At 39.1% G+C, this 72,089-nt stretch overlaps 4 protein-coding genes across 8 annotated transcripts in view; 2 read left to right on the forward strand and 2 right to left on the reverse strand.

Annotated features, from left to right (window-relative positions):
• The first annotated feature begins 9,923 nt into the window (after positions 1–9,923).
• On the forward strand, positions 9,924–12,447 carry LOC309481066 (protein FAM200B-like). The gene is made up of 2 exons (XM_082145804.1): positions 9,924–10,721; positions 10,761–12,447. The coding sequence occupies exons 1-2, from the start codon at positions 10,150–10,152 to the stop codon at positions 11,920–11,922; spliced, it is 1,734 nt and encodes a 577-aa protein (XP_082001930.1). The 5' UTR covers positions 9,924–10,149; the 3' UTR covers positions 11,923–12,447.
• A 12,935-nt stretch (positions 12,448–25,382) lies between these two features.
• LOC309480570 (uncharacterized protein) lies at positions 25,383–40,556 on the forward strand. Its single transcript, XM_082145157.1, has 10 exons — positions 25,383–25,789; positions 26,251–26,384; positions 27,517–27,675; positions 27,817–27,879; positions 27,974–28,033; positions 30,204–30,248; positions 36,065–36,548; positions 38,617–38,820; positions 39,195–39,331; positions 40,417–40,556. The coding sequence occupies exons 1-10, from the start codon at positions 25,558–25,560 to the stop codon at positions 40,465–40,467; spliced, it is 1,569 nt and encodes a 522-aa protein (XP_082001283.1). The 5' UTR covers positions 25,383–25,557; the 3' UTR covers positions 40,468–40,556.
• Positions 40,386–51,730, reverse strand: LOC309480566 (BEN domain-containing protein 2). Its single transcript, XM_082145150.1, has 11 exons — positions 51,494–51,730; positions 50,294–50,424; positions 49,963–50,031; positions 49,759–49,836; positions 49,063–49,155; positions 47,573–47,909; positions 47,083–47,286; positions 45,530–45,651; positions 44,321–44,522; positions 41,178–41,381; positions 40,386–41,052 (listed from the first exon to the last, which is right to left on the reverse strand). The coding sequence occupies exons 1-11, from the start codon at positions 51,504–51,506 to the stop codon at positions 40,913–40,915; spliced, it is 1,593 nt and encodes a 530-aa protein (XP_082001276.1). The 5' UTR covers positions 51,507–51,730; the 3' UTR covers positions 40,386–40,912.
• An 18,842-nt stretch (positions 51,731–70,572) lies between these two features.
• LOC309480615 (alpha-2,8-sialyltransferase 8E-like) overlaps positions 70,573–72,089 on the reverse strand; it is a 40,630-nt gene continuing 39,113 nt past the window's right edge. For all 5 annotated transcript variants that reach the window (XM_082145222.1, XM_082145221.1, XM_082145225.1 and 2 more), the window contains exon 7: positions 70,573–71,869. In XM_082145222.1, the coding sequence (XP_082001348.1) occupies positions 71,407–71,869 (463 nt within the window). In that variant the 3' untranslated portion in view covers positions 70,573–71,406. The remainder of the gene's footprint in view (positions 71,870–72,089) is intronic.

Raw genomic sequence — 72,089 nt, forward strand, 5'->3', positions numbered from 1 at the left:
TCTTCACGGAATAGTAAGAAAAGCCCTCTTTTTTCTCTTTATTCTGAACATTTTCCTTATGATGAGTCTGAAAGAAAACACGCTGGGTGTCTACTGTTGCTATAGTAATGAACGCAACTTTCACACTGATGTTTGCCTACAGAACAACCACTAGCACTAGCTCTGCACCCTTATATCTTAACTAATTTCTTCAGACGTAGCTGTGTTCTGCAAGTGAACGGCACCAAAATCACCAAAATCTAAATTTTGTGGTGCCAAAATCACTTTCACAGACCTTTACCATGACTGTTCCAAGCTGGTGGAATAACCTGCCTAACTCAACCTGAGCTCCTGAGTCTTTAAATAACCATTTTCAAGAATCTACTAAAGACGCATCTCTTTCACCAACATTCGACTCAATAATACTAACACTTACTATTCTATTTCTATTATATAAACATAATCCTTGCTACATGTGCTGCACTAGTCTAGCTGAGACTGGTCATGACATTTGCATATAGTTGCCCTATTGTTGATTTGACTGCGTCTATTGCTCTCTTCATTTGTAAGTCACTTTGGAAAAGTGTCTGCTAAATGATTAAATGTAATTGTAAATGTAAACTTTAATGCGCATCTGATTGATAGATAAACTGCATGCTCTTATTTCAGTGTTGTTAATGTTGTAGTTCTCTTTCATCATCTCGTGTTCGAGATCCACCTATGGGAAGGGCATCCGTACCTGACCTCTGCAGAAGTCTGGCTAGACAGAAAGAAGCGCGCAGCCAATGCCAGGTAAGGCCCCACCCCCTTACCTGAGGGCATATAAATGCCTGCATATGCCTGCAAGCGCTGCTATTCTCCAGTTGACAGTTGATCGCTGCTAAGGACCTTCACTCGTTCTGCGTGGTCTGCTTAGGCCTCAAACACGCTCAAGAAGCCTTGGAGAACCCGGAGAATTGCAGTCATTGCCTTATGCTGCCAAAGAAGCTTTTACAACGCTATCTTAAAGTCACAGCGACCCAGTGCGCCGAGCTCGGCCTTTCTGACTCGGATGGGGGACACGGTGACGACAACGCACTACCGGGGGCCTCCCGGGGCGCTACCTCACTTATTTGGGCTGACCAGCTCAATCCTGCATTCCCCGAAGAGGACATCTTCGCAGGCAACCTCACGCTCGTCGACGAACTGGTCTCAGAGGACGAGGAGGGCATCCCGCCCTCTGGCGTTCCCCAGGCCAGCGCCCCCTTGGCCTTGCCTCAGTCCATCCTCCTGGAAGTGTGTGAGCGAGCGGCCGCTCGCCTCGACATTGAGTGGCCAGTTCCACAGAGCGCCACCGACCAGGAGAGGGACATTTACGACGGGAAAGTGCTGGGACCCCCTCCCGGTCCGAGGAAACAACTATTCCCCGTCCTTCCAGCGTGCGCGCAGCACATGAGGCACAATTGGAGCGACCCGCTCGATTTCAAGCACGGTCTCATGGGCCTTGAGGTGAAGGATATGGCGGCTCTTGGCATGGGTGACCCCCCCGCTATCGAGCCTTCCATCGCCAGGCACCTTAACCCCGATTGCATTGATGCAACAACGGTGTGATGAAAAAAAGGAGGAGGATAAGGCTTTTAAGTTATGCCTTCCTAGGAAGGTGGCCCCACGCCAGGCGCCCCCTGCGCGTTTTCCTAACCCCCCTGTCATGGGCCGAAATTTCCATCAGGGCAAGGGTAGGCCCCGCAACAATCGGAGGTGTTGGAGCTGTCCGCTTTTCACCCTCCACCTTTTTCCTCCGCAGAGGATCAGAGGCTAAATGCTCTGTGTCCCGTCTGTGCTTTACAGACATATATGAGTAGGACCAGTGCTTTTCGGAAGAGCGACCAGCTCTTTATTTCATGTGCTCCCCCTCATAGAGGGAGTCCAATATCTAAGCAACGCCTCTCACATTGGCTTGTGAATGCTATAGCTTTGGCATATGAATCAAAGGGAGTGCAGCCCCCAGGGGACATCAGAGCGCATTCCACGAGGGGCTTAGCCGTCTCTTGGGCTTTGTTTAGGGGAGTGTCACTGTAAAACATCTGCTCTGCTGCCAGTTGGGCTTCTCCTCATACCTTTGTGCGTTACTACCGGCTGGATGTCACCAGAATCTCGGTAGCACATTCGGTTTTAGGGGTGGGGTCTTAGCCCTTCCCTGCAACCCCATTGGAAGTAAAGAATAAGGAGTGAATGGGTCGGCAGGTCATGCACATTCCTGTCACCAAGCATGCATTTCCATTCCTTCCTGGGTGTATATATGCACATGTGTGTTGCTGGGGTTATTATCGTGTGTGTGCCACATACATGTTTAATGTCCTGCATGTGCACAGCAGTTTGTGTGTGCATCAGGATTCCAGGTTCATAATTATGGGACGTGTCAGGCACCGTCTCCCTGGGGCGACCGTCCTTCTCTGGCTTTCAGGACCTCACTGTGAGTGTATTGGGCAATCAGGGAGCTGTCCATGTTTCTCCCATAGGTGGATCTCGAACACGAGATGATGAAAGAGAACAATAGGTTACTATCGTATCCCCGGTTCTCTGAAACATCGAGTGGAGAGATCCACCAGCTTTGCCCTGCTTGCCGCATGAGAAGCGAATATACTTACTGGAGAATAGCAGCGCTTGCAGGCATTATATGCCCTCAGGTAAGGGGATGGGGCCTTACCTGGCATTGGCTGCACGCTTCTGTCTGTCTAGCCAGACTTGGTGCAATGGGATGCTTCTGCAGAGGTTAGGTACAGATGCCCTTCCCATAGGTGGATCTCTCCACTCTATGTTTCAGAGAACCAGGGTTACGATAGTAACCTATTGTTATTTCAGCAGCGTAAAACTCAGTATTTTATATTATAGAAAATAATTTCCACACAATGAAAGTGTTTTATTTAAGCACAGCAGTTGTGACCACGCAATGAATTGAAAGCTTTCTCAATGGCTTGAGCGGTTTGACTCAGGACTATTGCTGTCTCGAAAGAGAGAGAGCTGTCATCAGCTCATGTGAATACCAGTGGCCGTCCTGAGGAGAGCTCAAATGTGGGATGCTCAAAATTGTGTCAATGAGAGCTACGGGCGGAGCGCGAGCGCAATCCAAGGCAGTAGAGTGAAGGAGAAGGAGCGCTGGGAGGGAACGAACGACGCCACACAACATCTCCATTAATTTGCGCGTGTAGTAATTTAATGTTTATATATTTTAAAGCACTGAATTGCAAAATCAACGATTCACGCTTCAAAAATACGTTTCAAGATTAATGCAAAGGCATCGTCAGGATTTGTAATCGATGCATCAAGAAAACGAGTGAATGGTTACATCCCAACATTGCAGCATCACCTCTTTATCTCATATGGTTCAATAAAGGATTCAGTCTCTCTAAACCCCTTCTCTCTGAGAGCCTCCTCTGCTCTGATTGGTCAGATGGCCCAGTCTGTTGTGATTGGTCTACTCTGCTCTGATTGGTCAGATGGCCCAGTCTGTTGTGATTGGTCTACTCTGCTCTTATTGGTCAGATGACCCAGTCTGTTGTGATTGGTCTACTCTGCTCTGATTGGTCAGATGACCCAGTCTGTTGTGATTGGTCTACTCTGCTCTGATTGGTCAGATGACCTAGTCTGTTGTGATTGGTCTACTCTGCTCTGATTGGTCAGATGACCCAGTCTGTTGTGATTGGTCTACTCTGCTCTGATTGGTCAGATGGCCCAGTCTGTTGTGATTGGTCTACTCTGCTCTGATTGGTTAGATGGCCCAGTCTGTTGTGATTGGTCTCTGCTCTGATTGGTTAGATGGCCCAGTCTGTTGTGATTGTTTTACTCTGCTCTGATGGATCCTATCTTAGTGTCTCCGGCTGACGGCAGGGAAACATCATGGACAGTCCATATAAATATTAAATAAATAAAAAATGAGAATGGGGTTCATGATTTGAAAGTGTAGATTGGGAAGAAAATGTCTGTGGAATGTGCAGAAAATATTGTATTACCTGCAACGTGATTGCATAACTATATAGGCTTATGTTATAAGCTTCAACATTTCTCAGCATTGTCAGCATTCCCATTCATCATTAAAATGAATGAAAAGTATTGATATTTTTTTTTTTCTTTTTTTGTGTCTGCTTACATTGCATCAAAGATTTCTTTTTGTGAAGTTAAGCATTATGACCAATCATACACATTTCTTTTGAGTGCATGAATGCAATGGCCAAACAGAGGCATTTAGATTATTCACCAATGATAAAGAAATCCACTGAAAAAGCCTGATTTTGTTCAGAGCACTGATTTCTGCAAATTCTCTCATTATAAACAACAATGTACAACAATTTCTGACTATTGACAACTGTGACCAGGTTGGGAGACAAGCAAACCATATAAGACTGGTTAAAGACATTATAAGGAATACTGTTATTATGCTTATAATCATAGTAAATTGTAAAGTATACTGAGTAAATGTTGTGTCTGTTCAACTATAAAAGCACACGTGTGCCATTGCTGCAGAAGGGTGGTGTATGCTCACAGGCTTGAATCATTTGGACTGTGCAAAGAAAAACCTTGAAAACCTCCCAGAATGTCAAATAAAAAAGTGAAAATGACATGCGTTGAAAAGTAACAATATCTCATCTGTGGCTGTAAGAGCTAACAAAGAGCCTATCAGGAGACTGCCTGCCACCTGTTGCTGTTTGAAAGTGTTCAAACCATAATTGACTAGCTTTCATAATATTCAGAGTAAAGAAATGGTGCAAGGTATTGTGTTGTTCGAAGTTGTTCGGGGAAGCATCTGTTAGAAACATTGACATCCCAACAGAGAAATAAAGCTTAGATTTCCCCACTTTTCTGAATTTATAACTGTTCCGTTTCGTGAACGGAATCATAAACATTGTTGATTTGTTCATCAACTGCATATTGACGATTTTCTCATTAATGTTTGTCTACATTTACAATTGAACTTTCTCTATGAATAAATTAACAGATTATCATAAGGCCTCCATATTCTTTTTACCATACACATACACTTCCAGTTCATCTTCATCCGTCTTCCTCAACATCCCATAAGATAATATGACTACCTTATGTGGGTAATCATTTTTAACTGGAAACATTTTATCTGACTACTTACTGACTACAGAGCGAATAATTATTCCCTATATAATAGTTGAACATAGGTGGTCATTGATTCAATGTTGAAATTCCATCAGAACCATCATTTTTGTTGAGGTTGAAAATTCAGTGGTTAAATAATATTGGATCAATGTTGATAGTTCAATGCTTTTCAGTGTTGAAAAGACAAACATTGAATCAACGTTGATTTTTAGTCAACTTCATTTCTCCACTGGTGGGGCTTAGACTAGGTTAAACAAGTTAATTCAGGCATTCAGTCATGTGACAATATTTTCCAGCAAACAAACAGCATTGGGCATGCTACTTGGAAAATGTAGTGAGCTAAGCTAGCAGTTACTCTACGTTAAATGAAGCTTCACTACACTGAAGATACCACCCTGGAAAATGTAGCAAGCTAAGCTACAGGAACATGGCAAAAGTAGTTCATTACATCTAAGCTATTTTTTTTAATTACTTTTTTATATTGAACCAACTTCATTCCAAATCAATGCTATCTCAGTGATCAATAAAACTGTAAGTCAAACAGATAGGCAAGCATAATTGTTCAGTTCAATTGTTTATTCAACAACTGTTCCAAACCAATTTGGCAACAAAAACAAACAAACAAAAAACGTGATCCACATAATAACAAAACCAGGTGTCGAGAGTGTGTATTCATCTGTATGTGTACGTATGCATATGCACATGTGTTTGCCTGGGTATGCACAATTTCCCCTCTGGATCAATTCCTCTCTGCCCTCACCCTCTGCCATCTTTCCATCAAGTAAATTTCTTGCATGTCAGCCCAAGTAGAGTAGGGAATGTGATGTCACCTTCCGGAGCAGAAGGTGGCGGTAATGCACCAAAAAGCTGGTTGCCAACCGCCGTAAAACACAAAGAAGAAGTCACCGGGTCCATGTAGGGCGGTGGGTGGTGTCACTTAATGATCCAGGATCAGTGATCCTTAAGCCCTCATTATGCTTCTGCGTCAACTCCACGGCGTAGCTACGCCGTCACTCCAACGGCGTCGTGACCGTTTTATGGTTCTGCGTCGGGTTGCGTTGCATCGCGGTGCATTTCACCGCCAGAACGCTAGGGGGGTGGTGTGGTTCGCGAATCTCTTTCCTAGTTTGTTTTGGTTCCATGCGCCGGTTCCGCTTTTTCATTTCCGACAATGGCGAGCGAAAGAGAGAGAGTGTTGTCGCAGCTGGAGCTAATCAACGTTGAACAACAAATGATTTTATTGCAAATGTTTAATCGTAGAAGAAAAAGAAGACGTCAGCGAAGGTGGTCTGTACGACCAGTGCACGAAGACAGGGGAAGGATTGGCGAATTTGTTACGGTTGTTCGACCGCTGAGGGACTTGGACGAAGAAATGCACTTTAAGTATTTTCGGATGTCGAAAGGTCGATTTGACGATCTTGTTCATCGTTTAAAGCCGTTAATACAGCATCAGACTACACACAGTATGCCTATTGACCTCGCTCAGAGACTGGCAGTGACTTTAAAGATTTTATCTTCGGGTGCAAACCAACAGATCACCGGGTTGGGCTACAAAATGGGTTCGACCACGGTGCCATGGCAGGATAATGTAGTGTCCCGTGGCAGACTTGGTTAATTACTTGATATCCATGATGTACCCGTGAACATTGTATTGTAAATAAACAACAAACTTTTTTTCAAAACAAACATTGATTTGATTGATTGAAGTTTATTTCTAGCAACAACAAAAAAAGAAAAGAATATATATAAATATATACATATACACTACCGGTCAAAAGTTTTAGATCGGTAAGATTTTTAATGTTTTTAAAAGAAGTCTCTTCTGCTCACCAAGGCTGTGTTTAGTATATAAAAAACAATAAAACAAAACATATTTTATGACAATTTAAAATGACTGTTTTCTATTTTAATATATTTTACTCCGGAAATGATGTATAATCTGACCAATCACAGCCCCTGCGGTCTGCGTCACCGCGACGCGTAGTTACAATTTTTTGGAGGTGCACGTCAAGCTACGGCGGAGGGGTCGCGTCGAGGTTCGCGTCGACGCAGAGGGGTCCGCGGGGGTACGCCGTCGATTCGACGCAGAAGCATAAAACAGGCTTTAGCCGTCGCTCAGCAGCGTCTACACTGCCGGAATCCTATAAGAAGAAGAAGAAGATCATTAGCCGTTGTATTAGCATCCGATTTTTGATGCGCTATTGAAAAGCTATTTGATTCAGAAAACAGCGACGCTATGTACCATCGCGCTATTGAGAAATGTAGTTAAGCTAGTAACATCACTACTTATAGCGACGCTACTGCCCAACACTGTTGACTACTAGACTTATGGACAAGTGAAAACAGCCAGCCGATCACTCCTGCTTCAAAAATAGCTAAAGAAAAGAGGGATGTTTAAAGTCAGGAAAACTAAATAATATGAAACAATCATATTTTATTAAGTAGGTTATGAATTTAAGAGAAGAATAGTGAGAGAAAAAATAAAACCATTAAATATCAGAAATAAAGAGACTAAAGAGAATGCTGGAAACAATAAAAAGGTCAGCAAGCAATAAAGCTCTTAAACTCAGAGATATCTGAGAATTAGGAGAGTGTAGAAGCAAAGCAGAGAAAGGATGATAGAAGGGGACCTTTGACTTCAGGAGAGGAATCCAGTCAGACAGCTGGAGTTCAGAAAAAAACAAGAAAAGTGAAGGAGAAAAATTGTTGGAGCCGTAGTTAACAGATGTGGCCAGAAAACAGATATGATCCAAATGGTTAAGAGAAGACCACAGCGCTTATACAGATTGTATAATTAAAACATCTAAAAATGCAAATTTAAGTTGAGAAGGTAGGCTATAGCATTGATTAAGTTGGTATAGCTATAACAAAAGCTAAAAGCTATTGACAATGTGAGAAGTTTAACACATAAAAAAAGGAGAAATATTCACAATGAAAGGAGATGTTAGTTAATGCATTTAAAGACCAAATTGCACTATTAAGTGTATGGTTATCAATAGAGGATGAAATACCTATGACAGATAGAGTAAGGTTACTAAGAGAAGTAGGTCGGAAAATCCCAATTAGTAACGATCCTGAATACTGTAACTAAAAAAAATAGAGGAAAATATAGCTGAGTATGATTTAATGTCTCAGCATGTGGGAATAGTGAGGAAAAAGCAACCACAGAATAAATTAATATAGAAACAAAAATTAATCATTTGATAGCACAAAGTGTCAAGATGAATGAAGAAAGGACATATAATACTTGTTTTCAAGCAAAACAGAGAGATGGAAATAAGTTTAGTATACTTAAAACACTTAGTATATTTTAATTCCCTGTTGTCTCTGTAAAGACGCTTTGGAACAATCTACATTGTTAAAAGCACTATATAAATGAAGATGACTTGACTTGACTGAAAACAGAAGAATGGAAAAAGCCTGGCAGAACATAATGCAGGAATTTGTAAGGATGAAAATTAAAATAGTATATAGAAGACCCGTTATATTTAATATGATAAATGGGGAAAGATGACCCCAGAGCAAAGAAGTCAGGTGTAAAATAGAAAACTCAAATATAAAAAGATGTAAACAGAATAAAAACATCATTAGAAAAGAAATACAGCTTGATGAATAAAAAGAGCAATAGATAAAAAGAAGGAAAGGATACATTGAAAAATGCTTGGCCTGTTGAAGAGAAACATTTGTGACCAAAGGGTATAATTAAATTGAATTTTAAAGATATGGTATTAAAGATTAGATTAAAGATAACATAATCTAATGGTATAATAATCATTAAAAAAGATGGAAACTCCTTTGTTAATGAAAAAATAGAATCTATTTTAGACATGTTGTCCTCAACAACAGAGCCAATGCAATTTACAGATAATATTTTTATTAAGACAAGAAAAGTGAATGAGTAGGAGAGAAATTCAGCATTAAAATGATAAAAGGTGCAGACAATTTACATGCAGGAAGAGACTTAAAGATTAAAAGTAAACATTGAAGTAAAGTAAAATTATAGAATTAAAAGAGGGATTACTATGAGCTTTATGAGAAAATTCCTTATATGGAAAATGTAAAAACGATTGTGGAGTAAAGACTATTAGTGATTAGTGAAGAATATGCTCATAAAAACTCAGTGAGATGCATAAACTACCACGATAATATCCAATTAATATCATGGGTATAGAATTAAATAAGGCACTACAGAGTTATTTGAGCAATTAGTTAAGGAAGATTACTTCTGCAATAACAAACAGTCCTGTACAATAAATACCAAATGAAACTTATAACAAATAAAGCATTAAACAGAGTAACAAAGTCAGATAGGCATTATGGTATTAATGCAGTTGAACAATTGAGGGAAGGTTAATTTCTCTTAATATTGGATTTGGCTAATGGCTTTTGGTCAATTCCATTAGCAGAGGTTAGTCAAGAAAATACTTATTTTACTGTAAATAACAAACATTACGTATATCAGAGATTATCAAAGTGATATGTAAATTCATCAGCAGTATTTCTATTAAAATATTACATGTGGAAGTTTATATTGATGATATATTAGTTATAAATAAAAAAATAAAAAAAGAGCATATTGAAACCGTAAAAAAGGTTTTAAGTTAATTGGCTTGACGAGGCTGGATTCAAAATTAATATATACTGTATGCGAGTGAATATACAATATATAAAAGTGAAGTAATGGCAGATATGGTTAATTTAGGATCTTAGGCATTTGTAGGGAACAAAAGAATTAAGCAATCCATGAAAGAGTGGGTGAGAAAGATACAAAAAGTAAAGGGGCTTATATGAGAGATATAATTCCTGAATTTAGTTAGAAAGATAGACTAATGCAGTGATTCTCAACTGGTGGGTCGCAGACCTGTTTTGGGTGGGTCTCGGTAAGCTGGTCAAAAAAAAAAAAAAATGTTATGTGCGTCTCATGTTTGATTGGTCTTTTATTTTGAAAAATTGTTTATTTTGACAGGCATTCGTCAGAGACGTGCGGTAGTTTACTATGGTAGCCATGGTAACCATCGCCATGGTAACCATCCTGTGATTTACGTTGTTTTGACATTCAGATTCGAGATGGCGAAGCGCAAATATGACCCAAACTATTTAAAAAATGGATTTTCGTACATTGAGGATAAAAAGGGACAGAAACCCCAGTGTGTGCTTTGTAGTGAAGTGCTTGCCAATGAGAGCATGAAACCGTCCAAACTGAAGCGCCATTTAGAAACTAAACATCCCGCATCGAAAGACAAGCCGGTGGAGTTTTTTCAAAGACGTCTCCAGGAGCTGAGGGCATCACAAAAGTGTCTGACAGCGTCTTGCTCCAAACAAGAACAAGCTCTTCGGGCATCTTACCTAGTAGCTCACCGCATTGCAAAGGCCAAGAAACCCCACACAGTAGCCGAAGAGCTCATTTTACCTGCTGCAATGGATATGGTAAGAGAGGTGCTGGATCAGTCAGCGGCGGATAAACTGATAACCATACCACTTTCCAATGATACCATAGCTCGGCAGATTGAAGACATGTCTGGTAACATAAAACAACAGACCACAGCCCGCATCCAGGCAAGCCCTTACTACGCCTTACAGATGGAAGAATCGACAGATATCGCTAACCATGCCATTTTATTGGTTTATGTGAGGCATGTGTGGGACGGTGATTTGCAAGAACAATTTCTCTGCAGCAGAGACCTCCCTACCACTACAAAAGCAGAGGACATTTTTAACACCCTGGACTTGTATTTGAGCTCACTGGGCCTCAGTTGGGAATATTGTGTGGGAATCACCACTGATGGAGCTGCCTCTATGACCGGGAAACATTCCGGTGTGGTGAAGCGAATTCTGGAGAGGGCACCTAACGCGACGTGGAACCACTGCTTTTTGCACCGAGAAGCGCTGGTGGCTAAGAATATGGTACCTTTACTTGATGAAGCTTTAACAAATGTCCTCAAAGTGGTGAACCACATAAAACGGAGTGCAAAAAGTAGCCGTTGCTTTTCACATCTGTGTAAAGACCTGGGCTCTGAGCACATGCAGGTGCTGTATCACTCAGAAGTCCGCTGGCTGTCGAGGGGCAAGGTGTTGTCACGCTTTTACGAACTTAAAACAGAAATCGCCACATTCCTCTCAGAGACTAACTCCCCGTATGCAGAACTGTTTGACAACGAAATGTGGCTCGTACGAGTTGCATATCTTGCTGATATTTTTGAGCACCTCAACACATTAAATGTATCGATGCAAGGGAGAGGACACAATATATTTGAACAGTCAGACAAAATTGCTGCGTTCAAGAAAAATATCTCACTGTGGCTAAATCATTTATCCAAAGACAGACTGGACATGTTTCCCAACTCTTGCCATGAAGCACAGCAGCTGGACAGTGCGGCCAAAAATAACTTGAAACAAACTTTAAGGGCGCATCTTACTAAACTTCAAGCTCGGTTTGACGACTACTTCCCAGAGAAACAAACAACCATGGACTGGATACGCGACCCCTTCGGTATCAATGTGGAAAACATCACGTTGCCAAGCAACGAAGAGCATCAGCTGGTGGACCTGTCATGTGACCTGACGCTGAAAAAGAGATTTGGTGAGGTAAGCCTTTCCCACTTCTGGTGCAGCGATGTGATGACTGAGTATCCACCCCTCGCCACTTTAGCAGTCAAAACGATCTTACCATTCAGCACAACCTATTTGTGTGAAAGTGGCTTCTCTACCTTGGTCCAGCTCAAGTCAAAGCAGAGAAACAGGTTGGACACTGAGCATGATCTGAGAGTAGCTCTGTCTACTGTCACCCCAGACTTTGAAACTCTTATCAAGAGTAAAGCACATCCCCAATTGTCTCATTAACTTCCACAAATGACCTGGTTAGGTGAAAACTTTATTTTGAGTGATTTTGACATTGATTTTATTCACTTTTGTACATGCAGTTGTCATGGTCCTCCTTAGATTCTTATTAATTTGCTCATAATGCAGTGAAAATATCTTGTTTTGTGGCCTTGTTTATTTTGAGTGATTTTGACATTGATTTTATTCACTTTTGTACATGCAGTTGTCATGGTCCTCCTTAGTTTCTTATTAATTTGCTCTGAATAGAGTAAAAATATCTTGTTATGTGGCCTTATTTATTTAATTAACTTTTGTACATGCGGTTGTCAGGGTCCAGTTACTTATTAATATGCTCTGAAATGCACGTTGTACGGGATAATATATGTATGTATGTAGGGTTATGTTTTTAAAAAGATGATATATGAGTGTTTTCAACAGTTATTTTTGAAAAATAAATTTTGGTGGTTGAATTCTAAAAAAGTGGGTCGCGACTTAATGACCATGGGAAAATGTGGGTCCCAGGGTGGGACCAGTTGAGAACCCCTGGACTAATGTATGCTACAATAAAAGGCAATAAATTGTGTTGTAGTGAATAGGCAGAAAAAACACTTCAAGAGTGAAAAAATAAAAATAATTTTAAGCTCTAGACGGAAGAGATGAGGAGAAGGCTCTTAAGGTTGATCTATAGATATTTAATTGGTTATCAATTAATAGCAAGGAATAAGAAGAGAAATATACCAATATGAATAATGTGTATAAGCTGGGAAAATCCAGAAAATAAATTTCTTTCTGTAGAGAAGAAACTAGCAGATATTAGTAAAAGATATGCAGAATTACCAGGTCTTGCAAGATAAAATAAAATAAATAAATAAATAAAGGAATAGACTAATTAATACCGATAAAGCAGTGAAGGGGCATTAAACTAAAGATAAGTATAAAATGCAAAAACCCAAAATTATTTGAGCAAGTATAGGATAATACACTCTTGGATCCAAATGTGAGGATATTAAATAAAGAGCATAAAATGTGACAGAAGAAATATGAATGAATTTAAAGGTACGATAGTATACACAGATAGATCAAAGACTCTTGAAGAGTATAATGCTCACTGGGTGTATGTTATAAAACATAAAAAGGGTGAAGAGATAAGAGACAGGGGCTTAGTCCTGGGTACAACTCAATAGAAGTTATAGCTGTATTAAAAGCATAGAAAGACTAAAAGAAGTAAATGCTACACAAGTTATTATTATAACGGATAGCAAAAAGGTTGAGACAAGTTTAAATGCAAACTTAGACATTTGGAGATAGAACAGGTTCGTTTAAGTTTAACAGAAAACCTGTTGGACATAGTGACTTATGGAAGAAGATTAATGATCTAGTTAGGAATTTGGACCTAGCAGTGATTTATCAGCATGGACATTCAACGTAAAACACAGAAATAGCTTTAAGAAACAAAGAAGTATAAATTAGAAAGAATAAGAATATGAATTATAATTAAATAAAATGAGACAGTTGTATTAGGAAAATACACAATTATAGGAAAAATTCTGTAAACCTAAAAATGATAATATAGATAATTATATTAATAGGGGAAGACAAAAATTATAAGAAGTGATTATGTTAGAATCACACCAGAAAGAGTCAACCAAGGGTGTTGATTGTAAATAGCTGGACCTTTAAATCCTAGGTCAAAGTAGGAAAATAAATATATATTAGTAGCAGTAGATACTTTTAGTCTTTGGGTAAATACTGTGAAAGACACTATTGTAAATCCCTTTATGAAAGCAATAGAGGAGTTACTGACAGAATGCTTTAGAGCCGAGAATATTAGGGTTGATAATATAACATACTTTGTCAGAGGAAGGTTAGAGGTTATCCAGAAAACATACTGTTTTGCACAAAAGTTTGCGGTATGCACCAGAAAGTAATGTAATTGGAAAATGTGCAGTAGGAACTTTAAAAAGTTTTTGTTTTTTTGTTTTGTTTTTTTTAGCAAATCATAAGGACATAAAATGGGATGAAAAGATTGAGGAGTCAGTCATTAAATTATAATAATTTAACTAATGTAAATTGAAAAGATAAAGAGAACAATAAACAATATAATGACAAACGTCAGGTTGTGTAGATAAAATTGGAAAATAAGAATTGAACTACTAAATAGTGTTACTAGTATTACTAATATAACTGTAAATAGTATTATTTTTGTTTCTGTTATTATTTTGTAATTGTTTCTGTTTGTATTTTAATTGTAATATAATATGCAACTGCAATCGCTCATTTCTTAGATTGGGCAAATGTATATTGTCCATCTAAGTATGAACTGATTGTTTGTTCTTTACTGTTATTGTGAAGCGTCTTTGAGCTTGGGAAAGGCGCAATGTAAATTAAACATATTATAATATCAACTAAACCTTTTAAGGATTTACAGTTTTTCTCGATTGCTTAAACACATTTCTTGAAACTATGCCTCGTATTCTCAAAACAGTAAACACAAATCCATAACGTCTCACCCAAGTCCCCAAACATCCTATTTTCAGGTCAAAATGAAGCTCTACTCTCAAAATCATTCACTCTTGCTGAAAAACCAAACTTTGCCCTCAGATAGGACACACAAGCCCTCAAAATCACACACACTACAACATAGTCTAACACACTGGTGCAATAAATTCAAAACAACATTTCCAAAACTGGTAAGTTATGTTGCTTGTGGTTCCCCCCCCCCCTCACAAACCTTTTCACATGATGAACACAAAAGACACAACCAATGGATACATTGGCATATTTTTATTAATTCATGTACACAGTACAATAAAAAAATAAAATAAAAAAAAAGGGTCTGTTTTACTTTTTAATTTACTTTCATTTTTTTTTCCATATTTACGTAAGATGTGTGTGACCATCATATGACAGTAAAAGAGCACACACAAACCTTATTCTGATATTTACAGGTAAGTGTATTGGAATGGTAAAGAATGTTGGTACGTGACAGGAGGGCCTCCACTAAAGGATACAATATGATGAACAAGTCTAAGAATGTTCCACATGTGGTTGAAATCCTTATCCCTCCTCGATCTCTTCCTTCATGTCTTTCTGGATCCATTGTTCCAAAACTCAATAAACTGATTTGGGCCCTTTTATCTATCTATTGAAGGATCTGATTGATGTGTGTTCAATTTTGACTCTTACTGTGCGTTCACACCGGACGCGAATAGCGCGTCAAATTCGCGTCTACCGCGTCTAGTTTGACGCTTGACCACTTTGTGTTAATTCGCGTGTCTAACGCGCGTAAAAACAAAAGTTTGAAGCGAAATTTACGCGCGTCAGAGGTGAAAGTTTTGGCGGCCATCTTTTTTAGATGTTTATCGAGCATTAGCATTAATCGAGAGAGTCACCGCTCGTATATGCTCTGGAGAGCAGAAACAGCTGCGTAGGGGACATCGTCGCTGTACTCGGGTCCACCAGACCCTCCGGAGGGTTTCAGGAGTTTCACAATTTGCTCCAGGAGCTAGATTTGGTGGACCTAACGGTGAGGACGCTGACGAGGACAGCGTAGGCCGTATAAGGCCTCGGCCTCGAGTGGTCGCTGCCTGTCGAGCCCGCGCTCTACAGCCCGGCGCGAGGTTCACCCTCGCCCGCACCCACCTAATCTGTCATTTATTTTTGTTTTGATAATAAATGGAGCCAGCCTCCAAAAGTGAAACCTGTCCTGTGATTTTTGTTTTTATACACTAAATTGTGTTTGTTGTCTTTACATTAGAATAATAATGTTTCATATAATCTAGAATAGATATGGAATAAATAGCATTCAATACAAAATGAGTATCTCTCATATATTGAAATCGAGTTTTTATGTGAAAGATTTGCTTTGTTGTGCATTTTAGTCATATTACAAAATAATTTATTGAGGCCAAACATAAAATAACATTATAAACTGTCACTTCACCACGTGACAGCAGCAAGCAGGCTCCTGATTGGTTAACGCGGCGCGAATTGACGCAGAAGTTCCGATTTTTCAACTCGGGCAGCAGACGCGAATTCAAATAGCACTAATAAAATCATTCGCGCGTAACGCGCTTAACGCGCCAGACGCTCAATTCGCGCTATTCGCGCGAACTTGACGTGCGAATGAGGCGTATTCGCGTCTACCGCGCCGCGCTCTACGCCTCATTCGCGCCGCAGGAATTTTTTACGCGCGTAACGCGTCTTTGCATTGACTTAACATTGAAATCACTCGCGCCTGACGCGCTATTCGCGTCCGGTGTGAACGCACCATTAGGGCCCTGTTTTAACGATCTGAAACACAAGTGTCAAGCGCAAAGCGCAAGTAACTTTGTGGGCGGGTCTCAGCGCAAATCTAAAAGGGGTTGGTCTGAAGTAGCTTCATTATTCATAGGTGTGGTTTGGGCGTAACGTGAAATAAACCAATCAGAGCGACATCTCACATTCCCTTTAAGAGCAGGCGCGCTTGTTCTAAAGCAGATTCCTATTATAGCGGCGGATTTGCCAGGCGCGCCAGCAGCGGTTCACGGCCGAGGAGACCGACGTTCTCGTCAGGGACATTGGGGATGGAGAAACCCACCCAAATTAACTTCGGTTAAACAGGCGTATGATAATTTGGGTAAATGTGTAAGCTAGATGTATGCTTTTATAATAAATTCTCTATCTATCTATCTATCTATCTATCTATCTATCTATCTATCTATCTATCTATCTATCTATCTATCTATCTATCATAATAATAATAATGTATGATTTGCAAAAATGAAAACTGCTGCTTCTGTCTAGATGAGAGAATCAAAGTGCGCGTTGTGCACACGCTACATTGATTATGGCCAAGCATGCGCCCTTAAAATAGCATTTGAATAACATGCGCAACGCGCCACTGACTTTAAAAAATTTGGGCCCTTTTATCTATCTATTGAAGGATCTGATTGATGTGTGTTCAGTTTTGACTCTTAGGGCCCTATCTTGCACCCAGCGCAATTGACTTTGTACACCGACGCATGTATTTTGCACCCGCGCACAGTGGACTTTTCCCTCCACAGACGCAAGTTGGTAAACTAGGAAATACACTTGCGCTCCCCAGGGGCGGTTCAGCGCAAAGAGAAGCCGTGTTCCGGCGCAAACGTTCCCTGGTGCTATTTTGCAGGTTTAGAAAACAATTCCGCCAATGACCAGGAAAAACCAAGTCTAAAGTCAGTGGCGTGTTGTTCATATGCTATTTTAAGGGCGCATGCTTGGCCATAATCAATGTAGCGTGTGCACAACAAGCATACACTTTGATTCTCTCATCTACACATTTTTGCAAATCATACATTATTTCAATAGATAGATAGATAGATAGATAGATAGACAGTTTATTATAAAAGTATAAATCTAGCTTACACATTTACCCAAATTATCATACGCCTATTTAACCGAAGTTAACTTGGGTGGGTTTCTCCATCCCCAATGTCACATCTCTGTCTTTTACGGCCCTGACGAGATGGTCGGTCTCCTCGGCTGTGAACCGCTCCTGGCGCGCGCCTGGCAAATCCGCCGTTATAATAGCCATCCGCCATGGAACAAGCGCGCCTGCTCTTAAAGGGAATGTGAGATGTCGCTCTGATTGGTTTATTTCACGTTACGCCCAAACCACACCTATGAGTAATGAAGCTACTTCAGACCAACCCATTTTAGATTTGCGTCGGGCGCAAGATTCATTTATCCCGCCGGTATAATAGCAACAGCGCCCAAGACCCGCCCACAAAGTTACTTGCGTTTCGCGCTGGATATTTGCGTTTCAGATCGTTAAAATAGGGCCCTTAGTGATTCCACCTGGGTAATTGTGTGCTAACTGAAAACATAAAAACATTTTTTATTTATGTTCTTTTCAACCACCGGCTTCGTGTAGTTATATCTCCTGCCCTATATAGGGTCAATTCCACTTCATGGCCTTTCCACATGGTAACTGAAATATTTAATTCCTCTTTATTGCAAGTTTCTATTTTTAATGGTTCAAATAAATCAATTAAAGTTTTTCTCCTTTTTTAAGATTTTTGTTAGTTTTCTTAAATAATAATAAAAAAAGTTTTTGGTCTGTTAATTCTTTTCTCTGTCCTTCATTATCAACGATTTCATTTTCCAGCCAAAAGTTCCTTTTCTCTCACTCTGGTCCACATATTTTATTATCTTCAGGCTTAAAAAAAATAAAAAGCTCTCTTTCTCTGTCTCCTCTCTCCCTCCTTATTTCTTTATCTCAATACAAATATTTTTAGTCGACTACATTGTTCATTCACACACCCGGGATTTCATTCACACACACACACACATACACACACACACACACACACACACACACACACACACACACACACACACACACACACACACACACACACACACACACACACACACACACACACACACACACACACACACACACACACACACTCATTATTCTTATTCTATTTTTCTTGTAACAAATGAAAAGACAAAGTTAATCGATCAAACTTTTGCTCAATATGGGCTGTTTTTCCTTATCTGGATCACAACGCACAGTCAGGAAAATGGCCAAACAGCCGACAAAACCAATTTTGAGGAATATTCTTTGTTCTTTGATATGTTTATTTTCTTATTTTCCTTTCATTAATCTGTTTTTTATTAACCATTAAACTTTTTAATAGCATTGATTCACCATTCTTATTTCTTGTAAGAGTTTTATTTCATGTGCCTTTGTCTATCTCAGCTTTCTCAGCCTGATTACTCCCTTTTTTTTCACTGAGCGGTGCCAAGGTCACTTGCGTACAATTGTACCAATTTCGGGACAGTGCTGATTTATCTGACTGGCTCAACTGTTTTTTTTCTTTTTCTTCTTTTAGGCAGAACACATAGCCCAGTCAAAAAGTACTTTATCTCTGCGTCTCCGTCCTTTCTATTAATTCTGCTCAAATACGGCTATATCATTTCTAACTTTTAATTTCTAGCGCTTTGGGTTTTTAGAAAAACCCATTATAAATAAAATGTATTATTATTATCATCACTTTTGTTAATCTGACTGACTTTTGTTAATCTGACTAACACAGCACCGTTTTAACACCAAACTTTTAAGTTCTTTCTGTGCAAACTTCAAAAACGCAAACCTGTGAGAATGCTGATGGCGTGCACATGTGTATTACGAGTTCAGTCTATAGGTATGCACGTTTGAATATATGTGCGCAGGCGTGAATATTTACTGAATGGAAGTCCTGTGAGTTATTTTTGACCTATGACATGCAGCTCCCTCCACATTCCAGCACAGGGGTATTTTATAGTGCTCCTCCGCAGCTCTATGTAGAAGTGAGAAAAATAGGTTTTCTAATAGTGAATTGAAGGTTAACAGAACATAATTATGAGTATGAGTCTCTCTCTCTCTCTCTCTCACACACACACACACACACACACACACACACACACACACACACACACACACACACACACACACACACACACACACACACACACACACACATGTATATTTCACAAGAGTTCACATTAACTAAAGTTGAAAAACATTCTATTCTTTTAAAAGAATATAAATAAAATGATTATATCGCTCAATATAAAAATAAACACCTTTTCTAAATTTCTGATCCAATTATTTTAGTTTTAGATAAACAAAAATAAATGAAATCATCTAATATTTTCAGAGAGTTGAAGAAGAGCCTCTCACAGCAACAATTGACAGTCTCTGAGACAGAGGAGAGGGTGTGTATAATTCCTTATTTAAAGGGGTCATATAATGGTAAATGCACTTTTACAAGTTGGTTGTACTAAAATGTATGTTGGCAGTGCCTGTACACAACCAGCATAAAATGATAAAAATCCATCCAGTGTTTTTTTTTTTTATCTCCTTATATGTTTTCCCGTCTCAAATCAAGCCGTTCGATTTTGTGACGTCACACGGTTGGTCGTTCCTCCCACGATTATTGATTGACAGCAGCGTTTCAACACAGACCCGCCCTCGCTCGTAAACGAGCTGTCTGTCATCATAGTCCGCTCGGTCATTCTTGATACGCTGGAGCAGAATGCCGTCTAAGCGAGTGTGGTGTTCTGTTCTTGGGTGTAATAACGAACACAGCATCATTTTGATGTTCCTAAATCCGAACCGCTGAAGACGCAGTGGCTTAGTTTTGTTTTCGAAGGGAATATTCCCCACGATCAACGTCAATGCTTTCATGTTTGCGCGAATCATTTCACACGCCAGACTGCTTTACAAACGAGGGTCAGTATAAAGCTGGTTTTGCTAAGAAGCTGCTCCTGAAAAAAGGATCGGTACCAACTATTCGTGTTCCTGCTGCACCTCCAGAAGAACTGAAGTGAGTGTAACGTTTTATTGACCTTTATATTAATATTTATATTAATCTTTGCAAATCGCTAGCACGCTTCACGATGAATGTGGCTAAGGTTTACACTCAGGGTACATTACGGCATGTTTTCTATGTACGACGTTCATAATCCCACGTTTATAATGAACAACGCGTTATGGTTATTGTGTTATTATTACAAACGGTGCACGCACAGAACAGAGGGGCGGGGTGAGCAAAGCTCATTATCATTTAAAGACACATGCACTTAAACGGCGTGCTGAAAACAGAGCTGTTTTTGACCAGGTAAAATGAGTGTTTTCCTACAATACTAATGAGAATTTTTAATTAAAGTATATTACAAACTTTTAATTTAAACGTAAACATTTAATCAAATTTCACTTAATTTTGTAGTACATTTATAAAGTATAATTTCCAAATATTTAGGACGCACCTTCTGCCAAAAATCCCGATAAAGTGTACCGATAACATTGTGCAGTTCTATCTTTCTTTTAATCTTTTTTTTTTTAGACGCCTTTACAACAAGTGAAAGCTGCAGGAGGTCTCAGAGTTTATCTTTGCTGTGACGGTGCACAAATGTATTTGTTAAGCCCCTGAATGGATTGGGGGCATTGCTTGTGTGGAGTTTAGAGTAATGTTATTCATCAAGAGTAATGTTTCAGTCTGTAGTACTGTGCTGTTTCTGTCTTTGTTGGTGTGTTTCCATTTGCATTTACTTACATTTTACAGATCAGGTTTAGGTTGTCATGTTTTTTCCAGATATTGTCATGTTTTGCAGACTCTTCTTCTGGTATTTGCTTTATAAATGATATTGTGATATAACAATTCCATGTAATTGTCACTTTGTCATCCAATTTATTATAGTCTGTGCCATATTGTATTTTAAGCTCCATATGTTTTAAAGTCACCACAAAAATATATATACATGTTTTCCTGGATGTGATGTTATCCTGTTCAAACAGTGGGGGCATAAATAAATAAATTTGCATGTAAACTGAAGGATGTTGTACACTTTGAGTGACTTTTTGAATCAAAACCATATTAATTGTGGCCCTACGTGGTCTCTGATTGAAAGGAGTGAATAAAAGACAATTAGGCTAACTGCATATAATCCTGCTGTACACAAAGCAATATGATTTGATATTGTGTTGATTCAATGTTAAATAAGTGATTTAATTTAAGTTGAACAAATATTGATTTTATGTCCATCTGGATATACTTTTCATCATTGAAATAACATTATTTCAGGGTGCAAACCTTATGACGAATCAATGTTAAATGTCAACACTGATTCAATGATAATTTGGTTGATGCTTGTTTCAGTCTGCGCCAAGTCATACGAGTTTAAGTTCAAATTCTCATAATATTCCATATTATTAATAACAACAATTACACACATGATCAATTATTGAATGATTTTAAATAAAACCACACACAAAAAAATTTAAGCTTCCACCACGGTATAAAAAGATTAAAAAAGATTTTATTTGGGTAATTCTTCAACTATGGTACTCTTTGAGCTAGACAGTTTCAGGAAAAAAAAAAGTATTTTAGTATCAGTTGGTTTCTCAGAAACCTTCATTTAAGTTGGCTGTGATGATTTGTATTGAATAATATATATATACATTTTGCCATTTTTATCTGACAGTCCAAGAAAACGGTCATTTCCATCACATAGCAAAACATGTCATTTTGAAGAGAAAATAATTAAATATCTTCTGTTATAAATATATTTGATTAAATAGCACACACATCTCTGATCAAATTTGCAATTTATTTATTTTTCAGAAATGTGACTGTAAAGATTTTACAATGTTTACACTAAAAAACACCTAAAACTAGATCACTGGAACATTTCATTTACTTATCATAGCTCAAAATCATGTATTTCTCATCCCAAGGCGTCATATATTGACGCTTTTGACATTTCGTCTACATCGAACGCACATGGCACCCTTTAGCGTCAATATGAGACCATAGACTGTAAAAAATAGTATGAGACGCAGATAGAAATGGGCCAGAAGGCGCCTCCTAGCGGTCTAACCCTATCCCTACACTACACCTAAACCTACCCATAACCGAACAAAGCTCTGTGCGTCTCATATTGACGCTAAAGGGTGCCATGTGCGTTCGATGTAGACGAAATGTCAAAAGCGTCAGTATTATGACGCCCAAGGATGAGAATGCGTTGGTATTTCTCAAAGTGTATACACATATCTTACCCCTAACTGCACAATTATCAACACCACTGAATATAGTTGTTTTGATTGTATGTTTTTTATATGTTTTACTTTAAAATATGTGTTGTGGTGGAAATGACATGGCGTGGCGGAAGAGACAGTGTGTGGCGGAAATGACATAGATAGGCAACTTCCAATTAAAAACAATTTTTCTACTGCTCTATGTGGTGAACCAGAGCAAATCAATAAGCAACAGCATTAGTGAACAAAAACATATCAATATTTTTAAATGAAAAACAATCCAAAAAATGAAAAAAACATGAATATGTGTTAAAAATCAGCAAATCATTTCTTCACTGCTTTCTACATGCTGAACTAGGACAAACTAGTACAAACTAGAGCAAATCATTTTTTCACTGCTTTCTACATGCTGAACTAGGACTGTGTTTTTTTTACACATTTTTCAAAGAGATTTTCAGATGTCCACTTGAGCTGACAGCATGCGTTTATAGTTTAAACTGAAGAGATACTGTATTAAACATACCGTAATACAATAATCAAACAGATAAAGTATATGTATTTAACAAACTAATCAATACAATTATATCAAATCATGTGAAAACTATAAAATATATACAAAAAATATATAAATGTGAAATATTGCAAAGGCAATTGAACTTCATACAAGTTGCACTTCGCGTGTCTTTTATATCAGAACATGAACACGTGATTCCATCTGAATTTTCTACAGCCTGTCAAAGTACAACTGTGGAAACCACTCAGATCCTCCCTCCAGTGCACCAGAGTATGGAGATTTACCCTTATTAGCTGAGAATTCTGATTATGTTCATGATGGACATGCACATTTCTATCATAGCCCTCCTCTGAGAAAACCTAGCGATACGTTTTTTTCAATCTCATCTGAATTGATCAGTGTTGGGGGTAACGCATTACAAGTAACATGCATAATGCATTCAGATTACTTTTTGATGTTACGAGTAAAGAAACGCATTACAAGTAACGTGCATTATGTAATCACATAACTTTTTTGATGTCAATGAAAATTATATTCTAATAATACATTTATTTACAGTCAAAAAAGTCACTGCACATTAAGTATTTTCAAAAACAATATTCACAGTATAAGTATGAATTGTAGCTTAAATATAGCCATTGATGCATGAGGTCCACTACAGTGGACAGATGATTAATCAGATTTTTCTCCCAATCTAAAATCAAAACTTGGAAAATGTAACTGTGATATGACTCATTAGATATTGCTTGATGCTGCAATATATATTTTTTTTACCTACAAGAGTCTCCTAGGATAGAAGGAATGGGTGGATATTCCAGAGCAACTTTGCATGTCTGACTGACCATTGGCCATCTTGGTTTGGAGGGGAAAAAAATCAAAACACAACAGCTTGCCACTTGGTTGCAATGTATAGGATGATGCATCAGGGACCACTGAAGAGGTTGATGTGCAACTAAGCCATCAAAACCCGTGCAAATAGTATAAATAGTATTATAGCCCAAATAATTTGTTGTTTAGCACGAACAATGTCATTTCCACCACAACCTGTCTTTACCACCACAATGAACATGGTGGTAAATACATGGTGGTGACTGTGGTGGAAATTACATTTCCCTCCTTTCTCTCTAAAATATCATGCTATGTTAGCTTGCTAATATTAGTTTTAGAGTTAGCATTAAATATGCACAAATTAAACATTATTAAATTAAATGTATCCAGTTATTTGTACGTCCATGTGAAATATGAGCCGTTTGGAAATGACGACTAATAAACAAACTCTCAGTTTTAGTCCTATTTACCTTGATTTTTCATCTTTTCATTACCCCCTAAAGAGGTCACCCTTTCACCCAGCCTTGTGTTCATAGACAGTATAAGAAAGCTTGTGTTCCGCTGTGGAGTTTCTGTTGCTATGGTTACTAAGTATACAAACCTAAAACAATGATCCCAGGATTCTATTTTGTACAGTGTGGTGGAAATGACAGTGAACCCAAGGGACAAGGGTTCTACTTATGAAAAATATAGGAAAATGTGAATAAATATTGCAATATATAATATGTATAATTGAATTATACATTATTTTATCATTTGTACTTAATCTACATTATTTAAATATTTAATTTAGAATTAAGCGAGGTTGAAGGTACTAAGTCCGACTTAGGGACAGAGGGAAAACAGTAAAAACCATGCATAAAAGGCCTCATTATATAATAAAAAGAATGATTGAGCCATGATACATTTTTTATAAGTTCCCCTTGGGGTGAAGTAAGTGTGGCAAAAACAAAAAAGAAGAAATGTTTTTTAGATTTTATTATTTCATCCAGGGACAAGAAAAGTATCATAGTTAAAAAATCACCCATTTGTGGCTTTTTATCTCAAAATTCTGATTATTATTTAAACAATTGCGAGTTTATATCTCACAAATCTCACTTTCTTCTCAGAATTGCGAGACAAATTAAAGATACTGTATAACTTCAGCGAGAAGGAAAGTCAGAAATATGAAAGTATATAGACGCAACGCAATTACCTTTTTTTTACAGGTAATTTTTTACCTTTTTGTTTTCCATAGAAAACCCATTGTAGTAAACGACTAAATTAACTGGGTCATTATTTTGAGAAGAAAAGAGAAATGACTTAATCTCTGGCAAACTGAATTCTGGCACATTCTGGCTCGTGAATGTGTGTGTGCTCAGCGGAAGGGGAAATAGTTCCTATCCTGCACAACTACTTGCAACTACTCGCCGATATAGTTCATTATTTTCATTTTACCACTTGTGATATGCACTCATTTCATGCTAAACAATTATTACAATCACCACTTTGAAATAAACATCTAGCATCGTTACCATTAAATGAGGGTATTTGGAAATATCCTCGAGTATTTACGTCAGTATCTGTATTATTATTTGAAGATCCATCCGCCGCTCCCCGTTGAAAAACTACACACACACACAAAATCAGCTACTCAAACGCGTCAGCTGCAGTCCGAATGAATGTGAGCCTGTCTTAAACTTAAAATCAATCTGCTAATTCTTTGGTGAGGATCAAACAAGACTTTACTCTGGAAAATCCTCGATAGTTGTTCGCGAGGTGACTGAAAATGATGGCTAAGCTTCATTCTGGCGCTGACTCGCGCCCTCAAAGTTGCTCAAACAGCGATGAGGACGGAACAAATCAATGTATCGTTGTCAAGCTGGAAAATGAAGATCCAGAAACTGAGATGGATCTGAGTATATTCGCTCCTGTCGAGTCCGATAACTCAGATGATGATGATGAACTCTCGTGCTCATCCAGAGCTTCTACCTGGAGCAGAAGAAACATCCGAGAGCGAGGTTTGGCTAGTTTGACCTACATCTGAATCTTTAAAATCTTTTATCTCTCTGTCTGCCTACCTATCAAATTTAAAGACATTATAATATAAGGTTTTAAAGAAAACAATTGCTTTATACTTATATATCTTAACTTTTCTGAGCCATTTTGCAGTAGTGTTCTGTTGATTTGTTTAGTAACATAACGTTAGATGTATGAAGTGTAGCTAGTTCATCACATTAACTATGTCAGACACTTATTAACAACCACAAAGTGACACACTTACTATAATACAACACTATATTGTTTTATCACTTAGAACCCAGCACATTTCTTTTAAATGTTTTGCTCAAATTTTGCATTAGATACGAAATAAACCAAATTACATTTAGTCTATATATTTTTTAAAAAGCAGAGTACCATTAAGTCTCTGTATATGGACAAATTTGGGTCAGTTATATATTTTCCTCACTTTCTGTCTCAGAAAACCAGGAGGATTCTGCGCCCCCTAAAAAACGGTCTTCCAGGATGAGTTTAAAAGGACACCATGAGAGCCGACAAACCTTTCTGGATGAGCAGAGCCCAAAACAGAGTCCTGACTGTAGTGCCGCACACGGGGTATTGTGCCACAGCCCTCCTCTCTTTTGTGAAAAGTTTACCAGTTAATAAATGAAAAATAATTAAGCCAGATGCACATATCATTACATTCTTAGGGATAGTAATGAAATTGTTTTCATCATTTTTGGGTAATTCGGATTCTACGGAATCACATGGTGATTGAAAAAGAAATAAATAGGAGATGGGAGTAAACATTATATTTAATGCCTTTGCATTCACTCCCAAAATATATTTTTGTTTTAAAGGGATAGTTCACCCAAAAATTAAAATTCTGTCATTAATTACTCACTCTCATGTCGTTCCAACCCCGTAAGACCTTCGTTCATCTTCGGAACACAAATGAAGTTATTTTTGATGAAATCCGAGAGGTTTAAGAACCAGCCATAGGCACAAACGTCATTGCAACTTTCAAGGCCCAGAAAGGTAGTGAAGACATCGTTAAAATAGTCCATGTGCCTCCAGTGGTTCAACCTTTAATGTTATGAAGCGATTATTTTTTGTGTGCAAAATATCGTAATTTGTGTTCCAAAGATGAAAAAAGGTCTGTGGGTTTGGAACGACAGGAGGCAGAGTTATTATTAATGACAGAAACTTTATTTTTGGGAGAACCTTTAATATAAAAGAGAACCTAAAGGAGAACCTTTAAAATAAAAACATTAATGAAATTTGGAATTGTTGATATTACTTGATGATAGTATTTCCGTGTCAACTAGCAGCTGCAGGATCATTTAATCGACTAGTCTCGCACGTCCCTAGTAGAGAGAGTGCGTGCACGACATGTGGTTGCCAAATTGCTTTTTATTCAACAAAAAACAGAGAATTTGGTAAAGTTTATTTTTTTCAAAACTACATTTTAGTGTCATCTTTTTTGATCAATGATATTCCATGTTGATATAGTCAGTTATTGTTCAATGACATTGGTGTCGTCTCATCATCATCTCGTCTTAGTTATGGAAAAAAAGATAATCAACGCACTTTTTTCTTTTTTTTTGTCATAGATTTCAGTAATTTTATTTCATGGAAGAAATTTTAATGGGTTTGGAACAACATGAGGATGAGTAAACATCCTCAAACTTGGAGTGTCAGATACATTTTTTTTGCTCATGCCAGTAATGATCATTCTCTTCCAAAGGACACGAACGTAGGACTCCCTTCTGAGGAGCACACATTTTACCAAGCTGTGCCTCCGTGTGATTCGGCCAGAGGTCCTGTAGAGAAGTCTGGACTGAACATGGCAATCAGCCCTTTAGCTGCCATGGAGCCTCCAGTATTTCCAAATGCACCAGAACAGGTTTGTTGTGTCTCATAACTGTTGATATTGACACTACTTACTTAAGTTCATACAAGTACCCACTCTATGCATTAATTATCCAATTCACCAATAAATTGTTACTCCTTTTCTCATTAACGTCCGAATTGTTTTCTAAACCAGAGCAAATCTGCTGTCGGGGAGGACCAGCAGAATATACTGCTTGAGGTCCTGAACTATTGCAGGGTAAGAGCTTCTGTTTTCAGCTTTATAACGCATTCAGATGTCTGATCAGAATCAAGGTCTTTTTAATACATCTGATCTGTTTGTTGTCTTTCAGTTCCTGCATGCAGCAGTGCTGAGGCTTGAACAGAAGATTGACATACAGATGTCAAATGAGGTGCTGTAGACCTTTTAACCTCAGTGATCCAGGGTTTGACAATAAGGATGACCAAGGGCCAGCTGAAAGAACTGCCACTTGCCCAGTTTATGCTGTCAATTATGTTAGTGTGTGCATGTTAGACCAGAGGTCTTCAACCCTGCTCCTGCTCACCTACTGTCCTGAAGAGTTCTGCTAATCGAAGGGTCTGTTTACACCTGGTCACTTCATGCGTTTTCACTGATCGGATAGCTATCTGACTTATTAAAACGGTTCCATTTACACTTGGCCGCATAAATGTGTCTCCGCAAAACGGATATTAATCCGATATTCAATTCCTGTTCTGATGGAGTTCACATCAACGTAAGCTACAGATAAGAGCTGCATTTTATTTATCATCAGCTAATTTCAAGATCAGAGACAATAGGAGAGAGAGTGGCATCAGCACTGGAAAGATAATTTAGTCTCACTACTTCTAAGAGATACTCTACTGGTCTGCAGTAGTGCTGTCATATCTGGCTATAACATGTCACATAGCCTATAACACGCTCTCACAAGTTTATTTTTTTATCATTTTGGGAGGCGTAAAATGGACATATGTGGTTTCAACAACCAGATACCTTTACACTTGTCTGGTTTAGACCAGACCACTTCCTGAAGTGGTTTGAGTTTGAGTGATCGGATTTATATCCGTCACGGAAGCGTTTCGGAGTCACGATTGGATTGATATCCGATCAGAGGAAACGCATTAAGTGAGCAGGTGTAAGAGGCGTAAAAAATATCGATTTCTTGATTTTAATCGATTCTCATTTTTACGAACTGATATCGATTCTTAAATCCCAAGAATCGATTAGTCATCATGGTTTCAGTTGATGAATGAATGTAACATTGTAGCGCACATCCCATCCAATAAATCGCAATAATCTTTGTGCTTTGTTACTATTGATATGAAACAAAGTCTCAGATTTCAAATTACGTCCATTTTCTTACGAAATTCAAAAACATAAATACCGTTTTGGCGCTGTGGCGTGAGATCGCTCTGGCTCAGCTCTAGAGAAGCACATGATCTTCTCTTCTGCCTTAATAATACCAGTTACGGCGCGAAATAAACATGAATGAGCATCTGAAAGTGTGTTAAAAGGTAGAGTACAACTTATCGAAATCTGTGTCATGTGACATGGAATCGCTCGATCAGTGTTTCAACCGTGGAAAGACGTCAGTAAATCAGCTTGTAAACAATGTCATGTAACGTCACATTTACCTCAGAAAAACCATATCCAGTGACCATAAACTCGTTAGTCAGCTAGAAAAATTAACTCTAGAGAGGAGCATTTTGCTAAATATGCACCATATTACATATTCATTATACATTTTTATATTCTTCTATTTTTAATGCATGTTTGAATAAATCTGGCAGGTTTTTATGACAGCCACCATTTAAATGTTTATATTTCATAACTTAATTATTATAAAAATAAATAAAAGTGTAATTTAAGTGTTTGTATACAAATCAGTTAATTTTTACCTTCAATATTATAGTAGGCTAATGAAGCCTATAGGCTACCACTGACTCCCATAGTTTACAGCATTAGTTAAGAGATTTGTTTTCCTTGAGAAAATTTGCCATGTATTGTAGCTGATATCCAAAATAATCAATATTGAATCAAAATCGAATCGAATTGTGAAATTTGTGTCAATACCCAGCCCTAGTAAAAAGCCTCAAACACTCCTGAAACAGCTCTTCAGGATGGCTTGAACATCGCAGACAGGTGTGCTGAAGCAGGTTGGGAACAGTGGATCTACAGGAGCAGGGTTGAAGACCTTAGTGTTAGAGGGTTTTATAGCTGCTATCGCACAATATGAGCCCTTACAAAGCTTTTGATTACTTAAAACTAAAATATAAGATGTGTATTGTGATATGATTTTTATATTTAGCTAAATAAATCACATTTTAGTTTAAAAAGGAGATGCTATAAATGTTAAATGTTTGCCCCAGGCCCTGTATAAGCATCACCAGAGAAAATTAAAATCTGAACTTCTGCAGCGACTAGGCCAGCAGAAAGAAACATCTGATTGTCGAGCCCTGAGACTGACCATGATATTTTACCGATGCACTCAATGACAGTATGCCTGTACAGACCTTTTATGTGCGATATTTAAAAATAGATAATCTTTTTCTCTTTTCTTAAAGCCGTCTTATGTAAGGAGCTCAGCAAGGCTGAAGAAGGCTTCAAAGGTTTGTCTGTAAACCATATACCACTATTTATTGTTGTTGATGCGTCACTCTTATGCACAGAACTGTTGAGGGATTTCATTTCGTCTCACCTAAATCAATTGTGCAGAAACAAATCTGAGTCCTGCATAGGGTGGGCGATATGGCAAAAATATCATATCATATATGATTTTTTTTCAGGAAAATTAAGATTTTATCACGATTCTTTCTCATGTTGGTTTTACTATTTTGCAAGTGACTGAGCATTACAGCCAAACTAATGTCCCTATTTTAAAAACAAAACCTTGGGTAACAAAATATAAAATAAAAAAAGAATGCAGACATTTAGGCCAAAGTGGCGAAGATAAAAATCTTTGTCATTATTTTCTTTGTTATTAAAAAATAAGAACAAAGACACACATTACACAAACACAACGTAATAGTATTTAACAGTAGCATTGAAGAAAGTAATTAAATTAACAAATATGAAAATAAAACTACATAGATTTATGAATTATACATTGATTCTTATTAAAGCTACTATTAATGTTCTCATTCAAGAGCAGTGAGTGATTTTCTCTTTGTGTTTTGTTGTTTTGTTGAACACAACATAATATATTTTGAAGAGTGTGGGTAACCAAACAGCTGCTGGTCCCTATTTACTTCCATAGTAGGAAAAAATATACTGGAAAAAAATGGGGACCAGCCACTGTTTGGTTAGCCACATTCTTCAAAATAACTTATTTTCTACAGAAGAAAACCTTATTCGGGTTTAAAACATCTTGAGAGAGTAAATGACGACAATTTTCATTTTTGGGGGAACTACGCCTTTAAAGGGTTAGTTCACCCAAAAATGAAAATGATGTCATTAATGACTCACCTTCATGTCGTTCTAAGCCCATAAGACCTCCGTTCATCTTCGGAACACAGTTTAAGATATTATAGATTTAGTCCGAGAGCTTTCTGTCCCTCCATTGAAAATGTATGTACGGTATTCTGTCCATGTCCAGAAAGGTAATAACTACATCATCAAAGTAGTCCATGTGACATCAGTGGGTTAGTTAGAATTTTTTTGATGCATCGAAAATACATTTTGGTCCAAAAATAACAAAAACTACGACTTTATTCAGCATTGTATTCTCTTCCGGGTCTGTTACTGTCTGCTGACATAAGACGCTGCTGACGTGTTATCTGGTGCGCCCGAGCTTCGTTTACAGTCTGAGGGAGACGCACGCTGTAAACAAAACAATCTTTGCAAACATGTCTAAGGATTTCGACACAGAGGAAGACTTGCATTTTTTTGCCCAGCCATATTTATTTGAACCCGAATACACGGACGAAGAACTAAGCAGCGTCTTACGTCAGCAGCGTCACTGCAGAGTAGTGAACGCGGATTGACAACAGACCCGGAAAAGAATACAATGCTGAATAAAGTCGTAGTTTTTGTTATTTTTGGACCAAAATGTATTTTCAATGCTTCAAAAAATTCTAACTAACCCACTGATGTCACATGGACTACTTTGATGATGTCTGTATTACCTTTCTGGACATGGACAGTATACCGTACATACATTTTCAATGGAGGGACAGAAAGCTCTCGGACTAAATCTAAAATATCATAAACTGTGTTCCGAAGATGAACGGAAGTCTTACGGGCTTGGAACGACATGAGGGTGAGTCATTAATGACATCATTTTCATTTTTGGGTGAACTAACCCTTTAAGGATAAGCGGCAGCATGTTTACTATAGGCTACTGTCACTTTATAACCGGCACGCATCTAAAATACACACACATAAAATACACGCACCAGATTTTCTCAATGTTTGCTTTCACTTTAGACAAAACCAACTGTGTTTATGTAAACCTTGTGAGTATCTGACAGTATTAGCGCAATAAGACTCGAAAAAGATAACTTCGTCCAGTAACCAGGTGCTGTTTGACATGCACGGATGCACTTACGGATTGGATTGTAAGAGCTCAGAAAAGCGCACGTTAGAACAGCATCAGCACGCAAATGAAATGTTTAACCGGCAAGGCTTTAAAGCACATGCAAATAATGAACTTTTGTGAATTGCAGTGTCCCGTACCTCTGCATTAACATGTGATGTGTATGTACGTTGCGTTGTACAGTATGTTGAGATGGAGGTGCCAGAAGTGAACGGATTGAATGCACTTTAACACGATACTACGGTATTTCTTCAAAAGCAGATCGTGGAGACATTTTAATCATCCACGATCAAAAATCATGATATTGCACACCCCTAGTCCTGCACAATTTCCTGATCGTTTCTAGTGGTCCTGAAGACCTTGATTAGCTTGTTCATGGGTGTTTAATTAGTATTAAAGCTAAACTCTGCAGGACAGTGGAATAATTAGACACCGCGATCAAGAGATTGAGGACTATACCATAATTTAGTGTTTAAAAGAGAACAAATACAGTAAGGAAAATAAGTATTTGAACACCCTGCTATTTTGCAAGTTCCCCCACTTGGAAATCATGGAGGGGTCTGAAATTGTCATCGTAGGTGCATGTCCACTGTGAGAGACATAATCTAAAAAAAAAAAATCCAGAAATCACAATATATGATTTTTTAAACTATTTATTTGTATGATACAGCTGCAAATAAGTATTTGAACACCTGTCTATCAGCTAGAATTCTGACCCTCAAAGACCTGTTAGACTGCCTTTAAAATGTCCACCTCCACTCCATTTATTATCCTAAATTAGATGCACCTGTTTGAGGTCGTCAGCTGCATAAAGACACCTGTCCACCCCTTACAATCAGTAAGAATCCAACTACTAACATGGCCAAGACCAAAGAGCTGTCCAAAGACACTAGAGACAAAATTGTACACCTCCACAAGGCTGGAAAGGGCTACGGGGAAATTGCCAAGCAGCTTGGTGAAAAAAGGTCCACTGTTGGAGCAATCATTAGAAAATGGAAGAAGCTAAACATGACTGTCAATCTCCCTCGGACTGGGGCTCCATGCAAGATCTCACCTCGTGGGGTCTCAATGATCCTAAGAAAGGTGAGAAATCAGCCCAGAACTACACGGGAGGAGCTGGTCAATGACCTGAAAAGAGCTGGGACCACCGTTTCCAAGGTTACTGTTGGTAATACACTATGGCTACGTTCACACTGCAGGGCTTAATGCTCAATTCCGATTTTTTGAAAAAATTCGATTTTTTTGCAAGGCCGTTCACATTTCCAATTAAATGCGACCTTTTGTGATCTCCTGTGTGAACGTGAAATGACCCAGAAGTGACCCGCATGCGCAGAAGAGTACTCAACGACGTCACTTATTGTTTGCGGAAGTAGCTAAACTTTAACTGTGATTCTCTCTCTCACACACACACACACACACACACACACGAGCGCGCGTAGCGACCGTTACACAAGAGCCAGACAGCAGCCGCTGACCTATCTAATATCAGATTCAGCACAAATAAGTTAACATAACGTATATATAATGGCCGTGGGCTTTTATTTATTTATTTATTTTAATTAACGGGCTCGTCGAGGTCGACCCGTTCGGCAGATTTACCTCAGCTCGAGGAATATGCAGTCCGTTTTCAAACCGACGACTACTTCAACGCAGGATTATGACGTTTTTCGCGTATCAATGACGTGCGGGTCGGATAAATGCGACCTGGCCGTTCAGACTGAAGTCGCATTTGAAAAGATCGGATATGTATCGGATTTGGGACCACATACCCAAGTGGCCTGGGTCGCATTTGAAAAGATCGGATCTGTGTCGTTCAGACTGTCATGAAAAGATCAGATACAGGTCGCATAGGGGCAAAAAAATCGGAATTGGGTCGTTTCAGCCTGCAGTGTGAACGTAGCCTAAGACGTCATGGTTTGAAATCATGCATGGCACGGAAGGTTCCCCTGCTTAAACCAGCACATGTCAAGGCCCGTCTTAAGTTTGCCAATGACCATTTGGATGATCCAGAGGAGTCATGGGAGAAAGTCATGTGGTCAGATGAGACCAAAATATAACTTTTTGGTCATAATTCCAATAAACGTGTTTGGAGGAAGAAGAATGATGAGTACCAACCCAAGAACACCATCCCTACTGTGAAGCATGGGGGTGGTAGCATCATGCTTTGGGGGTGTTTTTCTGCACATGGGACAGGGCGACTGCACTGTATTAAGGAGAGGATGACCGGGGCCATGTATTGCGAGATTTTGGGGAACAACCTCCTTCCCTCAGTTAGAGCATTGAAGATGGGTCGAGGCTGGGTCTTCCAACATGACAATGACCCGAAGCACACAGCCAGGATAACCAAGGAGTGGCTCTGTAAGAAGCATATCAAGGTTCTGGCGTGGCCTAGCCAGTCTCCAGACCTAAACCCAATAGAGAATCTTTGGAAGGAGCTCAAACTCCGTGTTTCTCAGCGACAGCCCAGAAACCTGACTGATCTAGAGAAGATCTGTGTGGAGGAGTGGGCCAAAATCCCTCCTGCAGTGTGTGCAAACCTGGTGAAAAACTACAGGAAACGTTTGACCTCTGTAATTGCAAACAAAGGCTACTGTACCAAATATTAACATTGATTTTCTCAGGTGTTCAAATTCTTATTTGCAGCTGTATCATACAAATAAATAGTTAAAAAAATCATACATTGTGATTTCTGGATTTTTTTTTTAGATTACCGGTATGTCTCTCACAGTGGACATGCACCTACGATGACAATTTCAGACCCCTCCATGATTTCTAAGAGGGAGAACTTGCAAAATAGCAGGGTGTTCAAATACTTATTTTCCTCACTGTTTAGTGGTTGTGATAGGTGAAGAACTGCCTGGTGATTTAAGTTGCTGACTAAAACTAGGAGACTCAATAGACTTCCTTCTAGTTCATGTGATCTCAGTGCAGGGACAAGTCATAAAATATAATTTGTGATCAGTTAACGTTTTTCTTTTCTCTTCTTTTAATGCTTTCGTTTTGTATTACTTTGGAGTAGTATTACAATAATATGCTCTTTTTGTGTCAGACTTTTTACTTTCCTTCAATAGGCAAAACAAAACACTTCATTTTACAGAGGTAACAAATGTGTCGGTCACAAATGCATCGATTGCTGGAACAGATCTAATTAATTATTATAATAAAAAAAGTAAAAAAAGTAAAACCACCAATCTCATCAGGTTCGTTACACCATATTCTCTTTACATGGCAAATATTTACCCCTCCAGCTATAAAAGTTTTCAAGTAACCCATGTGACATTTTTCATATGCTGCCACCTTCCCCACTTCTGTAACTCATTTAAGGAAAGACTGCAACCCTGCTGATCACCAGTCTCTCGCAGTAAAGGCTGGAATACACTACAACACTTTTACAATCGGAACAGATTTTGGCCACACACGTTTCAGAGACGTTTCTCTCTTCAGTATGTACAAGAAATCACAGGGAAAGATGCACGAGCCTTGACTCATGTGTCATAAACTACTGACTGGCTCTGATTTTTGGCGACTGACTGCAATTCGAGACGACAATCTGTGCAAAAGTCATGTAGTGTATTCTAGTCTTTATTTGGATCCGTTCGCTCGTCTCAACATTAGAGCGTAAAAAAGATGGATCTCCTAGTACATAAATAGTTGGGCAAAAAAAAAGCACAATCCTGATACTTTTTAATATAATCATCAACCATTACAGAATTCCTGTATTTTATAGCAGGACCTTAGAGCATATATCCGGTCTCCATCCTCCCTCACATTGGCAAATTCAGACCATGTCTGGATAACCTGATTGGTTATTCAAAAGGACTGTTTTTGGGATACTCACCAAGAGTGTTTTTGTCATTAATTTTAGCTGATAATGTGTCCCACATCTCTCAGAGACCGGCGTCTCCACCTGTTGAAGACGGGCAGCTGTCCGGTCCTTTGGCCCAGCGTCTCGGTCCACCAGTCCAGACAAACCCGTGGTGGATCCCTCCGTGGAAGCGAGGGCCGGACAGGACGGGTCTCCAGCAAGCTGACAACAACAGCCTTCAGTCGGGCAAACCTCCTGGTGTGGGACGAGGCAGAGGCAGGGGCAGGGGACGCGGGCGTGGACGTGGGCGTCGGGGGCGCAATAATGGATCCCAGCGCCTATCTGAAACTCCTGATCCTGCTTTGCTCGTGTTAAAGCCATTCGGAGATGAGACAATGGATGATCCACAGCCATCCCAGATAGTGAAGAAAAGCTCTTTGTCCAACACAGGCCCAATGCATCAGCAGCAAAGAGAGAAAGGCTTGGCTCCGGTAGAGGAGGAGAAAGTTAAATTGGAGAAGATGCCCAACAACAAAGAGGCCACACTTCAAGTTCAGGAGGACCACAAAGGTAGGATATGGAGTTGATAGTATGATGTGATTACTTGGTGGGCAGTGTGTCATGATAGGGTATTGAGGTCAATGCTCTTGAGCTCTTGTAAAAGAGATTCTTAATCTCAATGTGCTTTTTTTCCTGGTAAAATAAAGGTTATAATAATAATGACAAATAACACAGTTTGAGATGATAAAAGGGAATACTCTTTTAAAAATTAAATTTTAAGGCCAAGTTCTTAGAAATGTCATTAGAAGTCATGTTGGCTTATGCTAAAAAAAAAATCAATTTCAACACAAGTATTGATTTAGCTTTAATGATATAGCTGGCCTTCACTGATAATTTGCAGTTAAATGCAAGTAGTTGACAGAGCTTTTCTTCCGTATTGTGACGCATATCCAAGTGTAATGGATTATCAGAATAAAATGTAGAACTAAACGTTTCCAACTAAACTGCCTGTGAAAGCACATTAAATGTTAAGCAAACTGTGAAAGTTGATTACTCCAAACTTCTGCTAACTGATCTCTATATTTAGATCTATTCTATGAGATCTATATTATAGATGAATGTGTCAAATTGAACTCCCCTTCCAACGGCATCACTTGTGTATCGTCTAGAACGGGTTCTCAAACCTTTTGGGGCCAGGGACCCCTTAAGGTGAAGATACACAGGGCAACTTTTTGAGCAATGTTGCTGGGCAATCTTGCCAATCGATTGTTGCTTGGGCACTTTCCCATTGAAAATGGGCAATAAATATATATCTGGATAATTTAGATCGGTCATGGGCCCTGTGTCTCATCTGGTTGGCCATTGACAGCAACATTGCCCAGCAACATTGTCCAAAAAGTTGCCCTGTGTATCATCACCTTTATAGGGTAGAACATTTTAGAAGGCCCCCCTCATGAGTATAACAGTGAATAAACCCAAAGTTAATGTGGGTGGGAGTAATGAACACAATATGCTCGTTTTATAAATACAAATATGTAAATATGAATATAAAAGTAAATATGCACTTTTCAATAATATATCATTTTCCGGAAAATAAGTTGCACCTGAGTAGTGTTGTGGCAAATTCAAAGTTATTTTTGGTTCAGGTCTCAAAGAAGTTTCTCAGAGTCGAGGTTCCAGGTCAGAAGAATGAACTTTATTGACAAGCAACAAAGTGAGAAGCCAGCTGGTCATCTGAGGTTACAATGGCCAGTGTTCATGTCTTATACTTTTTCTTATCGCTAGGTGCTCAATGGGCACCCTCATATCTATCTCTTCTTCTTTGTCACTCCTTGTGGCCTTGCCACCATTAGATACATCTCTCCCTAGACCTTCTTCAATTGGTGAACATCTCAAAAAACATGTTTTTCTGCCAGCGCATCCCAACGCCTTCATTTACAGACTTTTTGGGTACTTTTCCATTCTCTTATCCTTGTGACCCATTTTCTGCTTGGAATTACAGTATTCAGACTTTCACATGAGACAAGGAAAATTCTTCAACAGTAATCACACCGGGTCAAACTTAAGTTGTTGAGAGAAAAAAACAACAACAAAAAAACATAAATTGCAGCGGTGTATCAGTCGCATTTTATTATTACATTCAAAAATACTTGTAGCACAGACGTGAAAAAATGTCTATAAAAACTTAAGTGTCTACTTTTTGGACATTAAATGCATTATACAAGTCATTTTGGAATATAAGTCACAGCACGTTTTAAATGATGCAAAAATGCTAAATATAGTCTGGAAAATATGTTAGACCTACAGCAGATTATGTTGCGAACCCCCTGGCTATCAGTGGCTGGTCTAGAAGTTTCCCACTTGTAAATATCACTTCGCTCGATCATTCGTATTAATTCATAATAACGATATTTCAGACTTGACTGCAAGGGCACATAACCTTGCCCTGCTGAGAACTTGTCTTGTAAGTCGCACTACACACTAAATTAAAATGTATGCCAAACTGTTGCTTATACTCACATTTTTTTTACTTGAATATAAACAAAATTGATAAACATTTTAAAATTGTACTTCAATAACTTTAGTTTAAGTGCCAGTCTTGTAAGAAATTGATTAGTGAATGGCCTTTTTTCCTCAGTAATGATCGGGAGCGCCTTGCGGAAAGTGTGGATCCCATTGTCCGTGTACAAGTTGGTGTTTAAGGAGGTGGAGCCGCAGAAGGCTGTGGAGCCTGTGCTTCACGCTCTCTTCCCCATCAGCACCCTGTCCTGCAGTGCGGTCACAGGCAACCCCGCAAAGGGCATCCAGCAACTCGACCCAAACAAAATAGAAGCCCTTCGAGGTAAATGCAGTCCCTTCTCGCTTTGTTTTTCTCCATGAAACGCTCAGAAATGAGATGCTTAACCAGAAATAATTTGTTTATCAACTTCACAGATTCAAATGAAATATTAATCTATAGATTATGTATTTTTTTATGTGCAAAGTCATGTTGTGCGCAAAAAGTATTTAGCCAAAGATATTAATTTGGCATGGCAAAAAATGTATTTGTAATTTAAAAAATATATTGACTTTTGATGCGTTGATGCATAAACGTTTAAGGAATAATTTGTGAATCAAGTTTTTTTTTTTCTAGGAGAGTTTATTTCAAAACTTAAATTTGTGCACCATTAGCATTTCTAAATGGAAATGAAAAATATATACACTTTGTGTGTTTAGAGTTCCTGGCTGAGATGTACCCACAGTTTGACGTCGGCGTGAGGGGTGTGTCATGGGCACAGTGTCTTGGAGTGATCAACAACATCACCAAAAACCTCAAGAAAACAGCTGAAAAAACATCATATCTACCAAAGGAGGTGCGTTTCTCAATCATGCCAGCTAGTTCTCAGCTAGGACTTATTTTATCTACATAATATACTTTTTCATTCAGTAGTTTAAGGCAGTAGCACCTCACTGCAGTACACGAGATCCAGGGGGCGGAGTTGGATCCAGATCTAAGGGGTGGAGATTGGTAGGTTTAGGGATCAGGGGGTGGAGATTGGTAGGTTTAGGGATCAGTGAGTAGAGATTGGTAGGTTTAGGGATCAGGGGGTAGAGATTGGTAGGTTTAGGGATCAGGGGGTGGAGATTGGTAGGTTTAGGGATCAGGGGGTGGAGATTGGTAGGTTTAGGGATCAGTGGGTAGAGATTGGTAGGTTTAGGGATCAGGGGGTAGAGATTGGTAGGTTTAGGGATCAGGGGGTGGAGATTGGTAGGTTTAGGGATCAGGGGGTAGAGATTGGTAGGTTTAGGGATCAGGGGGTAGAGATTGGTAGGTTTAGGGATCAGGGGGTGGAGATTGGTAGGTTTAGGGATCAGGGGGTAGAGATTGGTAGGTTTAGGGATCAGGGGGTGGAGATTGGTAGGTTTAGGGATCAGGGGGTGGAGATTGGTAGGTTTAGGGATCAGTGGGTAGAGATTGGTAGGTTTAGGGATCAGGGGGTAGAGATTGGTAGGTTTAGGGATCAGGGGGTGGAGATTGGTAGGTTTAGGGATCAGGGGGTGGAGATGGGTAGGTTTAGGGATCAGGGGGTGGAGATGGGTAGGTTTAGGGATCAGGGGGTAGAGATTGGTAGGTTTAGGGATCAGGGGGTGGAGATGGGTAGGTTTAGGGATCAGGGGGTGGAGATGGGTAGGTTTAGGGATCAGGGGGTGGAGATTGGTAGGTTTAGGGATCAGTGGGTAGAGATTGGTAGGTTTAGGGATCAGGGGGTAGAGATTGGTAGGTTTAGGGATCAGGGGGTGGAGATGGGTAGGTTTAGGGATCAGGGGGTGGAGATGGGTAGGTTTAGGTATATGTAAGGTGGGAGGAGTTGGATCTGGATTTCGTGTTCTGCAGTGAGGACCATCTCATTTAAGGGGCAAAACATGTTTTAAACAGTGCTTCTGTGCTTTATTTCAGGTTGAAGGAGACACACTAAATGACCCTTCATACTCCCGAGGGTTTGTTTAGTAATCCAGACACACACTTACTTCATTTCAATTAATCATCTGAACTCTTGAACTCTACAACTTTAGTTCAGAACTGAAGTGCAACAGCAGTATTTCTCTTTTATATAGCTGCTATGTTTCTAAGGAAAGAGAAGTTTTGAATACATAATATATTAACATTTGTTTTGTTCTTAATAAATCCATATATTAACAATTCTTTTGTTCATACACCTGTATATTTTTTATATTGCCAAATAAAGTTTTTTTTTTTCAGATCTGTTGAAAATTATATTATTAAAGTAACAACCAGTATAAATCACAACTGAAATTAAATACTAGTCACACATTCTATAAAAACCACCAGTAACAGCAACTAGCTAGACTTGTCTTGACACAAGTCACTCTTCACAAACACCTCTGCTAATTAATATTTCACTTCAATGTTATTGAGCAGTTTTTAACTGCGCTCAGCGTATTCCTCTCTTTATGCCCATCTTGCGCTCGTATCGAAACTTGCGGATGGTGCTGTTTATAGCTCCAACGCAAACCTTCCAGTCGCTTCCATCTTCCTCCAGCTTCATCCAGGGAAAACGCTCCAACAGGTGCTCTGAAGAAGAGAAGAGTAAAAGAAGCTGTGAAGAAGCTAGTCCTCATTGGTACCGGAGCCGGTGCCCAATCTTTTACCGTTTTGAAAAAGTAGCTAACTACATTGCCGATTATCAGACATCTCACCTCGTAGTGCAGAGATCTTGTTGTGGTCGAGAGCCTGAATGCCGCGCCGCACCCCACCGTAAACATTACTGCGTACCAGCACATCCTCTGGGAAGATGAATTTAATGAGATACCGCGCGATAAGCTCAGGACGTGTGCGCAGATGTGCTGCAGACAAGGCAAACCCAGGAACCTTCACATCCCGATGAGGCGGGCCCAGATACACTGCTCAGAAAGAACACACGGAAATGAGGAATCAGACTTGAGTGGCCACGTTTACATGGTCACTTTTTCTTTCAATCGGATTTAAATCATTCCGATTGATTCAAATCTGATTTGAATGCCGTTGGTGCAGACTAACCATCATCCTGCCATCAAAGCATACTTAATATGTATCTATTTTGTGTCCTGATTAGTAGGGCTGGGTAAAAAAATATCGATTTCTCGATTTTAATCGATTTTCATTTTTACGAAACGATATCGTTTCTTAAATCCCAAGAATCGATGTCATCCTGTTTTCAGTTGACGAATGAATGTAACATTGTAGCGCATCCCATCCAATAAATCGCAATAATCTTTGTGCTTTGTTATTATTGATATGAAACAAGGTCTCAGATTTCAAATTACGTCCATTTTCTTAGAAAATTCAAAAACATAATTACTTTAATTAAAGAGAGTACAACTTATCGAAGTTCATATCATGTAACGTCACATTTACCTCAGAAAAAAAACATATCCAGTGACCATAAACTCGTTAGTCAGCTAGAAAAATTAACTCTAGAGAGGAGCATTTTGTTAAATATATGCACCATATTACATATTCATTATAATTTTTTTATTATTTTTTAATAATGTTTGAATAAATCTGGAAAGTTTTTTTATGACAGCCAACATTTAAATTTGTATATAATTTCATATAACTTTATTATTATAAAAATAAATAAGTGTATTTTAAATGTTTGTATACAAATCAGTTAATTTTTACCTCAATATTATAATAGGCTAATAAAGCCTATAGGCTACCGCTGACTCCCATAGTTTACAATAATAGTTAAGAGATTTGTTTTCCTTGAGAAAATTTGTAATGTATTGTACCTGATATCCAAAATAATCAATACTGAATCGAATCGTAATCGAATCGAATTGTGAAATGTGTCAATACCCAGCCCTACTGATTAGTAGATGACGAGCATATGAATCTTTGTACCGTGCTGCTTATATTTATCAAGCATTAAAAATGCCCTTTTTAACCCTAAAACAAGGTGTCTGTGTATGAGTCTGAAGCAAGGCCTGATGGGACGACATTGTCCTGCTCCACTTCACAGACGATGAGTGGAAGGAGAAGTTTAGAATGACAAGACAGTCATTTATGACACTTCATTCAACAACAACAGTTTGTTCTACGCATCATACATCATTGCACATACATACATCAAGTGTTGACATGGCCCTATTGAAGGTATTAGAAAAGGTTTAAGCCACCACTTACAACCTGAATGAAATTTCAATCGGATCTGGCCAATTCGGTCCGACTGACGTGGTTACATGCAGGAACGGAGTGAATTTCGAGATGGGACAACGTTCCAGTTCGAATTGGTTATATTTTTTTAGGGAAATGAAAGGGATTTTATTCATTCAAATCAATAACCTACGAATGTGATCCAAATTCAGAAACAAAACATGGCGCAATAAAATAAAAAAATTAAGCGGCATATGATTGGTGGCGCAATGTCGACTTTCGTGATTGGCTGCAACCTGCCGATATTATGGCCAATATACATGCTTCTCTATCAGTGCACAGAGGATCATCAGAGCAAACCACTTCAGGTAAATTAAGTGGGATGAACTGAGATTTGGCTGAAAATCTGAACAGAAACCGTTTCTTTAACGGATTTAATATGGATAAAACTACGTTTGCTTATCTGCAATTATCCACGTTTAGCTGGATGTAATGTCTAGCCTGAAAAGAGTCTTCCTTTCCATTAATAAGACGTTATAAGATCGCAATCTGTATTTAAACACCCATGCGATTCCTAAATGACAATGATTCAACTGTCTATTAAACCTTTGACAAGTACGATCAAAGTTAACGTTCAGATCTGTGTTGGCGCTGCTGCTGATCCAGAGACAGTGTCATGTTTAGGTATGAAACGGCTTCACAAACAGTCTTTTCAACTTCACAGTATCATTATTTCTCTGTCACAGTGAATCCGATTAATTTCATTTGCCTTTTATGGGGTGGTTTTTAAACCTTTAAACCTCTCTAATCCGAGAGGACATCTAAACACTTGATCGGATTGAAAACCGAACCTGTACAAATTCTGCACATGTGCAATAACGTAGAAATTGCGCAATAATGTATGATGCGTAGAACAAGCTGTTGTTGTTGAATGAAGTGTCATAAATGACTGTCGTGTCATTCTAAACTTCTCCTTCCACTCATCGTCTGTGAAGTGGAGCAGGACAATGTTGTCCCATCAGGCCTTGCTACAGACTCATCCACAGACGCCTTGTTTTAGGGTTAAAAAGGGCGTTTTTGCTGCTTGATAAATATGAGCAGGCATAAAGCTTCATGTGCTCGTTGTTTCCTAAATTTGGACCAGACATAGATAAATAATAAGTCATGTAGGAGAATAGTTAGTATGCTATGCACAAACAATTTATTTTGTGAATTTTTTGGCATTTCAGAACGAAAACCAACATTTGAGATGCTGTGTAATGTGATTGGTCCACTTGTTGGTCCAGTTATCCAATCACATCTGATTCAAGGCAAGGTTACAAGTTTTTTTTTTTTTTTTTTTTTTGAGCAATGAGGAATTTATTTGGTAAATATGTTTCCATTGTAGTTTATGCGCATATCTAGCCTGGATGCCAGCCGAACTTAGCCCCGCCCACAACATTTGAAGTCTGGAAGTTCGGTCTGGACTCAATCCGTTGTGGAGCAACTATGCTCAAACCAGAGCTGTTCAGACCACTCAAATTGTCAGGGCGGGCTTTATACGATGATGGACAGATGATCAATTTTTTTATTTTTTTTATATCCCAACATTTGCATAAAAATAGACAGATGGAAACATAATTTGAAACGAATTTGTGACCCCAAAGCACAGCCCTAATAGGAAATATATTTGATTGACAGATGTGATGTTTCAGTCCGCACTGACCGCCGTTAGACTCCCAGTCAGCAGGCATGTCGTATTCCTCTGTGATGTGGCTCATCAGCACTTCCTGCTGTTTCTGCTCAGTGTCGCTGTCCGACAGTTCTACATCAATCTCTGCAGCCGCTTCACACGCAACTGCCTTAGGTGCCGATTCTGATGTCACTGATCCACTGTTCTCAGGTTTTACACTTTCTTCAATCTTTAGCTGTGAACGAAACATTAACTTACTGACAAACATAGCACTCCAAGAAAGATCTAGTCATGTGTGTGAGTTGACTACTCTTTCACCATTTCTTTGTCACTTTTTCATTTAAATAATCCTGCAGTGCGACAAATACATTTTAAAAGTACTTTCAACTAATGAGGTAATTTAAAACCAACATTTTTAAAACTAATTTTACTAAAATATTTGGTTTAATTTAGATGAATTATAGCATGTCAGGTGCTACTACACAAATATCAGCATAAAATGACTTAATCATTCAAATAAATAAATAAATATTAGTGCAGATGAAAATCAAAAGGGTCCAAGGACATTTGCGAAAAGCAGTGGTAAAAACGTCATGGAAATACTGCAGATATTGTTTTTAAATGGTTTTAATAGTAAAAAGAAAAGAAAATGAAGGTTGCCACATTCTGAGAGATTCTGATATTGGTGAAAAGTTGTCATTATGGATGCACTGAAAATTCATCTACCAAAATCTTTGGGCCGAAACAGCTATTTTCGGTTTTGGATTTTAATTTTAATCTGCGAAGACATGGTTTCTTAAATCTAAAATCTTTTAGTCTGTGCTGTTTTCTGTTGATGCGTGAACAAAACTTTAACACTAAACATTTGTAGTGTGCCTGCCATCCAATAATCGCAAAAAGCTTTGTTTCTGTTAACAAGAAACAAAGTCTCAACTTTAAAGTTCTGTCGATTTTTATTACTAAATTCAAACAATGTGGTTTTGGCATGACAGATCGCTGTAGCGCCTCAGTTCCATCAGCAGCGTCTATCAAGCACATGTGAACTTATCCTCTTCCTCTTTACTACTAGTTACAGCAAAACAATAAACATGAATGAACATCAGAAGGAATGATGAAAGATACAGTACAACTTACTGAAAATAATCCTGTCTCATGTAATCGCTCAGTGTTTCAAACAGGGAAAGACTAACGTTACAGTGTTAGTTTCTGCTGATGTAAGAGAAGAGTTACTATCATTCTCACCTTCCGTGTCTTGTCCATGAACCGATAGTAGCGGGCCATTGAGTTTATCACAGACAGACAAACTTTCCAGTCTTTGCCCTTCTCTCGAAGATCAAATTTTGGATATCTCTTTACCGCCCACTCTGTGGAAATACACACCACTGTTAGAACGAGTGTCTTTCATGCTGCTCAGTAAACTGCAACAGATGTTGATATGAAGCTGAGCAAGTCATGTAGAGCCTTAATCAAAATCTCTACATTGTGGGGTGTGGGACAGAGAAATGCCTCAGGAAAGTATTGTTAGAGAAGTTAGTTCTGAGAAAATCTTAAAGGCACAATATATAAGATTTTTGGATTAAAATATCCCGAAACCACTAGAACAATGTTATATATTTTGCTGATTTGTGTACTTCCATTATCCCAAATGTTTAAATCCAGAGAAATTAGCAGCTTTAATCAGGACACGGACAGTGTCCGTGCGTCGCTTATAAATGACATCATACCCGTGTTACCCTCCATTTGTAGAAACCATGGAAACACCGAAAATGCTTTTAATATATTGTATTTTATTAGACAGGTGAGCAACTATTTGGATACATTAATTGACAGAAAACGAATTGTTATAAAGCTCAACACAGTTAGTCTTTTTGTTTAAATCTTGTTTTCTTGATTTACGGCGAGTACCATGTTTTACCCTAACTAGTATAGATCTAGCTCACTGCAACAAGTGTCTTATATAGTAACCGCCGAGCAAACGCACACAGTAGCATTATAACATAACTTTCAACACACTCAAATGTATCTAATATGATAAAACAGCGCTGCGTTCATGACCGGAAGAAGCGGAAGCGTCTGTGGGATAATAAACGCTCCACTGATCTCGAACCGCGTGTCGCGCTCGTCTCTCATTAACAATCGCTCCAAGCGGCCTCGTTACGCTCCAAATGCTTTCGTAACGTTAATAAATCTTTAATACATTACCGCTCATCCTTGAAAATATGATTTCTGCCCGAGTCCCGTCGTATTCTCCACCGGCTGTAGAGGCGAAGACAACAACTCCCATGATTCAGCGAAAACAAGGTGTCATCAAGCTACACCTTTGTTTTGAATAAACGACCTCTAGTGGCGAAAAGTTGCATAGTGCGCCTTTAATGTGTTTGAAATTGAAGTCCATGATTTAAATGTAATTAAAAAAAAGACATCACACAAGAGACAGTGATGTAGAGAATTGTCAGACACCTTTGCAAAAAAAAATTCTTTTAAAAAAGCACCTAGCAACAAATCTAGCAACTTTTTGGACTTCTGGTCACTATATAATATTCGTTCTGTTGTCTGACAGAAAATATGTAAATGAGAACGACTTTATTGGACATTTGACTATATTTTATATTAAAATACAGTGTGTGAGCACGGATTAGGAGAGAGAAAACAGATGTAAATGGCCTACAATTAGCACATAACGTCATCTAGCGACATTTCGCAACTTTTTGAGCCAGCTTTTGCAACTTACCATTGAAAATAGTTGGCAACACTGCACAGAGAAAGGCCATTCATGAAATATAGATCCAGCTCACCTCTGATGGCATTGACCTTGTTTGGGTCGAGTCGCTTTAGGCGTCTGGTTGGGTTTCCATTTGTGCTGCTTTGAGAAAGTTCCTCCACTGTGAAAATGTTTCGTGTGAGGTATCGCACCGCCGCACCAGGACGTGCCATTTTACCAGCCCTCTGTAGGATACAGTTTGACAGGAACACCTTCCTATCAGAGCTACCCAGACAACCTAGAGGAGTAGAAACAGACACATATGGCAGCATTAAATCATTGGCACTAACTCACTCAATTTAGATGGCAATTAAAATAAATGCCAATGGGGTAAGAAAAAACACTGTATTTACACCTAAGGTGCCCCTATTGTGCTATTTTAAAGGTTCCTAATTTTGTTTTAGAGTCTCCAACAATGGTTTACATGCATCCAAGGCCAAAAACACCTATTGGAAACCACTGGCTGCCTTTATGCAAAGTAGTTACAAACCTAGATAGGTGAGACTGGAAAAGGACTCTCTTACTCGTCTTATAAAGGTCTGTAGTTGACGCTGGGCTGATTTCAGCTGGACTCTTCACTCGCTCCAGATGTTGCTGCATTAGACTCATTTTATTGGTGCTGAGAGGTTCTTGTGTTGTTTGGGTTGGCGCTGTGTTCCGGGCCTGGTTCTGGATGATGAGTCGTGGAGGGCTGGGCACCTCTGGGCCGGGGGAGAGGGCAGGAGGTTTCCAGCTCTCCACAGATGGAAGCGGTGATGTAGAGGAGATATGAACGAGACGGGGCATCGGCGCTTCAGAGCTGATCATGGCTTCAGACTTGGCCTGGCAGCGGTCTCTGTAGCTGGATGACAAATGTGTCCGCTAAGATGAGAGGGAGAAAGTTCATTTACAGTCAAGACTGCATATGGGTCTTTCTTCAACTGCAGACACTTTTGTCTCCAGTGTTTTTTATTATTTATTTTGACAAAGACGAATGTGAAAATACAGAGCTGTTGATTATCGTCTGCGATATTATTATTATATACTATTATATATATTTAAGCAAACTTGTATGACATGCTATAATTCTTTTAAAACTAAAAAAATTATTATAATTACGTTTTAAAAGTTAGTTTTTAATCACCTCGTGTTAATTGGGAGTTCTTTTGAAAATTCATGTCACACTGCAGGATTATTAAAATGAATTGAAATGAACAAAAACTAAAAGGTGATTAGAAATGGTGAAAATTGTAGTTAAAAGCCTGTTTTAGGACTTATGAAGTGGTGTTTGCTGGCAAAGGGTTAGTTTTATGCAAGTTTGTGCTGTTTATGCTTTTCAAGCAACATCACAACTTGCCACATTAACAAAATATTTAACTGATCCATATCATTATGGATGATTTTACAAACTTAGTTTCACTGTTTTGGGTAAAATCAGGTGTTGCTTGTATAATATTTGTTATGAATAATCATGTTGCTGTTTGCATGCAATGTTGGTTTGCATTCATATAGAAAATAATCAAAAGGTATTGCCACATTTATTTAACATAAAAAAAAAAATATATATATATATACACAAAAAGGTTAACTAAAGACCCTTGCTGTTTGGATTTAAATAGGTGAATGCTTAAGTCTATGATTGGATCATTATTGCAGTGATTATTATGTTTCTATCATGTTATATGTTTGGCAACAGTTCCTCTAAAATGATTCTTCATGCTCCCTCCAAACCATTCTTTCACAGTTTGAGCCAGATGAATCTTGACATTGTCCTCCTGGAATATGGCCATGATGTGTCTTCCTACATGATAAGCTACACACTCTATCTATTGAGGTTACAAGAACTGTTGCCAAACATATAACATGCTAGAAACATAATAATCACTGCAATAATGATCCAATCATAGACTCTTAAGCATTTGCCTATTTAAATCCAAACAACGACTTTTTTGGGGGGCCGTGCAGTGTATAACCGTTACTGTAATACACTCAATATTTATATTTGTGATATATGAGTAAAGTGTGTTATTTCTACCTGAGAGAGGACAGCTGGATTCTGGATGCTTGCTACTTTCGCCTTGAGCATCTCAAACTTCTCATCGAGTTTCAGAATGGCTCCATATGTAACCTGCACACAGACACCTGAATGTCATACTGACTTTTAAAAGACAACTCAACGTTTCACATTAACAATCTTTGTTAAATCCGTAGTAAAACAAAAACAAGATGCAGAATTGACCCTTCGCTGAGCTCTGCCCTCCTTGACTACAACGACTCGCAACAGAACGTCTCATAGGAGCGAATACGAGATTCCTGTTAATGAGCAATTTCAGTCAAATGTGCTCATAGAAACTATTGATTGGATGTGATGCGGGCCAGCATGAATTTCTGATATTGCAAAAGCATTTTATGTGGAGGAAAAGAAAATTGGGGGGAAAAAAACTCATTTGAAAGTAATAACATTAGTGAGTGAACAAAACTGTTCTTAAAATGTCTACAGGCCAATTCACTCTGCACCGACAGACTCCAGATTACAGCATGTCACTTCTCAGACGCTGAATCAGCACGTTCAGCTCGGACAGACGCCAACACACTCCGACAAAACCTGGTGAAGTGTCTGTTGCGGTCTGTCGATGCACTGTGAATCGGCCTTACAACACACAACAGAGAGGATTGGTCAGAAGTGTTTTAAGGGCGGGGCTTAGCGATGAATCAACTGCCTCATCAGTACCTGACAGTATGCAAGAATCTCTCCCAGAGTTCTTTGCAAATCAGCTCCATATAGCTCAGTCGAAATGACGCTCTCTGCCTTCATGCACAACAACAACAACAACAACAAAAAAGGCTTTGAAAGAAAAGTTAGGCAAAAATAAGAACAACTTATTGAAGCCATTATTCATTATAGGAATGAAGTATGTTTTTAAAGAGCCATCACCTCATGCGAATCACATGGTATTTCATGTGTGATTTCATTAATGAGAACTTCATCATCCGCCTCGGACACCTAGCAGAACACATAACAGGATAGGACCGTTTCATGTCAGCATTTGCTCCATCAAATGACCAATAGACATGAATCCACATTTTACATATTCTTGCCTGTTATTAGAGTTTAAAAAAAGAAAACAATCCAAATCAAGGCAACATTTTGTGAACAAAATAAATAAATACACGTGGAACTGCCATGGATGGTTTACTTAAAATCCTGAGCAACCCTGTTGTATTCCTCTCCGATAAGTATGAAAATGTACAGTGTGATACTCTACCATACTGTCACTGAGGGGACTGGGGCCTCTGGATCTCATCATCACTGCCGTCCCGTCGTTGTCCACGCTCTCCAGACTGTCCTCTTCCGCCTCATCCTGCAAACCGCACAACACACTTCTCCCCCTGTTAACTGGAGGCGGAAAACAAGGGTGGATTATTTCACTGTGCCAAAGTTGTATTTACTTATAAATGCTTGTACAGAATGCCAGTTGTGGCATAGTTGTGCTAATTACAAACAAATGAGAGGTTAGTCTTCTTTTGTTTGGGTGTCAGATGAGCATACACTGCCGTTCAAAGGTTTGGAGTCATAATGATAAGTGTTTTTTCGGCAGTAAATCAGCATTAGAATGAATCATGTGACACTAAAGACTGAAAATTTAGCTTTGCTTCACAGGATTAAATTATATTTTTTATAATTTTATATTTTAAAATATATTACAATAGAAAACAGTTATTTTAAATTGTAATAACATTTGACAATATTACTGTTCTTCTAATGCAGTCTTGGTGAGCATAAGAGACTTCACTCAAGAATCTTTCCATGTTCCGTGGGGAAAAAGTTATCCATGGGGTTTAAAGTGACTTAAACTTTTGTACACTTTATGTTATGAATTAATATTATGAATTAAGTGCCTGAATGGTGTTACAACAATACCAACTCTACTAAAAAAAATTGGTTGTACCTTATTATTTTTTAAGGTATTAGTATTATGGAACATAAACACAATAATATTAGTGCCTTGCTATTTTTTAAGTATACTGGAGTACCATGGTATTAATATAGAAATCATTCGGTTTCATACTATATCTTGTTATCACCATGATAGCATCACAAAACACCATAGTTAATACAATAGAATAGAAAATACTTGGTTTTAAACATGTGGACATAGTTGAAATATCTTTTAGTACCACTTTAATACCATTTCTAAGTGGTATTTTGTGTTAAAACGGAAATTACTGAGCGTTCCGAACGTTAAAACAGCTAATGTTCGTTACTTCCGTTCTCAGTTCATTTCGCAGTAAACGAGGAACGGTGTGTTGAATAAACGCACAGCGAATATGAAGCTACTTCTGTTTTTAGAGCCAGCAAAACACGATGAAGCGATAAACAAAACCACAGTTGTATGTATTGTTCTGTGTCAGTCGCATTTAAAGCGTTCAATGTGTATTATTGTTGTAAAGAGATGCACTTGTACCGTGAACAGACATGCTCGGTCCGCCGCTTGTCACTCGCGTAGTGTTTATCGTAAAGCTTTATTGTAATTTAGCACCTATTACTTGAGCTTGTTGATGATATTTGAACGGTTTACTAGTGTTAGGCTGTTGTTATTAAACGGGATTTTTAGATTACATTGAAACCACGCCCGTTCTGCAATGTCATTCCTCTCTGCGCATGTCTGAACGCAGCGTGGCGTTCACTTTACAAAGCGTTCCCTTCCTACGCCCCTCCTGTCCTGACTGAGAAACAGCTACCAGTACCAGCACGATGGGCAGCGCGTTGGTGACCTGTCGTTTTCAGAGACGCATTCACTGTGTACTTCGGTTAAATGACTGTTAAACTTAAGTGTCATTATTTAGACAGGTACAAACGATCGTCTGGACCGGTGGCTGAAACCATAGACATAATAAATACCGGTGTAAAAAGTATTTATTATGTCTATGGCTGAAACGGCACATGAACGCGCTTATAGGTTTATAGCACCTTAGTCACGTGGTATCTGTTACTCTTCTCAGCGCTAGGCAGGGTGGAGCAATCACAGTTAACGATGATGACTAGATTAGATATGGCATTTTCTAAATCATTTTATACAGAATTCATTGGGTAGATTTCCAGTTTTATGTCAGTAATTTATTTATATATTTTTTAATATATATATATATTATTATTTTTTTTGGGGGGGGGGGGGGGGGGGGGGGTGGTGGTATGTACATTACAATTCGTTTATGTCTAAATATATCCAGCAAAAAAATAAAAATAAAATAAAACACACTGAGATCTGAATGCGACCCAATCAATGGAGGATTGTTTTTCTGAGCCACTGAGCTCTGCAGGCAACAGCTTTTTTTTTATCTAATCAAATTTTTTATTTATGTCTCAATTTATTATTTTTTCTTCTTCTTCTTCTTCTTCTTCTTCTTCCATGGGAGTCTATGGCATTTGGCCGCCCATAGAACCGCTCGCAGGAAAATTATGAAATTTGGCACACAGATAGAGGTCAGTCTCCACATTAACCACAACAATTTTGGAGTCTCTAACTCAGTTCCTCTAGCGCCACCAATTGTCCAAAGTTGCACTTATTTTTATGATAATAATATTTGAACCAGTAGGGGCATTTAAGGCTCCACTGCTTACAGTCTTCAGGTTATCACAGTAGGGCTTGTGTAAATTCACTGTTTTCAACAATAAATTTCAAGAGAATTCCTGTCATCCTTTAAATTGCCTGATTTGAAAGGTTCCCATGTTGTGATTAGACTAAAGGACAGTAAATTATTAGTTACAATATATTAATCATTTTATCTAAATGTTTTTTTTTTTTTTTTTTTTTTTTTTTTTTATATGTGCTGGGGGTCTTTTTTTTCTGTGCAAAGACTGTTTGTGCTTATTTGCAGCACGGTCCTACGCACGTTCTTCTGCAACAGGCCTGAAAGAAGAGAGATAATCATGATTCTTGGCATACAAACCCAGTTTACCAGTAGTAAATAAATCTATTCCATATCTAAAAGATGGAATCTAAAAGTGAGAGAAGAAAGAAGAGTCACTTCCTGCGAAGACATCTTGCCTGCTGACATTTACTAACATAATAATAAAATGTAAGCAGATAGCTGAGCTGCTGAGTTCATACCTGATAGATGAGACAGGTGAATTTGCTCTCTTGGCTCCACCCACACTCAGGCTGGACAGCGGTGCTGGTGGCGGGGCGCAGTCCCCTGTGGAGAGCACGTCACAGCGGGGTTCGGGAGGGTATATGTTGGGAAGCAAGAACGTGACACCGTCTATAAGGTGCTGCGTAAGATAAGTGCACAGCTCCTGTTCCACTAGCTTGATGTAGCTGTCAGGAAACTGCAAACACTGGAAATGAGGAAACACTTTACATCAAGGTAACATTAGTTAGATAAAGGAATAGTTCACCCAAAAATGAAAATTAGTCCATGATTTACTCACCCTGAAGTCATCCTAGGTAGCCTGGAAATCCAGACCTAAATCTAAAAGATTAATGGTCTGGCGTCGACTAATGAAAATCGCCCAGCTCGAGGGGCGGCACCAAGCATGCATTTAAAAATCTCACTGCACGGCACGCAACTGGATAACACTACGACCAATCACAACAATAAACCCCATACGCTTAGCTACCTGCGGAGCTAACTGGTAGATTAGACTCTTACCGTATCCGGTCGGCAAAACAGCAAAAACGTCCTTCTTGCAAAGGAACGATTCGAGCGGCGTCTTCTGTTCCTGTTTTAGATAAAAAGCCAAGTCTAACTCGTTCATTACAGACAAACAGCCATTCACTCCCATTATAAAGCTTGGAAGAGCCAGGACATTTCTTTTAATAATCAGGACACCTATACCTATACACCAGGCTAATTTTCATTTTTGGGTGAACTATCCCTTTAACATGAACTAACAATAAAAATACTTCTAAATCATTTATTAATCTTAGTTAACGTTAATTTCAACATACTAATAATAATAATAAGTTTTATTTGTATTGCACTTTACACGTGAAGAACACATCTCAAAGTGCTACAGGTGCACAGGTAAAAACACTGAACATAAAAACAGTCAAAAACAGCAAGAAACAAAATTATATTAAGAAAATGCAATACAAAATAAGTGAGTCTTTAAATTATTTTTAAAAACCTCAATAGATTGTGGCGCCCTTAGGTGGTTGGGGAGGGTATTCCACAGACGAGGCGCAGCCACCTGGAAGGCCCTATCTCCCATAGTGCGGAGTTTGGACTTGGGGACCTGGAGTTGGTGGCTATCAGAGGAACGGAGATGTCGGGTTGGGTTTTGCCTATTGATGAGGTCTTTGAGGTACACTGGTGCGCTGCCGTAGACACACTGATAGGTCAGGAGACAGATCTTATACTCAATCCTGGACCTAACAGGAAGCCAGTGAAGTTTATGTAGGATGGGTGTGATGTGCTCAGATTTACGCACCCTCATCAGGACCCTTGCAGCGCAATTTTGAATGTACTGCAGTCTCTGCAGGCTACTGCCAGGGATCCCGATGAGGAGTGCATTGCAATAGTCGAGCCTGGAGGAGACAAAGGCATGAACCAGCTTCTCTGAATCGGAAAGGGAGAGGGAGGGGCGGAGTTTAGAGATGCTCCGGAGATGAAAGAATGCAGTCTTACAGATAAGTTGGATGTGGGTGTTAAATGATAGGTGGGAGTCAAATCGAACCCCCAGGTTTGTTATAGAGGATGTTATAGAGAAATGTCATGGCCAGCAAATGAATAAACGGTCAGGGTGGAGGATCGGAGTTGGTGTGGGGTCCCAATGAGGAGACCTTCAGTTTTAAAGCTGTTTAGCTGAAGGAAGTTGTCAGTCATCCATGACTTTGTCTCCTCCAGGCAGGCAGTTAGAGTGTGGAGTGATGATGTAGGGGATGTGGGGTCCAACCTGACATAGAGCTGAGTATCATCAGCATAGCAGTGGAAAGCAACACCATGCCTGCTTATGATGTGGCCCAGGGGGAGCATATAAATGGAGAAAAGGGTGGGGCCGAGGACCGAACCCTGAGGCACTCCACATGTGACTGTGTGGGGCCTCGACCTGGCTCCCCCCAGGGCCACATACTCAACTCTATCAGTCAGGTAGGACTGAAACCACTGAAGTGCTGTGTGTGAGATGCCGATGAAGTGTTGCAGACGGTGGAGGAGGATGGCGTGGTCAACAGTGTCGAAGGCAGCTGAGAGGTCCAAGAGCAGGAGGAGGGATGGAGAGCCCTGGTCAGCGGCCACAAGCAGATCGTTTGTGACCCTGACCAGGGCTGTCTCTGTACTATGGGCGCAGCGGAAACCAGACTGGAATTTTTCATAGAGACTATGTGAGTGAAGGTGATTGTGGATTTGGGACGCATAGGACTACTTGTACTATTCCCTGTGATACTGACCTGCCTACCAACCTCCTGTGTTTGTTCCACGTCAATTCTCCTGCGTCTCTTCCTTGTGAACCTGTAAGGCAACACCAAACTACTATTACTACAATTACCATCAACGCTAACTTGGACTCGGACTCTCTATGCATTCTTTCAGCTACCATATTTTATTTTTTATTTTTTATTTAACCTTTATTTACCCAGGTAAGCACATTGAGAACACTTTCTCATTTACAATGGCGACCTGGCCAAGATAAAAGCGTCGAGGTACAAAAGTTACACATGAAATTACAAGACAAAACAGATAAAACATTTACAAATTTATACATGTAGTACAAAAGGTGTCAATATATTGAGGTAATGATTAGTAGATAAAACGGCGTTGCTCTATGCCATACAATCAATAGACAAAATAAATAAACAGCCATGGTATATTAAAATGTACAAATACATATATTATTGACTAAAGTGTGAGTCGGGTTAGCATGTACAATGGTCTGACAATGTATTTGCTAATAATAATTTGAATGTGGATAACGGGACAATGAATTCAAGCCTCAGAGATTTTTGAAGTGTGTTCCAGTCGTTAACAGCGGAGAACTGGAAAGAAAGACGGCCAAAGGAGGTACGGGCTTTAGTAGCAGTCAAAGTGATATACCTGCTTGAACGAAGGTTCATAAAGGGGGTAGCTCTAGAGATTAGTGATCTTAGATAAGGTGGGGTTTTACACAGTAGACATTTATAGATAAAATGATACCAATGTTTTTGACGTCGGATCTGTAATGAAGGCCAGCCGATTAAACTATAGAGGTCGCAGTGGTGGGTATTATATGGAGCATTGGTGACAAAACGGATGGCAGTATGATATACAACATCTAGTTTACTAAGGAGAGAGTTTGAAGCAATTCTGTAAATAATATCACCGTAGTCAATAATTGGAAGGATGGTCATTTTCACGAGAGCGAGTTTTGCTGGGAAAGTGAGAGAGGCTTTATTACGGAATAAGAAGCCAATCCTGGATTTAATTTTAGTTTGGAGCTGATTAATGTGGGTCTGGAAAGAAAGAGAAGAGTCTAACCAAACCCCTAGGTATTTGTACTTGTCTACCTGTTCTATAGCAGACCCATCTAGTGTGGTGATGCTTAATGGGCAGGTAGGTACAATGTGAGATCGGTTAAAAAACATACATTTAGTTTTGGTAGAATTTAGAAGCAGTTGAAGGGAACGGAGTGAATGCTGTATATTATTAAAACTCTCTTGAAGATTTTTTAACACAGTGTCCAACGACGGGCCAGCCGTATAAAGGATGGTGTCGTCTGCATAGAGGTGGATCAAAGAATCACCTGCAGCAAGAGCAACGTCATTAATATATACAGAAAATAGAGTCGGCCCTAGAATTGATCCCTGAGGCACCCCCATGGAGACAGCCAGAGGACTGGAAAGTAGGCCCTCTGACTTAACACATTGAAACCTATCAGAGAAATAATTTGTGAACCAAGCAAGGCAATCATCTGAGAACCCCAAGTTCCTTAATCTATCAATTAAGATGTTATGATTGACAGAATCAAAGGCCTTGGCCAGATCAATAAAGACTGCTGCACAATAATGTCTTTGATCAATAGCAGCTATAGCCGCGTTTCCACCGCAGGAACTTTCCCCAGGAACTAGGGACTTTGGGCTGGTACTCGATGTGTTTACACCGCAGGAACCAGGGTCTAAATGAAGTTCCGGGTAAATATTTCCCCCTCCGATAGTCCCTGCTCATGAGGTAGTACTTTTTCAAAGTTCAGGAACTTTCAGGGGTGGGACTTGTGCGCTGCACAAGCTGATTGGTTGTGTTCACGCCGCATTTTGGTTGGATGATTCCACGCAGCATTTTATTTATTTTTAACCTCCCTTTTTAAAAAATCTATTGCGGTTCGTGTCGTGGCTTCATGCAGTAAGAGTTGTCTGTCTGCAAATATGGAATTTAATAAAAAAAACTGGTGGACTGGCGACGAGTTTCAGGCTTTATTAAGGGTATTTGTGGAAGAGTAAACTTTCTGCGCGTTCGTCCCAGCCATCTCACGTTCAATGTCCGCAATAGCTGATAACATACAAATTTTATATCTAACGTTAGCATTACGAGCTTACTGAACACGCTTTATCAGTGCTCGTCTCTTTTCTGCCACAGCTTTTATTATTAAGTCATTATGTTTACACATTGTCATCTATTGCAAGGCACTCCAAACCATGTTACAAATTTACTATAACAGGATTGAAATAGCGCTTTTGAGGTTAGTAACAAACAACTATTTACAAGACTGTCACTATTTATGATTGATAGACGGGGTTCGGGCTTTTTTTAAGCGTATTTGCGAAAGAGGAATTTTTTTTGCGCGTTCGTCCCAGGCATCTCACATGATAACACTGATAACATACGTTGTCTAATTTTATACGCATACGAGCTTTCTGAACACGCTTTAGTATCAGTGCTCGTCTATTTTGTTTTGTTAATTACCTCGTTAGTAAACCAATACATAACTGCAGCACAGTTTGAATCTCCTCCATAGCCTACTTATTATAAATGTGGAGCTCAAAACTGATTACTGTCCGTCGCAGACTGGGAGGAGCAGTTGCGCGCAGTTTACCTTCCCGGTACTTTAGACCGCGGTGTAAACGCATAAAGCAACCGGTCTGGGGCGAAAAAAGTTCCTGGGAAAAAAGTTCCTGGTACAAATTGTTCCGGGTAATTTCGGTGGAAACGCGGCTTATGATGTCATTTGTGACTTTAAGTGTGGCTGAAGTGCACCCATGACCGGCTCGGAAACCAGATTGCATTTCGGAAAGACTATGATGAGATTCGAGATGGTGAATAATTTGTTTATTAATAATTCTTTCGAAGACCTTTGAAATGCAGGGAAGAATAGAGATTGGTCTATAGCAGTTTGGATCTAAACTATCCCCTCCTTTGAATAAAGGGATTACTGCAGCAGTTTTCCAATCTTTAGGTAGTTCTGATGAGTTAAGAGAAAGATTAAAAAGACTGGTGATGGGAGTAGCAATAATTACCGCAGACAACTTTAAAAAGGAAGGGTCCAGATTGTCTAATTCTGATGATTTAAAGGGGTCAAGATGCTGCAACTCCCTTAGAACGTCAGCTATCTGGACATGGGCAAAGGAAAAACGTGGAAAATTTTGACTAAGTGCTACAGAGGGTGAGGGGCTGTTAATTAGAGTCGGATTCGCCAGATGAAAAGCATGACCAGCCATGGCAAAATGCTTATTAAAGTTCTCAACCATGGAGGATTTGTCAGTAGTGATAATATTATCTAGCTTTAGTGCTGTGGGTAACTGTACGGAGGTGTTCTTATTCTCCATAGTTTTTACTATATCCCAGAACTTTCTAGAATTAGTGTTGCAGGTGGCAAATTTCTGTTTGAAGAAGCCAACCTTAGCATTCCTGACCGCCTGTGTGTATCGATTTCTGACTTCCCTAAAGAGTTGCTGGTCTCTGGGGTTGTTCGATGCTAATGCCTTACGCCACAGAATATTCTTATATTGGTTAAGGGCGGTGAGTTCTGGAGTGTACCATGGGCTGTATCTACTTTTAGTTCTGAGCCTTTTGTAAGGGGCATGCTTATTTAGAACAGCTAGAAAGGCACTTTTAAAGAATGACCAAGCATCCTCAACTGTAGGGATAAGATCGATATCCTTCCAGGGTACCTGTGCTAAATCATATAAAAAGGCCTGTTCGCAGAAATGTTTTAGAGAGCGTTTGTTAATGATAAGAGGAGGCCTTTTGGTTGCAGACCCGTTACGGACACATGCAATTATGCAGTGATCGCTGATGTCTTGGCTAAAGACACCAGAGATGTATTTAGTGGGCATATTAGTTAGGGCAATGTCTATGAGAGTGCCCTTATTTGCAGATTTTCGATTGTATCTAGTGGGTTTGTTAATGATTTGCGTGAGATTGAGGGCATCAAGTTTAGAAAGTAAACTGGATGAAGCATTAAGCATGTCCCAGTTTAAGTCGCCCAGAAGTAAAAACTCTGAAGATAAATATGGAGCAAGCAGTTCACATAGGTTGTCTAGGGCACAACTGGGTGCAGAGGGGGGTCTGTAACAGGTAGCTACAGTCAGGGACTTGTTTCTAGAAAGGTGGATTTGCAAAATTAAGAGCTCAAACTGTTTTGGCAGAGACCTAGATAAAATGACAGAGCATTGTAGAGCCTGTCTACAGTAAAGAATGACTCCGCCTCCTTTTGTAGTTCTGTCTTGACGGTAAATATTATAATCCGGGATTGAAACTTCTGAATTTTTAATGGATTTCCTGAGCCAGGACTCAGACACTGCTAAAATATCAGGATTAGTTGAGTGTGTAAGGGCAACAAATAAATCCATTTTAGGAAGTAGGCTTCTGATGTTAATGTGCATGAACCTCAAATTATTGCTTTTACAGAAGTCTACATAAGAGAGCTCCTGAGGGGTTGGAGTGACATTATTTGCTACAGGTCCAGGATTTAATTCAATATCACCTGAGCAAAGTAAGAGCAGTGTAAGGATTCTGCAAAAGGCATTCAGAATAGGACATTTAGAGCATTGGGCAGGGTAAATATGTAGAGAAGATTTTTGGGCAGAATGGAATATATTCATTGCCCTATGGGCAGACAAAGTTATAGTACAATAAGTATATCGGGGGGGGGTAAACCTATGTGTAGAGTGACAAAGAAACAGATTGCATCTCTAGAGGAGTTGTATAAACCAGTTGAACCAGTAAAGGTCTCAGCGAAATTAGTAAGAGTAAAATGGATTTCTGTGCTATCACGACTATCTGGTCTATACTGAAATTGGACAATAAAAACTAACTCAAGCAACAAAAGGCAAAACATATTGACATGAAATGCAAAAAAAAAAAAGAAAAAAAAAAAAGGCGCTTCGCGTAAAAATTATGAGCGCGCGCACAAATAACAACAAAGATGCTGAGTTCTTACGGTATGTTGGAGAACTGGTTTTCCAGGTTGATTCACAAAATCAGAGGAAAATGTAAATAGTGTCAAAAATCCAAACAGTAACGTTAGGGAGAATGTTGCTAGTGTGGACCCACTAATCCAGGCAGCTAGTCCCGACAGCTGGTCAAAAGATCCGTTTCAAAGGTGAACTTCACGTCGGAAAGGCACACTGAAGCGTCGTTGTGTAATCCTGTCGGCAAGACACTCGCGATGGGCCTGCAGAGCTCCGAGAGGACAACGCTGGGGAGTGAGGACGCCTGCCAGCCAGCCGACCAGGTCGAGGTAGACCGAACTCCGTTGCTACCTGCTACGAGGTGCTGTAATGTACGCAGTTGCGGCTAGTCAGCTGAGCTGGGTAGTTGATGGCTGTTACTGGCCCGATGGTTGGCTGTGATAATCCAATAAATTGAGGAGTGATCCTGTAGATCACCGTGCAATCGAGGGTATCAACAATGTAATAGAAAGATAGATAGTCCCAGGATGAACAAATAATGAAGCCCACTGGAGTGCGTGCGAGAATTGTTTTTATAAAAACAAGGTTATAAAAACGACGTGCACGTTTAAAACAATAGACACACTATGTACACAGACGCGATACAAACATGTCTTGACCTCGAGACGCCATCTTGGAAGTGGTTCATCTTGGAATATTCACTCTAACTGTTCAATAACCCGGATGTGTTTTACTCACCATCCGTATCAGTCCGTGTTCCGTAACACTAGCATTAACAAAGATTAATATAAGCTATAACTATTACTTATTGTAAGTTAATGCTAGTTAGTGCATTCACTAATGTTAACTAACGAGACCTTGTTAGGGCCTGAGCACCGATGGTGTGAGGAACCTATTGGAATTGCTCCGTTCATTATTATTGTAAATTGTTACCAGAAATAAACATGTTCATGGTGGGTTTTCATAAGGGCTGTTTATGTCAACAAACAGCAGCATGTATCTATACTTTAAAGTGCCAATTTAGGCTTGACTTATTAATTTAAAAAAATGATTAGCAAAAATCTGATTTTTTCCCCTCATTTGATTGACAAAACAGCATAATATATAGGCTACATTCAAACACTCACTGAAAGATGCAGGGCCCAAAAACTTTGGTTAAAGGTGATGATACACAGGGCAACTTTTTGAGCAATGTTGCTGGGCAATGTTGCCGTCAACGGGAAACCAGATGAGACACAGGGCCCACGACCGATCTAAATTATCCAGATAGAAATGTATTGCCCATTTTCAATGGGAAAGTGCCCAAGCAACAATCGCTCAGCAAGATTGCCCAGCAACATTGCTCAACAAGTTGCCCTGTGTACCATCACCTCAAGTCCTTTGATGAAATGTGGTTGACATGACACTGCGCAGCGACCCGGGACAGAAAGTGGATGAGCAGGGATAGGATGTTGAAGGTTTCAGGTGCGTAACTGTACAGGACTTTCTTTGCACGCTTGAGGTTCAAAGCCATCCCTTTGGTTTCTGCAGGGTCGACAGAGAATCAAAACAGATTTGGTCCTATTTGCAGAAACCTTGGTGAGAAAATAAGAATATTCTCGAATGCGAACGCACTTGTATAGACTCTCAAGAGCCGTCTGGCGTCCCTGTCTGGGATGAGTCCATGGGGCAGTTCTCTCAGGAAGAGAATCAGCAGAGAGGCCACGGCGTGGACATCATCGCGGCGAAAAGCCAGAACTTCACCATGATCCAGACTTTCCCCCAACAATTCACGCTGATGGAGACCTTCAAACACAAATCATATTTCATTTCACATTTATTTGTATAGCGCTTTTCACAATGCATATCGTTTCAAAGCAGCTTTACAGAAAATGCATGCTTCTACATTACAATTAAGAGTGATCTGTTATCAGAAGGTAAATGTCTCCAAGTAATGTATTTCAGAAATGTACAGTTCTAAGATAATACAAATCATGCAGTTAGCTTACATCATATTTAAAGAAGGAAACAATAAACTGAGCACTTTCAAAAACACTCACACACCTCTTACCATATTTTTACAAAAACTCCACCATCTGCATGAGCACCACAGGAACGCCCTGCCGCATCTGTCTCTGCCCTGACCCTCAGTTTTTGAAGGGAGACACCAAATACAGGCTTTGGCTTGGGTGCTGCTACATATTTCACCCTAAAAAATGGGTCATATTTCACCCAAAAAACAAGCAAAATAAATAAATTAGGGGATTAAATTTGGCCTAAAGAAAGGGAGGCCTGTGTTTATGACTATTGAGATTTTCCTTGCGGATTTTCCAATGATAACATTTAAATTGTAAAGTATTTATACATCATTGTAGCATTTGTAATCAGGTATTATGTCTAAGCTTAAAATTGTATAATACCTGCATTACAGTAATGAGAGTAAAATGCATCTAAAAGAATTTATCGATCCTAAAAATAGGAAAAACATACATTTTAATTTTTAAAGGTGAAATATGCACATTTGACAAACTTTTGTAACAGGGAAGATTTACTATGCTGCTAAATTTGATGTCCACATATGTGGACAATGGGACTTAACTTCGATGAAACTGTATAAGAATGTGAGCAAAAAAATGAGAATTTGTAGTTGCACTGAGCTTCGTGACGCAAACTGGCTCACTCACTCACTCACGATCGCGCGCGCGCACACACACACACACACACACACACACACACACACACACACACACTTGCTCACTCGCGATCGCGTGCACACACACACACACTTGCTCACTCACTCGCGCACACACACTCTCTTGCTCACTCGCGATCGCGCACACACACACACACACACACTTGCTCACTCGCGATCTCGCACACACACGCACGCACACACACGCACACACACACACACACTCTTGCTCACTCGCGATCGCGCGCGCGCGGACACACACACGGCAAAAATGACGTCATTGCGGAGTGGGCGGTCTCGCGCGTTGGGTTCGCAAGACCCAATTTCGCCTGGCGGTGTGCACGGCACTTTTTGTAACATCGCGCGCGGCGCCGCATCCGAAGATGAACGATTTCGAGGCGACTTTGTCCGAGCTGGTAGGCTACGTCTGTACCAGCATGTTTATGATCCTTCCATGCGGGACCATAGAGACAGTCTAAATGGCACAGAATTCCTGGAGGGAAATTGCGAAGACGTTGGGGAAGGAAGACGTATTTTGTCGAAAAGTTTGGAAAAATCTTCGAGACAAATTTGTCAAAGCCAAGAAAAAAGTCCATGGAAGAAGTGGTGACCCAGGTGGATACAAGAACAATCCGCCAATATTAAACGAACTAAGTTGGCTGTCCCAGTATGTAAAGCACCGTGAAACCGATTCCAATATGGAATTCCAAGTTGAGGTGAGCAATATTTTTAATTACCTTTTCTCTTTTAAAAGTTAAGGAATTTAACTAGTATTTTTTTGGTAATTTAATTTTGTTTTGACGTAAATAGGCGTAAGATTGTATGATAGGCCTATGTTGTATAACGTAATTACTTAATTCAAAGTTAAGTTGTATGTTTAATTTTTAAGTTATTAGCAAAGTAATACTTTTACTGTGTTGAACATGTAAGTATATAGTATGTGCCTGAGGAACTTGAATACATTGTGTTTACATAGGCATTCTATATTTCTGTAGCATTGTGTTTTTTAAAAGACTTTTTATTGATTTTTTTGACTTATTGCCTTTTTGAGGAAGATAACACCAGAGATGATCATATCTCCATGGCCACACAGTCACCTGGAACATCTTCAACATCTGCTTCACCTCCAGAGACAACAACTTCGGACAGCTCCTCACCAGTTACGCCATCACCACCCCCCATCTCTCCACTTCCTATAACATTGCATATTCCACCATCTCCTACGCCATCTTTGTCCTCCCTACAAACACCATCACCGAGAGGCAATCCACAGCATCCCTTCCAGTCGCCATGTCCTTTATCCCGTAAAAGAAAACGGAGCACTGAAGATGTCCTGCTAAAAAGACTGGAGAGGCTGGACGAAGAGAGACAAAGTGCCATGCAGCAGGACAATGAGGACTACAGGTTTACATTAGTTTTAGCTGACATGCTTGCAAAAGTGGACCCAAGGAAGAAGCTTGATGTAAAGTTCAAGCTGAATCAGGTCCTTTTTGATGCACTGAGGGACAACGATGCATAGGCCTAGACTTTGTTTGCCATTACACACATTACAAAGTACTTAAAAATTTGTAAACAGAAAGGTTTTTTTTTATCTATTGTGTATTATTTAAAATTCTAATTCATTTACAAAAGAGATTTGTATTTATAGTTTGCTGTGAAATAAAAACAAAAACTAAAGATTTTATTTTGTGTTTGCATTCATAAATGTCTTCATAAATAAAAGTGAGGCAGTACACTGACGGTAACAGACAGTGATTAACCTCATTCTTTTGTCTCTATACACATAGAAACATTTACATTGATGGCGACCAATAAAAGCCTCTCATTTTGTGAATAGAAACACATTTCTATTAAGCACCCAGTTTGCACTTGTCTAAAGTAACTGCTTACATTTACAGTAGCAGAAGTTTGCCCTGCTGATAAAATTAAAGTTTAAACACTCTTCAATAAGGCTTCAGCTGTTTTATTTAGTTTGCATGCAGTGAAAGTACAATAAACCTACTGCATGTAGTTTTGTATTACAAACTCAGTTACTGTAAATGCTATATTAACAAAAAATAAAAACTTATATTTTTATTAACATTGCCAAAGAGTAAAAAGGTAATGCATGTTTTTATGTTAGTTAATGCCACATGACTACATTAGTCAACATTTTAAGTGGATCTTAAAAGTTTATCAAAGTTGTCTTAAGACAGCAACAGGTATCATTCAAAAATAATTGTAGAATTTTGATGAAAGGTTTTGATCCACTTCAAATGTTGACAACTGTCCGGCAAACTACTTCTTCACTGCTGTTTCCCGTTGGTTTAGAGGTAAATTACTCCGAGTCGCCCCCTGTCGTTTCAAAGAATAACACAACGGCGCGCGCGTCAAGTATAAATGCCTCGTCCGTCTGGAGAGGTGCGCGCGCGGTCTGCGGTGACTCGCGCTCTTGTGGCTGCGTCGAGTATAAACAAGGCTTCACTCTCTCGCACACACTCTCTTGCTCACTCGCGATCGCACCGTACACACACACACACACACACAAATAAAAAGAACATTACTAGTTTGGAGAAGTTGAAGTTTTGGAGTGTTACAAAAAAGAAAGCAAATTTTCATGTTTTTTGGATCTGTTTTTTATTTGGATATGCATTTTGTTTTTCCATATCAATATTCAGAAGTGGTGATCGGTTGACAGCTCCGCCCCTCTCTTCACTCGAGTGTCCAAGACATACGGCCAGATGAAACGACCACAAAGTCGATCATCGACCTCCGGCCTAGGGCGTCCTGGTGCCATGTGCACTGATGGACATGCACCCTTATGCTTGAACATGGTGTTTGTTATGGACAAGCTGTAACTAGCACAGAAGTCCAATAACAGAACACCGCTCTGCCCAATCACGCCCCTGCAGGTGTCACTGTCGCTGCCCACGTGGGCGTTGAAGTCCCCCAGTAGAACAACGGAGTCCCCAGTCGGAGCACTTTCCAGCACCCCTCCCAGAGACCCCAAGAAGGCCAGGTACTCTACACTGCCGTTTGGCCCATAGGCGCACACAACAGTGAGAGACCAATCCCCGACCCGAAGGCGCAGGGAAGCGACCCTCTCGTTCACCGGGGTGAATTCCAACACATGGCGGCTGAGCTGGGGGGGCTATAAGCAAACCCACACCAGCCCGCCGCCTCTCACCATGGGCAACTCCAGAGTGGTAAAGAGTCCATCCTCTCTCCAGGAGTGTGGTTCCAGAGCCCAAGCTGTGCTTGGAGGTGATCCCGACCATCTCTAGTCAGTACCTCTCAACCTCACGCACAATCTCAGGCTCCTTCCCCGCCAGCGAGGTGACATTTCACGTCCCTAGAGCTAGTTTCCGTGTCCAGGGATCAGGTCGTCGAGGCCCCTGCCTTCGACTGCTGCCCGATCCTCTAAGCACCCCATGGGGGGAGGCCCGGCCACCAGGTGCTCTCATACAAGCCCCAACCCCGGGCCTGGCTCCAGGGTGGGGCCCCGGCTAAATTTTCGGATCCAACTCACCTGGGCTGAGCTGTGGGTCCTGTGCTGTGGGTCATGACCGAAAGGACAAGATCCCCGATACAGGTGGCCGAAATGAGCTTTCTCCCCAGGGTGGCTGGGCGATCCCTTAGAGATAGGGTGAGAAGCTCGGTCACTCGGTAGGAGCTCAGCTGAGGTGGCTCGGGCATCTGTTCCGGATGCCTCCTGGACGCCTTCCCGGGAAGGTGTTCCGGGCACGTCCCACCGGAAGGGACTATGTCTTCCAGCTGGCCTGGGAACGCCTCGGTGTCCCCCCGGAAGAGCTGGAGGAAGTGTCTAGAGTGAGGGAAGTCTGGGCATTTCTTCTTTCTTCTTCTGCCCCCGCGACCCGGCCCCGGATAAGCGGAAGATGTATGTTATGTATGTTCAGAAGTTATACAAGAGTAACAACGAAAAATGTTCAGGCACAGGCTGTAAATAAAAGAGATTTGCATTTTGTTACACAATGGTGTCTTGATTGTTTTCTGTGAATTCAGACCCAGTGTCCACATATGTGGACATCATTTTTTTCAAAAAGTGCTTCCTGTTCAAAGATAATATCTGGTTATTATATGTATTGGTCCCTCCTAACCCCAAAAAGCTAGAAGAAATCTAAAATGCACGTCAAACCAAAGCTCGGGTCTGAGGAGGTTAATCTATTTTTTTTATGTCTATGAAATGAAGACAGCTTAAAATTACCAGAAATTGTATTGTGCCATCTTAGGCTATGCCATTTTTGATTTTATGACTATTTATCTACCTCATGTTTTGATATTTTTGTCATCCCTGTTACAGACACAAGCGTTACTATATACTATAGTTTTAAGTATAGAACTATGCAGTGTTTTAGTCCCTCTTTTCACTGGGATTGTTTCAAATGTTTTATTTTTTATTGTTTTATATTTGTCATTCAGATGACCAAGAACATACAATTAACATTTTGGAGGGTGATCACATGTCAATTAAGAAAAAATATATATTTTTGCAAGAGAGATATTTAAAGGGTTTTGTCAAATATACTATATACTATAGATAAGATTACAATGGAAAAACTTTAATGACAGTAACAGGGATGACAGGACACACATTCTTCAGCATACACATATGTGTTTACATAATATTGTAAAGTTTTACCCTTTTAAATAGCATTTAAATGTTTTGCACTCACTTTGTATAGTTGTATTAGAGAAGCACATTACATTTCTAAGAGATCTAATGTTTTAATTGTATTATAATTAGACCCATGTGCCTGTCCACCTGTTTGTCTGTGTGAGTATGTCCCCTCACAGAACTTAAAATATACAGATCTGGTTCAATTATTAGGCAAGAAAGATGATCAGATCTGGGTCTTCCTATGATCATCTGAAGACCAAGATCTTGATGCTAAAATTTGGTTACACTTTCCTGAACATTGCAAGATTGGGGCGAGGGTCTGCAGTCACCGTTCTTGTTTGTTATTAAGATAAATTAAATGAAGATTATTTTTTCTTATTTTCCATCTGAATTCAGATTACTTTTCTCGGTTTTAAGATATTTGGACTGGAAACAAGACAAAAATACTATGTAAAAAAAGTATTTTTTTGCAGTGCATGTAGCCTACCCACAATACTAACTAAAAATGTCACCCACACTGAATGAAATAGGCATTAGCTCAATTATACACCCAGGATGACCTTTAAAAATGTTTGCATTTTACACAGATAAACTTTAAAAACAGTGTGGCTAAGGTGACACCTAATCTATGTCATCCCTGTTACCCACGTCAAAACCTGTTACTATAGAAAAGTAACAGGTTTGACGAATTCAAGCTAATTTGCAAATTGCTAGCTAATAGGTCAAGGCACAAAAGCACATGTTGTACACTATGAAAGGATATTACTTGTAGATATTGATTACATCAAGTTAATTAAATAATTGTTCAAATTTATACTTTAAAAATAGTAACAGTTTTGATGTCCCCACCTCAGTCAAACCTCATAAATCATCAAAAATAGAACATTATAGAAGAGAGAGAGAAGCTTCCTTGTGTTTTAACTGTTGGAATCATGATTGAGAGATGATGTAACTTCCTGGAATTGATATCACTGGAATCTACCATTATTTTACAAGGGTTTTTGATGAGGGTAACAGGGCTGACATGAAATCAGGGGACAAATAATTTATATTTTATACCGATAAAATAATTTATATTTTATAAAAAATAATGAATACTTATGCCAAAACATTGCTTAACAATGAGACTATACTTAGTACAATATGCAAATGTGATTTTTGTATCATTTTGCCTTCAATTTGCTAATTAAAAGTCCTGCTGAAAAAGAACAATCATAGCGAGGGACAGGCCAAAAACCATACCCTTATCAGCATAAATGCAATTTTAATTATTTAACATAATATTAAATTGAGTATTGAGGAAATAATACATAGTATTGTTATGTTTTATATTTTGTTATAGTGATTCTATGTCTGATTATATCTTTGGGACACAAAAGGAACTGATTTCATGGAATGACCCAATTATAAATTAGAAAAGCACCCTGTTTATTAAAACTGGATTCTCTCAAAAATGCTATTATATACTTAAGAAAACTTGAACTGTGGGGCACAAGGACTACTTTATCATACTTGTATATGGTGCTTTTTGAAGCTTGAAAATAGGGGTGTGCAATATGTATCAACTACAATACAATTGTAACAATGTGGAAGCTGACATTATCGAGTATATCACTCACTTTGCAAAAAAACTAATCTAAATCTACCAGCTCAACACTAACCTGTTCAGACACTATACACAGCAAACACTCCAGTGTTAAACACACTCTCCTGGGAGTTTATTTGGCTCCACACTCAAGAGTGTTAACCCTCATCCTGTCATATATGACCCCAATTGACTTTTCTGTAGTTACAGTTTTTCTCAATTGCTAAAACACAATTTCTGAAACCTTGCTCCATTTTCTGAAAACATTAAACACAAAACCTCATCTTCAAGCACTATTCACAAAACCTCTGACAAAATGAAACTTTCGCCTCAAAACAGTTTTACCTGTGTTCAAAATCAAACACTGCTCTCAAATCATAAACAAAGTGATCAAAATGATATACACTATCAAGCAGTCAGTAAACAATACACCAAAAAAAAACAGAAAACACATTGTTCTAAACATATAGTTCTCGAAAGATATCTATGGACTGCTATTCTGTTTAGACTTACCCGTGACACCTCACTGTACCATCAAAAAGTTCAGGGAGAAGTACATTTTTTATCTCAAAACAAATGCTTCTTCTTGTCTTTGGGCATCATTTGAAACAGGTTAAATCAGTTTTGAGTGGTTGTGTTCAATCAATGACGTGTGTTCTCTATTTATATTTGATTGTTGCCACTTGTGTTTACCAGTATGGATGACATGTGCATTACAGTGCAGAATGTGTTTTGAGAATGAGAAAGTGTTTAGAGTTTTGCTGAAAAGTCTAAGTGAGATCTGCAAATTGTGTTTTACCATGTGAAATGGTTTAATGTATTGACAACAGACTGTACAGTTAGCTAAATGAGTTCAGGCAACTGAGAACTTTGTTCAGCCAATGGGTTTTAGTGTTTTAGCAATTGAGAAAAACTGTAATAAACATGGTTCCCTTCATCTCAGTTGCATAAGATGTTGTCACTTTTTCTACATTATCTATCTATACACACACAAACACACACACACAAAAACTTAATTTGGTTGTTCTAAAGGTATGTAAAAAAAATAAAAAAATAAAAAATCACAAATCTGGTCTTTGGGGTCAATATGACCCCACATTGAAATGAATGGGGGAAAAAAAAGTCAATACATCTAGAATAAATCTAAAAATGTCCATACCACAATAAAGGCCTGGTACTAGAGCAAATGCAATGTGGAACGAACACACACACACACACACACACACACACACACACACACACACACACACACACACACACACACACACACACACACACACACACACACACACACACACACACACACACACACACACACACACACACACACACACACACAACAGATGTGACAGCCATAGAGAGCATTTTTATTGAAATTTGCAAATACAATCAATAATTCCAGCATGAATCTAAAAATGTTCACACATAAATGAAGGCCTGGTACTAGAACACAGAAGCAATGTGGAATGAACATGATAATCATTTTATACATTTGTATTATTGAAATAAGTAATATGTAATTGCAATCAAGTCTTTTCTTTTAGTGGCAACTTAAGTGGCATTTTTGCAAATTTATGTGGCATTATTACAGTAACAAGACACTTCAAAAGACCTAAAAAAATTCGAAACTTTGACAAAAATACTGATTTATAGATTCATCACAAAAGCTGCAATAAGAGCAGTAAGTCACATCCAGAAAAAAATGAATGGATCACTATTGGGCCTCTGCTGGAAGTATTATCTGCAAAAATTCTAACCAGCCGATGGCAGAATTATGCATCTAACACCTAGATCAATATCCAGAAACAACACATTTAATTTGGATCATCATTAATGTTTTTTTTTATTATATATATTTTTTTTTATCATAACAATTTAATATTTCATATGCATGCTAATGGTGTAGTTGAAGAATTTTGTAGTAAATAGGTACAAAAGTACTTCAAATCTCAGACTTCTTTTTATTTTATTAAAAAATTAAATAGCAGAATCATTAAACACCAAAGGTTAACATTCTTGTTTAAAAGCAACCACAACAGGTCAAGTACACATCAAGCCAATAAAGTGCCCATGTACAGCTCATTTACCCCTTGTACATTTTATAGAAAGAATTAGTTTTAATAATTAAAAATAACCATGAGAGACAAAGCACAGTTCAGTCTATATGCAAACTATGCAGATTATGAGCAGGGCTGCAGGTGCAGTGTTAGCGCCCCCTGGCTGTGGAGCTGTAGCAAGCGGAGAAATTCCTCAGGCATGGAGTGAATACCAATTTTGGGTCCTATGTTGTCAAAATAGTGATGTGGAACAATCTGCTTTTCCAGATTGATGTCAAACGGCCAGAATCCATAAACGTGCACATGATCACACAGCTCTAGTGCAACATTAATTAGCATAAAACCTGTGGAGAGGCGTCTCCCATTCAGGCCACGCCCTTTCCAAAAATGGTCCAATTTCTTGAGGTAGCTGGAGCTAAAGAAGACCACCCGCATCTCAGGGTTGGGAGGCCAGAGCGCTTTGAGAGTGCTGACGGACAACTGAGTGTTTAACGGGCTTGCAAAAGCAGGCATGATCAGAGACGCATTACCGTAGACACTCACACGCCGCATTAATGGACCTGGTTGCTTTTGAGCGTTTCTGTAGCTGTAGAGACACACACAAACCACCAACATATTAAGGCAAATACAACACTTTTTTTTTAAAGAATTGTAAGTTATGAATAAAATCAACCAGATACATGTTAAATCACAACATTACAAGCTTTGATTTGAAGCAAAAAAAAACAAAACAAGTACAATATTGTGTACTTAAATGGCTTTAATGAGAAAAATAACTACAATGCGAAACATGAAACATTGCGAAT

Source organism: Leuciscus leuciscus, assembly GCF_965113295.1.
Source record: "Leuciscus leuciscus genome assembly, chromosome: 18".
Taxonomy (NCBI): Eukaryota; Metazoa; Chordata; class Actinopteri; order Cypriniformes; family Leuciscidae; genus Leuciscus; species Leuciscus leuciscus.

What these genes read in the sequence shown, in the direction of transcription:
- LOC309480566 (XM_082145150.1), bottom strand. An exon ending in GTCCCCTCAGTGACAGTATG is followed by an intron (nt 50,032 to 50,293) that starts GTAGAGTATCAC and finishes GTGTTCTGCTAG; the next exon opens with GTGTCCGAGGCGGATGATGA. An exon ending in CAAGATCTCTGCACTACGAG is followed by an intron (nt 41,053 to 41,177) that starts GTGAGATGTCTG and finishes TCTCTTCTTCAG; the next exon opens with AGCACCTGTTGGAGCGTTTT.
- LOC309480570 (XM_082145157.1), top strand. Translation starts at nt 25,558, where the DNA reads ATGATGGCTAAGCTTCATTCTGGCGCTGACTCGCGCCCTCAAAGTTGC. An exon ending in AAGAAACATCCGAGAGCGAG is followed by an intron (nt 25,790 to 26,250) that starts GTTTGGCTAGTT and finishes TTTCTGTCTCAG; the next exon opens with AAAACCAGGAGGATTCTGCG. An exon ending in AGTTCAGGAGGACCACAAAG is followed by an intron (nt 36,549 to 38,616) that starts GTAGGATATGGA and finishes TTTTTTCCTCAG; the next exon opens with TAATGATCGGGAGCGCCTTG.
- LOC309481066 (XM_082145804.1), top strand. Translation starts at nt 10,150, where the DNA reads ATGGCGAAGCGCAAATATGACCCAAACTATTTAAAAAATGGATTTTCG. An exon ending in TTGGTTTATGTGAGGCATGT is followed by an intron (nt 10,722 to 10,760) that starts GTGGGACGGTGA and finishes TCTCTGCAGCAG; the next exon opens with AGACCTCCCTACCACTACAA.